Here is a 72,089-nt window from a genome sequence, read left to right on the forward strand (position 1 = left end):
GTCACTGAAGCAGATGTGTGGCTGCAGACATGTCTAAAATGTCCATTTCCTGACTGTCTGACATTTTAATGATGGTGCACGTTTTGCTGTGTGTGCGCTTAAAAAAGCTGAGACTATAGGTTTTTAGTAGACGCTGTTTGATGTCAGCTGTCTGTTAGCCTCTGTGAAAGTGAAAGCCCTTCATACAGCAGAGAGTAAACACAGTTCCTTCTCACTACCTTTTGAAAAGCAGAAAACAACTTGTTTTGCTATTTCTGGGCCATTTTTTCCTCTTCAGGTATTCAGAGACTCAGTGTGGATGCAGTGGAGATGATTTGTCTTCAGATATGTTTTGCATCACAGAATCACTTGTGTGAGTGTATCATTGTTATCCTGAGAGAACATACGATGAATGTGTATTATGGTGAGCTACCTGTGATTCCTCTATGTGTAGATGCTGTACTCAGAAGTCTCTACAGTACAATGTTGTGATGTCACTGCTGCAGTGGAAACAGAGCAGTGAATAAATCATGATGTGCATGAAGTATGTGACAGTTGAAGCTTCTTAAAATGAAAGCATGAAACAAACAGAAATTCTATAGTTCCTTCGTGTTTTCTCTGTCACTCTTTTGATCATGTCATCTTGTCAAATGGTAAATGGACTGTACTTATAGAGCTCTTTTCTTGTCTTTTGACCACTCAAAGTGCTTTTTACACTACATGTCACATTCACCCATTCACACCCATTCATACACAGTTGGCGCAGACATTGGGATCAATGAACATGTGGACTGGAGGAGCCTGCAATCAAATCCAATCTTCTGATAAGTGGACGATTGCTCTTCCTCCTTCTTCTGCATTCTTAAAACGAGCTCCACCATCCCAACTATCAAACTCTAAATAGTCACATAACAGCAGTGTGCGTAAACATGCATTAAATCAAATTATCTTTTGCCGATTTTCTACATTTGGATGGAAACCTTTGTAAAAACCACTCAGTCCACTGGCAGTCATACTATGGTGTTTTGGAGTGATGTGTCCTCTCACTCACAACCCAGCAGCCACTGCAAAGAAGAACACATGAACCACAGAACACTAACTTCTTAGACAGCGCTACAGTACAGTGATGTCACTGATGCAATAGGCAATCCCATTTTATCTGATTCAAAATATAAATCATTACCTACAGCTGATTTAAGGTGTTGCTGGTGATGTTTATTTTAAATAGAGACAGAGAGAGTCAGTTGAACATGAAGCTGCTATCTATATCTTGTAGGGCTGCAACAACAAATCGATAAAATTGATCAAATTTGACTATTAAAAGTGTTGGCAATGAATTTCGTTATTCATTCGTTGTGTTCACTCATTATGAATTAGTAAAGAAAAATGCATCACAAAACTTTTATAATTTAATATTACTTTAACAGCTCAGGGATGTTCAAGTAGCAGCCTGTTGTTTATGTACTTTCTTCCACTGTCAATTTGAAATAATATATATTTTTTAAATCCGATAATTCAATTAATCGAAAAAATATGGACTTATCATATAATACATGGACATGACCTAGATCATTTTTTGACCTCAGTATTGCCACACTTCACATTAGAAGCTAAGAGGCTATTCATGTCACATTGGCTAAACAAGTAGTGTCCTCCATTGTGGTATAAAATGATCTTTAACAACAGTAAACGATAATATTGTTTATCGCGATTATTTCTGAGACAATATATCGTCCAATAAAAGTAGTTATTGTATTGTGACAGGACTAAGCATGCTGAAGAGCAACCTAAACTGGTTTCACTGGTATTTATGGAGTGATTGAGGGTGAATTGTAAAACACCTGCAGAACTTTAATCTGGAAACTGGATTTTTGATACCAACAGTCATGACAGTCATTTTGAACATAAACACAACACATAGTTTATAATGCAGACACTGTTTTCTAAATGACCTCAAATATATCTGTGTCATGTCTGGACTGCAGCGTTTGTTACTTATTAGAGACACATTGTACATTCTCAAAAAAAATAAATTCTGTCTCATTATCCTGTTAACACAATCATATCATTTTCATTCACTAATTCTCTCTAAATGTTTCTACTTTGCTGTTTTTTTTTCCAAGTGCTGTTAAGTTACATCAGTGAAACTGGACACTCTCTTCAAATTAAAAGCCCATCAGGAACATGATTCAATTTGAGCCACTGGAAGGCTTTTATTGTGATACATCATCAGAAAGTGTTGAGTTTTACTGTCAGAAAACACAGCAGCCTCTAACTAAACCATAGTATTTATTCTTATAAAACAAAGAAAAGGCCTATTTCTGATAGGTCTGCTTCTCTCTGCAGTAAGTAAAGGCCTCCGCTGAGAATTTAATATACACCAATACCTGAGATAACTAATACTAATACTGCTGCTGATGTGTTAGTCATTTAAATGCCTGAAGTGAAGATGAAGACACGCCACACTGCTTTCTCTCTCCACTCTGTCTCACCTCAACTGTTCAGTTTGATGTTCTCCTAAAAAATGATGTGTATGTGTCTGACTCAGCCAGATGTGTCTCTTTGGTTCTCCCTCCTCCGCTAATCCCCCTAACACACACACACACACACACACACACACACACACACAGTCAATCACACACACACACAGTCAATCACACACTGTGGTGGTTGACTGCCTCTTCAGGTCTGGTCAGGCTCAATTAAGCAGTGTATGCCGCTGCTGAATAATTTGAAAGGAGTGGTAAGACTGATTGGTGGATTACATAATTAATGTTGGAAAACACACCAGTCTATACAATGCTGTGATTTAAAGCAGGTGTGTGTGTGTGTGTGTGTGTGTGTGTGTGTGTGTGTGTGTGTGTGTGTGTGTGTGTGTGTGTGTGTGTGTGTGTGTGTGTGTGTGTGTGTGTGTGTGTGTGCAGGGTTGGACTTTTGACCATCATGCAGCCCCCTGAAATATACATCCTGTATTATTCTCCCAAACCATACAGAGCTAAGTAGTGAGTGGACCAGTGTTCCCAGTTGCTCTTGACTGACTCCCTGGTGATCAACAACCAACCACCTGGTTTTACTAGACAATGAAATAATCTGACAGGATGAAGTGATTATAAGTTCTGGAATTGTTGGAATTCCCTGGCAAAGATGTACAAAAAGCTGTATAATATTAAGACCAGATTAGAGCCAGACAGATATATTGTTCAGCCAGTATCGGCATATATGTTGTCTGATATGCACCAATATTATTTTTTTAAGTTATATAGGCAGTGTTTTATGTATATGTATCCTTTTTCTTAATTCAAGTTGTATTATTTATAGGAATTCATAATTATTACATTTACAGTGTTTACTGTTTCAGTGCACTGATGTCGTTTTACACAATAAAATGAATAGTTAAACTGTAAAATATCATGACTCCTTTATCACAAGTGGTTGATTAGCACATTACAGAAAATGTGCCTTTTATGTATATATTCTGTATAAATAAGATTATCAACCGATATATCAGTATCACAGTTTTTTTATTCCTTAATATCGTTATTGGCATCAGCCCCAGATGCAATATTGCTCTTTATTAATGGAAAAAAGAGAGAGGGAAGAGAAAAGCGTTAATAGTAAAGAGCAATAGACAACCATACTGGTGATTATAAGGGTAAGGATAAGGGTCAACTTTATTGATCCCCTTAGGGGGAAATTCAAAATTGACACAACGGTATTCTTGTAATAAGTTATAATTTTTTTTTTAAAGTAAAATACTATAATAAACAATCTCTAAATACCATATATAGGTGTTTACTCAATGAATGCATGGAGCTGTTCCCTCTCAGTTCATACAGATTTCAACTATTCAAACATTCATAATGACTTGATTGATGATGACTATTGCATCAGGTGTTTACACAGGTAATAAATCACATTGTTGCTTTATATGAATGTTCAGAGAGGAGTGATAGACTTGTGTATGTGCTTGTTTGTTTGGGTGGAGTTTGAACTACAGTTGATGCATTGTGCCTGTTTACTGGACAGCAGCACCAAGCAGTGTGAACACACTGTAGGTGGAGATAGGTCTGGAATGGGCTACATGTAGGCCTACATTACCCCACAGACAGTAATAACACTATCTATACTATATACTGGATATGACAATCATTACCACATAACTGACATTTGGAAACTATTTGTTCCCCCTGTATAAGGGTTTAACATAATAGAGCTCCAGATATAACCTACTGCAGCCTTTTAAAGCATGTTTAACAAGGGAACCCTCAGCCTGATCATTTTAATAATATTATGACAGGATATGGACCCAGGTAGATCAAACACTAACGTTGCTAGTCAACATTAGGATAGTCAGCCAAAGTCGTGCAGCATTAGGGAACTATGCTAGACTGCAAAAACAAGAGCCAGATAGTTTATGATATGTTATTTGGCAATGATGGACTGAGTGAGAACCAGTAGTAGATGATGGTTTCACTTTATGATAGCTTTATCTTATATCAATGTCATCAATTGAATGAATCATCATATTTCATCAGTATCCTGGCATGGCACACATATACCTCCCTGAGAGTCCCTGTTTCCCTGCATACTCCACTCTCCTCCTGTTCCTCTGCCTCTCAGTGTCCATAAGCAGCCACCTCTCCTCCTCCCATCTGTTGCTGCATAATGGCGGTTACTGCTGTGGCTGAAGCTACTGCTGCAGCCCCTGCACCAACCATATTTGTGACTTTTGCACATACAGTATGCATCTAGATTCTTCCTTTTTTTTATTGGCCTGCAACTTCTCCGCACCCGCTCCTTTTTGTTCTATGCTTATCTATCTTGACAATAAAGGAAGATCTTCCTCCATCCGCAGATGTTTGGCTCTGAGCCACAGTATCTGACGTGAGAAACTGAGAGGATAAGAGGGAGGGGTGGGGCCGGCCCAGGAGGAAATGTAATAGAGCAAGCTTATTGTCAGTATATAGAATGCTGCCCCTGCTTTTGGGGCTGGTTGCAAAAAAATCTTATATCAGCCCCAAGGTGTGCTGGCCTACCAGGAAAATGCCTGTTATGTTAGATTATAGTGCTGCCCTGTGTGTGTGTGTGTGTGTGTGTCTGTGTGTGTGTTGTGTGTGTGGTTATTGCTGCACGTGCTGACTCGTGAGCAACTGAATGTGCATTTTGTGTTAAAAATTGTCCCAGAAATGAGGAACAGACTGTATGAACCAACATCAGTATAAGATGCTTCAATTATAGTTGCCCATTTTAACCCTTCCATATTATTCAGGGTCAAGTTTGACCAATTTTTTGATCCAAAATGATCTGAAATGTGATGACTTCCCCTAATGTGACCCAGAACATACAGTATGTGAGGGGTTCATGTTGTGCATCACACAACTTTATGTCAGTTTTAAAAAGCTTAAAGTCTGTTGTAAGAGTGTTATACTAAATACCAAAAGTTCCCATGAGCCTCATCAGCTGTTGCCATGGAGAAAACCCAAATCCATGCTGCTAAATAAAAGTTGTAACACTGAGTCATCACCACAATCAGGAACTAAACACTTCACTGTAGCTGCTCAATTGTTCCAAAAAGCAAATTGATTCAAACTGGTGAATTTCTTCTACAGGGTCAGTAAAACTCATTATGTAAGACAGCAGAGTTTCAGCTCACTAATTGGATGTTTATTACCTCAAAGGTGCTTTTTTTTCCTCTTCTGTGGTGTAGAGCTCTATTGTTGCCCCGAAACTAGTAATAAACACACCAGTAAGCCACACTGTAGCACTGGGTGACATGTTCCTTTTACCATGAACACACACTGCATTTTATTTTGACTCAATCCCACACACACACCATCCTGTTAGCACAAATACTGACTAGAACACCAAATGTGGATTCATCCGCTGCTGAAAATAGTCCCTAACAAATATACTATTTCTTTCTATATGAGTAACATATTTTAACACCTACAGTCACCAACTGTTTTTGGTATTTAGAATAGTAGTAGAATATTGTTGGTTTGGGACTTTTTTATGGGATTTGTCGACAGAAAGAAAGAAAGAAAGTTTTTAAAAAGAAAAAGTTTTTATGTTCAATTGCATCTTTAAGTTTTAATGTACTTTTTTTTTCCACTAGTGTTTGTACTCATCAAGCACATCTATCTAACAGTGGTACATTTTCACACAGCTACATCATTACAGCAGGATGTAATCAGGCCTGTTTTTCCTGCTTCTTGCCAATTTAATGTAGCAATTTGAGGAATGAGAATTATAAATTGCTAGTGTAAGGTGTCATATAAAAACATGTCATTGTGTAAATAATATTGGACTATTATTTTCAGTTCTTTCACAAAAATGTACTGTTGCACAGTGAAGTGCAGAATTCGTATCAAAGAGCTGAATGGACAATAACTCAGATCCTGCAGAGATATTCACACACACACACACGCACACACACACACACACACACACACACACATATATACTGTACACACACAGATTTATGTGATGTAAAGTGAATTTGCTCTGGTGTTCTGGCGATATTGTTTGTGAGCCTTCCTGCAGATAAAGCAGTAATAAAGAAAAAAAGAGAGAGAAAGAGGAGAAGAAAATAGGATGATGATGATTAAAGGGTCAGAAGATGTGAGACAGTAGTGCAACCCCAGGTTAACAGTGGAGAGGTGTGTGTGTGTGTGTGTGTGTTGGGTCTGGGGGGGTAGCATTGTGCTTTAAAAGTTTAACAAGCTTTGAAGATGACCTTTAGCGGGTTGAAAGGATGAACAGAGGGGAAAAGAGGACGAGGCGTGAGTCACAATTTTCAACAAAGAATGAAACATTTCCCATTTGTGCCAGCTGTGATGTGATAGCTGAAACATCACAGCGTCCTCCTAATGACAGACAATCAGCTTTATTGTTCAGATATTTTGTTTAAATATGTATGACATTGGTTACCATGGATACTAATCCCTTTAACTGGACTAACCTGGTCCCAGTCAGGCTCATTTCCAGGCTCAGCAACAACAGGTGTTACAGCCAGTTCCTCCTTAGCCACATAACAAATGAATCACAGTGTGACAGACCATAGCCTGCAGTTATTACTAACATACAGTGTAGTGTAGAGCTCTGTCTACTTTACAGTACTGTAGTCCACACATGTGCTCCCAAATACAGTGGAAGATGTACCGGATGCACTGGAATATATATTTAGAGCAATGGCTGTAGCTTTATAGTGAAAGAAGATGATGTCATTAAAATGACAGAAATGAAACAAGATGCCAGACAAAGAGAATTGACACTATATGGATGCTATTATCTCACTTGTATAAAGCAGGTAGTGTAGTACAGCTGAAAATAAAAGTTGATAGTAAGGTTTAGTTTGTAAGGTTTATTTAAGCCAGGCTTTACACAATAAATCCAGCCTTTCTGAGCCTGCTTTTTAAACCCATCACCCACAAGTCAGAAGCTAAATGTACTGTACAGTATTCTTATTTATCACAGTGCATTTGATGCCAAGTGCAGGTGAATCAGATGTATGACTCAGAGACAACCGCTTCTATCTGGAAGAGAGGTATTTATAATGCAGGTCTAGCTGGATAATCCAGGTTTATTATGCTTCAGTAGGGCTGAATTCACGTCGAGCCCCTTCATGTGTTGGATCAGAACATTCCTGAACGCGGAAGCTTCTAGAGAATAGAGAAGAAGAAATAGAGAAATGACAGTGTGTGAACTGTCGGTTTAATATTCAACACAAATGGAGATAGAGGACATCCTTGTCTAGTGCTCGCTGTATTGGGAAGGGAAGACTGTGTGCCTTCAGTAACAACATGAGTAACTGGAGCTGTATAGTACGCTAGGTTTTATAACCTCTAATAACACCAGATCTTTATTGTGCTGCTTAGACGGAACTTTAAGAGCTCCACTTTGATGGATTACATGCAAAAACACATTTCTGTCACATTCTGTTCTGTTTCTACTAGAGCTCGACTAATACTGGATATTTGGGGCTGATGCCAATACCAAAATTAGGGAGTAAAAAAAATATCAATCATCAACATAAAATGCACCATTTTTGTAATGCAGTTATCAAACACTTGTGACAAATGATATATAACAGATTAACTGGAATTTAATTATAATACATTCCTATAAATAACAAAACACAACAAAAACATAGGTACATATTTTTTAAATGTATTGCTCATAAACACACTTTTTGTTTTTGGAATGATCCTTCAAATGTGGTTGAGTCAGGAACACCCTCGTCAGAGATCACACCATTTATTGCAACAAATAGAAATACAGGGAGCCCAATGTGAAACCCCCATGCAGAGTGTGTGAAAGCAAGACATGGATTTCAGATTGACCCTTGAACCATGATGGGAGCCTGAACCAGAAAGGTGGAGGATGGGCTGATGGAGGCAGCAGCAGTGTGAGTGACAGCATCGGTGTAGCAAGGATCAGTGTAGGTGAGAGTCATATTTAAAGCCACAGCCTCGTGGTGAGAATGGCTGTGATTGGCGTGTGACCGATAGATATGCTGATTCAATCAGCAGCTATCAGCTGATTACAGCTGGGGTGTTAGACTGCTGTGTCCTGCATGAACTAACACAGCGCTTCATTTAGTGGACATGCTCAATCTGTGGCTGTCATTTACTTCAGCTGAGGAGAGAATTTCTCTTCTCCTTTTCACTGTTTTATGAGAATCCTTGATTTGTTTTTCTGTTCCTTGATTTCATGTAAATTCAACTCTTCATCCATGTTCATCTGGTGTATTGATCAATTCACTATTATATTCATTTCTACAACAAATGAGTCATGCATGCCCACTTGATAGTACCTCCAGATACATCCTCCAGACATTTATTAAAGACATCTGATATGTGTTTCCCACAAAGAAAAGTTCAATTACCTTGTTAGAATCCTTAAAATACAACATGTCTCCATTCTCTCTCACTGAAATGAGTCCGGAATCTGTGAATATGCAAATATATTTAGTTTCATATGTTTAACTGCTGGACAATAAATCACTGCGACTAAAATCACATGTGTTATCACAATTGATCAAACACTAAGTAAGCATACTTTATACTTGAACAATAAACTGTATTGTATAGAATGACATCAGTGCACTGAAACAGTAAACTTCACTGAATTGAATAATTATAAATAATAATAAATAAAAAAATACAGAAGACAAAACAAATGATCAAAATTACATCAAATGCTGCCTACAGTATATAACTTAAAAAAAACCATTGGTACATATCAGGCAGTGTTCTCTTAGTGTAACTTGCTCACATAAGTCATTTCTTCACATTTTCTAATTCTAAATAAAATAGCATGCCGTATCATTAATCAAGCATAAACTCTAAATATTTGGCTTTAAACAAATCAGTGTCCCTGCACGTTGTATGCTGATACACACTGAATCTGTCATCCACTGTGTGCTCCCTGTGTATCACCCTGTTGTTTGTATTCCTCACATCTCAAATAATAACTGTTCTGTCTGCACAAAGATCATATCTCTCCTTTCTTTGCTGTGCCGATCCGCTGTGTGTTGCTGCTTCCAGGCTCTGTGTGCATTAATATAATGATACTGTACACCTGGAATGAATGAACTCAGTGACTGAACAGCTCTGTTCAAATGGTCGCTGTATGAATAAAGCCTAGCACACTGTACGCTAATGGTTTTTAATGGCAATTGTAATATCTTGGTAATTTATGTTTTCCTTTCAATTCATCTTAATGCCAGATATCTGTTTACAACCCAGCCAGCATGTCCATGTGGGCCCCATAAGGGTTACATTTAGGCTGCAAATATGACCCCTTAGTGGGTTTGTCTACAGTTTCCATGGTGACCCCACCTGTGTTTGCCCATATGGGCTTCAAGTGGGTTCTGAGTGGGTTTCAGGTGAGGCCCAACTGGGTGAGACCCATGTAGACCCCCATATGTTTGCCCATATGGAGTCTAAGTGGGATCAGAATGGACCTTAAATGGGGCCAAATTAACCAATGTTACTGAAACAATATGGGGGCCAATTTTCTCTGTTTATGCCCATGCCCGCTTAACCCACTACCAATCCCTTATGGGGCTCATACAGTCATCCAACATGGCTTCACATGTGGGGCTCATGTTACTGAAACCATGTGGGATCTGTGAAATTAGTCCAGTTCAAGCCTATTCCCACTCAGTACCCACTTAGCCCACATTTAACCTATGTGGGGCCCACATGGACATGCTGGTTGGGAATTGCAACATTTCAGAGTTTAAATGGACAAAACAGGGAAATTACAAAATGATCAGTATATTAGAACATTATTGTGGTGTGTAGAAGGGTTTTTCTCAGCTCCTGGATAATGCAACTGTTGAGTAATTGGTATTCAGCTCCAGCAGCCCTCTAGATATATTCTAGCTGTTTCATGCTCTGGAGCAGAATGAATCTGCTTTTTTCTCTTATCAAGCTATCAAGCTGCCACATGCACTTTTTTACAGTTGAAGAAAAGCACCTCTGTCTGACCCTCACTGCAGTGTGGGACACTGGCAGAGAGGAGCAGGTGTGTGTGTGTGTGTGTGTGTGTGCGCTCGTGCGTGCATACGTGTGTGTGTGTGTTTGTGTGTGTGTGTGTGTGTGTGTGTGAGAAGGAAAAACGTGAGTAGTAGTGTTAAAAACAAGAAGGAAAAGCGAGATGGCATGGCACCCTTCACTTCTCTGTAGTCTCTCTCCTCCTCGCCTGCTTCTCACTGCAGTGCTCTTATGTAATCTGATTGATCATGGTGGAATGTTCCAGTGCGGAGCATTTGGAAGAAAGGAGAGGAGAGGAGAACAGGAGCGGAGCTGAGGAGCAAGTTGAGAGAGAAAATGAGATGAGATGAAAGCGCAGGGCAGATGAGAGGAGGATCTGTGACTGTAGAACTGTGAAGTCACACAGCTTTTCTCTCAGTGCACTTACTAAACCATTAAGAGGAATCACTATCTGTGTTTGTACTTTCTCTCTCCTCCCTGTCTCTGAGGGAATTTTTAGACTAGGACTCTGCTTGGTTTTCCTCCTTGATTTGACTCACGTGGTCAGATCTGAACACAGCAATCGTAATCAGACCCTTTAGAGGAGGTGGTCTCTGTCCCGCCGTAGAAGCATTCTGGACAGGTCAGTTTATAATTGTGATCTGACCTTGATCTGAACCGACTGCAAGGCTGCAAATTTGAGCTAAATGACTCCCGTAGACAGGTGCGCTATGCATGCTGGGATGTAGATGAGCAAAATCAGCAGTTGCTAGCAGCCAAAAAATCAAGGTCTGACCTGAAGCAGCACTGAGCTACATTTCCTCATTCATATTTAAGCAGAGAGAACCTTCATCGAGACCCTCTTCCTGTGTATACATGGACACATCTGACCAATGAGATCTCACCTGGTCACACTCATGTATGTTAATAGATGGACGAAATAGAATGATCACCTTTCTGACAATAGAGATGTCACAGTTTGAACTAGAGAGCTACATATTTAGATAGACTCTAAATCAGGGGTGTCAAACTCATTTAAGTTCAAGGGCTACATAATTAGCTACACGTGCATAGCTTAAAAATAAGCTAGAAAAAACAGAATTACTTTTCTGTCATTTTTATATTTGAAGTTATCCAGAGGGCCGAAATTGTACACCTTGGCGGGCCGGTTCTGGCCCGCGGGCGTATGTTTGGAACCTCTGCTCTAAAGGATTCCGGGCCAACACAACACATACACAGTAATTGGGTTGAAGAAATGTATTTTACCTATCCTTCAAACAGTTAGGCCATGGCAAACCATACATGATGTCATCTTTTCTTAAAATAAATGGCAGTTAAGACTAGAAAACAAACTATCAACTGGTTTAAAACAAGTGAGTCTCAATAAAATATGACTATTACAGTGTTGAACAATGTTCCTAGTGTCAGTCCATACATTCAAAACCAGCGTAAGATCATAAGAGTCAAGCAGGATAGCACTGAACACCAAAAAGTCCATCATTGGTCCGCGCTGGTTTCTAATCTGCAGCTGATCACAGGGAATGAGTACTGCAGGTGGGCAGTTTCCCCTCATTCAGAAAAGAACAAGTTCAATGCGTTAAAACTATTTCCACCCATGCAATAATATATAAATAAAATTCACTGCAAATAAAAGCCATACAAATATTTAACACATGTAATAAATAAGAGTTCAACCCACTGCACACAAAACAATGCATTCAAATAGTCATTAAAACAAATTCAAATCATGCAATAAAACTCAAATATACAAACTGCCTGTCTGAAAGAGACAGGGTGTAATGTGTCATATTACTGGAGCCGTTATATGCAACCAAGGACTGAAACACTAAAAAAAATGCCTGTAGCTAAAAACGTTAGATTTCAGCATGACACATGACCCCAAAAAAGACCTCAATCCAATACATAATTTGTGGTTGGATTTGAAAAGGGCTGTTCACACCTCATCCCTGTTTTGCAAAGAAGAAAAGAGTAAAATTGCAGTGTCCAGATGTGCAAGCCTGATGGAGACCTATCCACACAGACTCGTGTATAAGTGATCAGATAAGATAGCCTTTATTGTCATTGTACAGTCACCTATACAACAAAATGACAGGCTTGAAGAGGGTGAATATTTATGCAATCATTTATTTGACATTATATATTTTTTAAATTATTTTACATTACTTTGTAGAAATCTGTTTTCACTTTTTCACTTTTTTTGTGTGTAAATTCTTGTCAAAAAGCAAAATTATATTTATAAAATATATAAAAAGGGGAAAACCTCCAAGGGGGTGAACACTTTCTAAAGGCGCTGTTCACCATATAGACATGCAATCATTTCTTTTACAGTCAACATTTCAGCTGAATGCAGATTAAACATCTATAACAAACTCTGCATACATTTCAATTAAACAGCTGTTCTGTGTTTATGTTTACGTGTGTTCTCTATGACTAACAGTGTGTACACATATATGTTAGCTGAGGTTTTTTTAAGGTCTGTTTCTGTCACCACACACCATACAGCCCAGTAACATCATCCACTTCTGTCTTCTTAAAGGCTCAGTTTTTTTTTCCATTCAGCAGCTTATAAAAACTTAGTTCTGGTAGTGCTTCCCACCACAGCACCACACAGCAGCTTTTAGATATTCTTCTGTTGTTTGCCAGGAGACAGATGTGACAAGGAGCCACCTTCACTCAATACAAAGGAAGAAAGGAGAGTGATGAATTGTTTTCCCTTCCGGGGTTGGACTTAATTACACTCTATGTCTCTGTGTCGGTGAAAACTGAAAATATATTTATAGAAGGAGAATGTATGACAGAGCTGTTGTATTGGATTAGATTAGATTGTACAGGTGTTTCTTATAAAGTGCTTTGTGAGTGCTTGTCATCACAAGAGGATTGATTTGTATTTTAGTTCAATAAAGATCAAGCATCAGTCTTTGCAAAGCAGCCTTTGTGTCTCACTCTCTGAATGGTGTGCTTCTTGTTGTCCTGCTTCTTAAAACAGGGAAAGAAAAGTAGGATAAAGTTTTTCTCTTTTTTTCTGTGCTGTGACCCTAAGCTGTTGTCGCAGCAACCTACATACTGTGAGTTGAGCAGGTGAGCATGTGAGTGTGTGTGTGTGTGTGTGTGTGTGTGTGTGTGAGAGAGGAGAAAGAGAGAAAGAGAGAGAGGGATAGAGCAGAGAATGCACAGAGTTTGACTAATGAGTTCTGTTCAGCGTCTCATAGATCATGGCAGATGTGTGTGTGGTGCTGGATGGATGGCTGGCTGCATGGGCAGTCTATTTCTAGGAGACCTACCTATGGCATTGAACCAACACACAGTGCACGTTGCTGCTGCACTGCTGTATTTTGCTCTGGTCCCTGAGGCCTGCTGCGGCCTTTCAAAGACAACCAGAAAACTCTATGAAGTCTAACTTCATGTGAAGTGTCCCATATATGATGGAACTCAGAGAAAAAGCCAGCAACAGCAGGCTCTGCAGTGCTGCTGCTGCTGGAGTGATGGAAACTAACCAGATACTTTTTTTTTTTAAACTTTGTAATATCTTTTAATCTTTGTGTAACCACAAGTTGATGTTTGATGATTTTATTCCTGTAGATAGGATGCATTTATTATATTTAACCCTTACATACTATATAATATCATATTCTGACTCTTAATTAGTCTCCACACCAATTCACATTCATAAATTCCACATTGATTAATACATGTACTATTTATAACTATTTTATGGTGCAGGACATTTTATATAATATGATTAATACAAGTTGTTTAAATGCTTATTTTTTTTATTTAATTTTTTTTATAAACACAGGTCAACTTTGTACATTTGCATATATAAAAATGTGCATCAGCTGCACATAAATAAAAAAAAAAGATGCTTTTATTTCCATTTTTTTACACTGTGGGTCACATTAGTGAAGTCTGGTTAAAAATAAATGTGTATAAGGAGTTTTTACAGCTGTCAAATGTAAATAATTGGTCAAATTTGACCCTGAACAGGATTAATGAAATAAGCATAGAGAGGTGGTGGATATGGATGGAGACGGTGGCTGATGAAGAATAGGCTGCTGCTGCTGATGCAAACATCAGTCATTAATGTTTTCTCCGCCTGCACAGTGCACACGTCCAGCAGATGTGCAGATGAGCAGATTTGTGTGTTAATAAAGGCTGTCAGATGACTTTAATGGTGTAATGAAGCTGATTGATTGAGTGAGAGATGTATTCAAGTAGAAATGATCCACCAACAGTGTGACCTGTAGGACAATCTTAAGACTTGAGTTTTAGTGTTTGAAGAGCCTCTGCAGATATTTTTGCTGCCATAAGAAAATATGATAATTCCTTCTCTTACACTTGGGAGTTCTTTAAAGGGCTAAAATATGGATATATTAAGAAACCTAGGTACAGTCTTGCTGCTAATTTGTGTCAGTAGCCAACTTCTGTACTGCAACAAGAAAATCATTGCTGCATTTTCCTAATCAGAGTCTATAAATGCAGAATTAAAGTTTAAACAATTAAGATGTAATAACATTTATAATGTTAGTATAACAGTCTAGAAAGGCTATTTGTTTTGCTGGATGTCACCGCAGTGTAAAGTCTATGGGACTTGGCCAGGGAGAGACTCTAATATAAATGTGCAGCTGGCCACACAACAAGGGAACAAGCCAGGGAAAAGAAAAAGACTTGGCATCATATTAGAGTTCAGTATTCAGTTCATGTAATCCATCGATGGCTAAAATGCATCTGGGATAGCTTTTAGATGAGATTAGCTTCACCTTTTATTGTCGCTGTGCAGAGTACGGGTACAAAGCCAAAGAAATGTAATTAGTATCCAGCCACAAATGCAAGAACACTGTTGTGTACAAATGGGTGCAAGCATGGCTGGATCTACCATATAGGCAACTAAGGCAAGTGTCCAGGGGCCCTAAATGATGGGAGGAAAAAAGGCTCCACAGAAATATGACACATGGTTTGATCCATTTTTTTGACATTGATAGTTATCGTTGCTGTTTGACACCTAATATGTCCGGAATGAGAAATGTGGAGTTACAAAGTTTCTACGTGACAGCAGCATCATCCAATAAGAATAAAATAAAAGTTGTTTCCAGGCCAATAAGTCTCATGATTGACTGTTTTATTTGTTAGTTTGGTAGCTGGGTGAGTGATGATTGGTTAGTAGGCCACATTGTGCTGTGGTTGGTTTGGATCAATGAGTGTGTGGGAAAAATGATCAACTAGCTGAATGAGCATGAATTTTTAGTGGCCAGGGCCCCGGGGCCCAGGGCCCGGGGGTTACTAATCCAGCCTTTGGTGTCAGAAAAAAAGTACTACAGCAAAAGTGATGCTATACGTTCCAATATGTACAATGATTGACAGTTACAGTTACAGTTACAGTTAGTGCTGGGCGATATGGATACAATCAAATATCACGATATGTTTCACCAAATACCTCAATATCACAACAGTATCGTAGGGATGACTATCAGTGCTTTCATAACATATTTACACAATGAGATTTTTGATAAGTAATCATCAGTAATGTGGATATAATAACTAAGTAGATAACAGCTACAACAGTCTGTTAAGCTCAGATACTTACATCATTGTACTGTAATGCAGCCTTTAAAAGCAGGAAAAGACAATACTTACACCATATCACCATATTACAATATTCAGATTCTAAGATGATGTCTAGTCACATGTCATAATATCGATAAAGTATGAACAGAATTTGTACATTTGTTGAAGTATGCAGAGTAAAATACATACATGCATATATGGATATGAAATGACATAGTGCTTTTATTATGTAAAACATGTATTCCATCACTACAGTATGTATGAAAAGTGCTATACAAATAAAGTCTGATTGGTTGATTGAAATGTAATGAATTATTAATGAATGAATTAACCCTCCTGTTGTCCTCGAGGCAAGGAAGGAAGGGAGGGAGGAAGGAAGGAAGGGAGGGAGGGAGGGAGGAAGGAAGGATGGAAGGGAGGAAGAAGGAAGGAAGGAGGGAAGGAAGGAAGGAAGGAAGGAAGGAAGGAAGGAATGAAGGGAGGGAGGAAGGAAGGAAGGAAGGAAGGAAGGAAGGAAGGAAGGAAGGAAGGAAGGAAGGAAGAAGGAAGGAAAGGAGGAATGAAGGAAGAAGGAAGGAAAGGAGGGAGGAAGGAAGGAGGGAAGGAAGGAAAGAAGGAAGGGAGGAAGGTAGGGGGAGGAAAGAAAGAGAGAAGGAGGGAGGGAGGAAGGAAGGAAAGAAAGAGAGAAGGAGGGAGGAAGGAAGGACAGAGGGAAGGAAGGAAGGAAGGAAGGAAGGAAGGAAGGAAGGAAGGAAGGAAGGAAGGAAGGAAGGGAGGAAAGAAGGAACAGTCAAAATAGACAGGGTCAATTTGACCCGGGAGGACGACAGGAGGGTTAAAAGACCACACACTCTTCTAGCTTTAGGTACAGTATTCCATCATTTTGGAGCATAAGTAAAGAGAGCTACACTACCTGTACAGTATGTCATTGAAGTGCAACGGTCATGTGATGGTGCATGTGCATGTAAGGTTAGACTGGACATTCAGCAGTAAGGATATGATGAAGTCAGTGTGGCTGATTACATTCTGCTGGATTTACTGAGGCTCTGCCATTTCACAAAGGTCATTCCTGAGAGGAAAATGATCGGCCCTGTAAGAGGAGGAGCAGTTACAGCAGGTGGATTAAAAAAGGAGGTCTAGATGGGAGAAGAGACATATTTTTCAAATCTAATCTAACTCATTAGTTTCACAAAATGAGCGCTTTCATTTCTATTAGCAGCACAGCCAGGTTTGGGTAATGTATAGTCATGAGTATCTCAATGTGCAGAATCTCTACATAATCATTTCAATTTTCATTTAAATCTGCAATTCCCACTAAACTGCACCTCTCCAGTAATTATTCACACCCAGAATGCATTTAGAAGGCTGTCCTGTCTCTGACTTCTTGATTAACTGCCTCTTTCATTAATTTGATCATAATTACACACAGGTTGTGAATTCAAATTGAATGATTCATATATGAGTTACTAATGGAATAGCATGCGCGTCGTCATTATTTACTAGTTAGTCTGAAGTGGTCGAACTGAAGAGCAGAAGGACTCTCAATTAAGTAATAAAGCACAAACAAGCTGCTCTTTAATGTTAATATTGTGTTGTTAATCTCTCCTGAGTCTTAAGGTTCCATTTGTACTGTAAATCTGCTGATATGAGGACACTGACAGAGCATTGGGTTAGCTGATTTAAACTGCAAACTACAAACTTGATTAGCACACTCTCCAATAGAAACAGTGTAGGATGCTATGATGTCTGGCTAGGTTAAACAATCCGAGTGAGTGCTGTTATGTGCATAGTCTATTTTTCCAAGCAAAATTTATTATACTAATTTTTCAAATGTGTTTAAAAGTTGGGTTGGTACCTTTTAGAGATTTCACTCTACAGCTTCTACTACAAATATTACCACAGTTAGTGGAAATGCTCAAAAAAGAGAGAATTTCTCTTCTCCTTTCACTGTTTTGTGAGTATAGAATCCTTGATTTGATTTTCTATTCATGCAAATTCAAATCTTCATCCATGTTCATCTGGAGTCTTGATAAATTCATATATATTTCCACCACAATATTTCCATCAGTACAACAAGTCATGTCCATAGTACCTCCAGATACGTCCTCCAGACATTTATTAAAGACATCTGATATGTGGTTCCCACAAAGAAAAGTTCAGTTACCGTGTTAGAATCCTTACAAATGATAGGAATGCATTATCCTCCCTCATTGAAAATGAATCCAAAATATGTGAATATGCAAATAAATGTAATTTCAAATTTTAAACTACTGGACACAAGATCACTGCCTCCAAAATCACATACTAGACCCTACATACTCAATATGTGTACTATTGTTCAACATACTTTTGTGTGAATAAACAGTAGTTTGTATCTTTCTGGACACATTGAGCTGTAATTATCATATCAATTCCTGAGAGCCTTCAAAACCCTAAACCATGCAACCCATAAAGTCTGAATTAAGCAGGCGGGGAGTTCCGGTCCTCTGAAATGAGGCCAACGCGGAAGTAACTTAAAACTGCATTCTATCAAAAGGCCACCAGGGTGCGACAGTTTTGGTGTCAAAAGGACTTCCGTCTCTATACAAGTCAATGGAGAATTCACCAACTTCTCACTTGATTTCTAACCTCAGTAAACGTTTTCAACATGTGTTTATGGTCTCAATCGCTAGTTTAAAGCCTTCTTCAATGCAGTATGATGTTCATTTGGGACATTTTGGCCTCCCTGATTTTATATTTGACGATAAAGCAGGGTATGCATTAGGGCGTGGCTACGTCGTGATTGACAGGTTGATTGGTTCACAGGTTCAGGAGGGCGCCTCATGCTCCTCCTGATGCCCATATAAGTAGAATCCATGTTTTTATTTTTCCCAGCATGCACCTGAAATTTTCAAGATGGCGCTGCTCAGATCCGATACTATTGGCCTCAGAGCAGCAGTCCACAAACCAATGGGTGACATCACGGATGTTACGTCCATTTCTTATATACAGTCTATGGAATTAAGTAAAGAAATAAGCTATGTCTAGCAGTGAAGTGACACTTCACTTGGCTTGAAGCTTTACTGATGTTATTCCAGAGCTGCCTTGGTTACTGTTCACCTTCTCTGTTATATTATTGTTGTTGTCATCACTGCTAGTAGTCATTTGTTTATTGGGACCGTAGACATAAATGTTACTATTTGATTTACTATACCAAAGTAATCTTATAGCTCATTTCTATCTGCAGTCCCTTAGGTAGGTAGATAATAACATATATAACTGCATTGCACTGTGGGATATTTATGCCAGCATAGTGTCCAGTGTTTACATACTCTAGTATTTCCCCAGAAATAGTATGCACTTCACATACTATTAGTATTATTGTTATACTACAGTTTCAGACATATTAAAAGATTCCACATACTAAGTACTTCACTGGGAAGTTCATTCTCAGTGTTTGTGCACTGCAGACTTTAAGTTTACACATCATATCTGTGTAAGTTGCATACTGGAAATTGACTTGGCTCCAAACTAGTTTAGATGTCACAAATCCTGCTCAAATCTGATTTTCGGTTAGATCAGAGAAACTTTGTTCCTTCAGCAGATCAACGTAAAACAAATGTGGAACAGGACTTTAAGCTATCATAATTGAAAGATCACACTTCCTGCACAAATGTTTCACATTAAAAGTCTTCCGGCAGCTCAAAGGAAACAATCCTTACTTTTACAAATAGGCTTTTAAGTGCAGTTTCATTTACAATCAATTAAACACACTCAATAAATGAGGTAGCATGTCATGACTGTGCTCATAGTGCTGTGTAAATATACATGATACTGAATGTATCATGTGAGCTATGGAAGTTGACGTCATTGCAGCCCTCCTCAGTTTGTTCAGCCTTGTGTGTGTTTGTTTGTGTGGGCCACGGATGTGTTCAACAGTAACCTGATCTGAGCCAGAGTGCTGAATGCATTGACAAGCAGCTGGTTAATGCACATGTCAATATTTAGTAAGGATGACCTCAAAGTATTCTCAGAGCTATTAGTGCTACTTTGTATGTATCCTATGAAAAGCATCAAATGTTATGTCATATTTTTTTGATGTCACATCTTTTGTTATAGTAACAGTAATGATGCCACTGCTGCTGTGGTGGTTATGGTTGGGACCAAAACAAGCCTGGACCCCTTTCTGGACCCCTGGACCCCCCCCTAAAATACAGTGAGCTCTTCTCTGAGGAACCAAGACAAACTCTGAATATACAAAATAGTTGTATATGACATCACACTGTCAAAGATGTAATGCTTTTCTTTGTCAGACAGCATACTTAGATTAATCAGCAATTATTTAAACACAAATGTACAAAAAAGGAGCTTGGTTTCAGCTTCTCAAATGTGATGCTTTATTAGTTTCTCTTTGTTGAACATGATGAACTGAATATCTTTGAGTTTTGGACTGTTAGTCAGACACAATTCATTTGAACATGTGACCTGTGGGGAACATAAACAGACATTTTTCACAATTATCTGACATTTTATGGACAAAACAATTAATAAGTGACTCAAGACAATTTGGCAGCTAAAAAAAGTTATTACAAAGAACTTTCATTTTGTGTCGATTTCAGTGAACCCAATGGACAAAGGCGGTACTATTTTCTTGGAATAAAGTCTGCATTTCCCATGAGCACCACAGCCTCAAACATCTCATATCTTCACTAGCGGGTGCATTTGTTCTGGAAGCAAGTATAAGAAAGATGCTACATATTTTTATACTATTGTTGGTTTTTAAATGCAGCAGTCTGCAGGATGCACAGTGATGAAGTCATGTGGCTATGTAAGATGATTGATTATAATATGATGATGGTGACGTAAAGGACACTCAGTTTTAGTGTTGTGGGACTCTACTAGAATATATTTGCATAACTTATAGCTTATAAAACTCCTTATTTATTTTGTACTGGTCCTTTATGCAGCCTCTCACTTCAGCCTCTGTCTGAAACAGGCCGTTTTAGCTCCTGTCTCTTTAAGCCCATGTCCTGATTGGCCATCATCTGGAAGTTGCCCCCAGTACTAGTAGGATTTTCTACTTTTTCTCATCCTTTACTAAAAATGTAAACTTAGCAAATACATCCATACTTGTATCGTTCTTACAGCTGTATCACCCAATCCAGCAATGCAGCAATGTGGAGGTTTGGGCTTATTTATTTGTGCTTCAGAATATAACTGCTGTGAAATAATCTGAAAAATGAATGTTTTATTTCTCACATTTATGCTCACTACATTGCCGCTTGCTCACTTCATTAACTTTCTAGCTCGCTCGACCACCGCTGCTTTCTCTTTATCTCTCTTTCAGAAATGAGTCGAGTAATCAAAGAGAAATGTCCTTCTTTCCTCCGAGTAACACCTTTGTACTTCTTCACACTAACTATCATGAGACTGTTTCATAACCAGTTAAAAGTTCCTTGTACTAACTTTAACTTGTAGTCAATGCAACCTGTGACGAGGGTTCCCTATTTCATTTACACCTTTACAATCTAATACAATCCAGTTTGTGTTAACACTGCGTATATTTAAAGGTGTTTCTGTGTTTTCCTCATACATGTTACACATATATTAAGATTATTAATATGTCATCTTTCTGGAATAGAACTTTAATTTTTTCTCAAGTTGCATCTTTTATGATTTAATTCCATCACTTTTCATGTACTCACACTAGCTCCACTTTGTACCCTCTATGAATGTTGGCTGAATTCTAACTGTGGCATGAGAGCTGAAAAGGACCTCCTCACGACCCACACACACACACACACACACACACACGCACGCAAGCACGCACGTGTACACACACACACACACACACACGCCACCTTTGCTGATGTCAGCTCATTCGCAGGGTCTACCCAGTTGGCTATGAAAGTGTGATGATAATTGTGGCAAGATGCCGGTACACAGAAAGTGACACACACACACACACATATTAATATCTTGGGTTCAAACTGTTGGCCATGCTAATAGCTGTAGCTGCCAAAAGATATGGATACACACCCATGCAAACACTATGTCAATGTGTATGTGTGTGTTTGCTATAGACGGCTGTATGTGGACTAAGTGTGAAAATCTGTTTGGCTCAGAGAAATATTGTACAAAGTAGGTTTTTAAATAGTGTACAGAGGACAAAAAGAGGAAATCAATTTAATTAAATTGGTTTATAATCATTAAAATAAATAATGTTATTATCCTTGATGGAATGTGTCATTATAGTAGCAGCAGTATGGTGCAGGACCATAGTGCAGTTGTATGTTTTTCATGGTATTGGATTTGTACTCCAGCACATTGGAGTAGAATCACTGTGAGGATAATGTGCTGACTTTCACTTTTAATGATGTGAAATTTACTGGTCAGCCTTCTAATTAAAGCCAAGAGCTTCAACCTCATAGTCACCAATTAATTTCTAATCCAGTGTGCAGCAGTACAGAGCCCTTCTGACCGCACTGTAGTAATAAGTATTAATAAGTGCTGCCAAACTAATCAATCAAGCAGCAGACACACATTAAATATAGAGACATTTACTCCTGTGTGTTTATCTGGTTGTAAATGTGCCTCCAGGATTCAGACTGAAAATGTATCCAGATATAAACAGGACTAAACTAGAAAAGCCTGTTCTAGCTGGCGATTGAACAATGGAGCCTGATGGTAAGTCAGGCTCCATCGGTGACCGAGTGACCAGAAGCAGAGCACCGTGCCATTTTCACATATGCTGTGAACGCTGTGCAGTCACAGAGTGTTTGAGGGAGGCTGCTATGCGGTCGGCTGCTCTCTCTCCCACTCACTGAACACAGAGGAGCCGCGGCCACAGCCGGCAGGAAGACTGTACATTCACAGAGTATGATTTAAGACTCTGTTTTTAGGCAAAGTAGCTGTGCAAGATGTTGATTGTTCTACATGTCACGTTTGAATTAATACATAAATCAAGTTGATGCACGTGTGACTTTTGATGCATCCTACAATACCTGGAATTATGTACCTCTGATCCTACTGGGAATACAGTTGCTAATATATATTATTATTATTATTTAGTTTAGTTTTTAGTTTAGTTTACTTTATTTCTGTCATTTTCAATGTGCCACTCAAATACACGTGTACATAAATAAAGTAAATAATCATATAATATAATATAATATAATATAATATAATATAATATAATATAATATAATATAATATAATATAATATAATATAATAATAATCATATGTCCATCCTTTAGAAAACAGAGACAAACCAAAAAAAGACAGTTTCTGACTGAAAAGGTGTCAACTGAAGCATTAGTTAATAACACTGACCCTCTTCACATTCATTTTTAACATAACATACACAACACATTTATAATAATATATAAATAATGCACATATAATAATACATTGAAAATATAGACACACACACACACACACACACACACACACACACACACACACACACACACACACACACACACACACACACACACACACACACACACACACACATATATATATATACTTAAATGCTTTTTAAATTAGTTTTTTGGATGGGGGATAGCAGTTTGCACCTTTAAATGAGTATAGCCCATATATGTGTAAGAATAGTAACAAAGGTGTGTATGTACCTTGCCTTAAGATAAAGTGCATTCTTGAACATGATGACAGAAGACTGATAGAAGTCTGCCAAATGTGTCCAGTGAAGATTGAGACACTACACAATTCTATCTGTCTGGCAAATGTATCTAGAACAGCACATTTATTTAGTTAGGCGAGAACTGCAGTTGAAAAGTACATTTAAATGTTGATTTATTATAAGTAGGATACAGTACACTATACATTCCTACCACACAGATTCATTAAATCTAAAGGCATCTCATCATTCTGTGTTTAGTGACATCTCCCTGCTGTAGTGCCCATGAGCAACACAGCAGCAGCAGCACACAAAATGGCAAGTGTTTCTGTACTGTTCTGTGTGTGTGTGTGTGTGTGTGTGTGTGTGTGTGTGTGTGTGTGCGTGTGTGTGTGTGTGTGTGTGTGTGTGCGTGTGTGTGCGTGCGTGTGTGTGTGTGTGTGTGTGATCTCTGCAGAAGCTCTCCTCATATTTATTAATGTTTCATTGTTTCACAAACAGCCACTTAATTGGAATTTTCTGCTGACTGTGCAGAAACACCAAAAAATAAATGGTCGAATTTGCAAAATGTGTATGTGTGCGTGTGTGTGTGTGTACCTATACAAGGGTCTTTATTACACCGTTTGTACACTATTGCCTGTTTGCCAGCATCATCACCATACATTGATGTATAGAATATACGTCTGGCAGAGCGTTTCATTATTACACAGGTGATGTGAGGAGTGACTGTAGTTAAGCTCAGTTTGTCTCATATACTCAATACAGACAAGGCACAAATCTATGGAGCAAACATTCCGTGAGCAGCAGCATCAGTGGCTGAACCTTTGTCTACGCAGGAGGCAGATTCAGGTTCATTGTTGAGCATAGGTCACCCACACAGCACAAATCTTTGAATACTCACCACACATACTCACTCAAATCAGAACTAAACACACAGAAAATAGGAACAATCTAAGAGCCCAATGTGATGATGCTCATTATTTTATTTTACCGGAAATGAGAAAAGAACATATTGAAATCATGATTGTATAATAGAATGTTTCTCATGGTGTCAGTATATACACTGATTCACATCTCATATCAAGCTGGCACATTTTGAATGGGTTCTGCACTAGTTTAACTAAAACCATGATCTTTCACTAACCTTAAACAAGCAGGATGCAGGATGAAAACCTTTGTCTCTGTCATGCTCTCTTGGGTTCGATACCCAAATAGTCCACATTGAAGTCAACTTGAAGCTTACAAAGGGACACATTTATATTCTGCTTTAGCAGCCTAAATTTAAACATCCCACATGTGGGATGCAGAACACAGACCCCCCCCCCCCCCCCCCCCCCCCCCCCCCCTACGTTTTCTATAAGCAGTACACGAATATCACACTACTGGGAATGGGGAATAAAATGGAGAATGAAAAAGCTGAATCATGGTGTTTGAAAATATCTGGTAGAGAGAGGCCCGCAAGCTGAAAGAGGTTCATCCTTTAGGGAGTATTTCCACTTGTGCTATAGATTTCATGACAATCTGGCTTCAGTACTGATTCTGAGGCCTCTTATTGTTGAGGATATATATATAAAAAAAAAAAAAAGCTTATCCTGTGCAGGGTTTTGGCTTTCCCGCTGTTTACATAGCCTGGAAAATGTAGAATGCTTCTGAGATCCCTCTACATATTTACCCTGCAGTTCAGCAGCCTGTAGTGGACTCAGTGGAGAAAGACGTACACAAAGAAACAAGCAAACATAAAGCATCCAACACGCCTTCTGCGCGCATGCATTTAATGAACTGTGATTGTGCGTTTGTTGGTTTTGTAGACGACTGTGTGCAGAATTGCTGACAGCACGGACAGTGATGAACAGCTGCTGAAACCTGAGGACTGTATGTGTCTGTACTCTGCTCTCCTCTCCCTCAGTTCCAGGGTTCAGGTTTCCAGCAGTGGGAGGTGTGTGGGCTGTGTGTATTTGTGTGTGTGTGTGTGTGTGATCGCAGTCTATCGATCCATCGCCCATGTCTGCATAATGCACGATGGACACATTCACTGCGAGTGAGGAAAAGATAAATAATCTTTCTCAGCACTTGTTGTGGAATTTTCTCTCTAAAATCACAGTTTGATAGATTTTGATAAAATAAATAAATCTCTGGTTAAAAAATATCCCAAAATTGCTTCAGAGGTTCCAGGTGTGAGGGGGCACTCATGGCTCAGTGTGAGACCATTATGTGTACTCCCACTAGCCTTTGGCTGGATGAGCTGTGAGTGCTGGCTTAGAGAGGCTGCTCAGGATTTCAAAGTGAAACTAAAATGAGAGCAGTACAAGTGCTGCTGCTCATGAAAACAGATAGATATGTATAGCCCGACAGCTTCCATGATGACATCCCTACCAATAAATTCAGAGAGAATACTGTGACTTGGTGTGGATGATGTAACGGGATCACGTGGGAAATTATATAAAGCAATTCAACTTTAATAGGAAAGCTATAGGACAGTGGGAATAAGGACCTTGGTAGAAGGGATGTTGGTAAAAATGGAGTGAGTACAATAATTGTGGGTACAAAGGAATGTTAATCAATTGCAATTAAACAGGTAGTTTAATTATTAGTATACAATAAAAACAGGCCTATTATTTCATGTGTAGTGTGAATTTTGGATTTTTTTAAGTATGGATCATTAACAAAAAAGAAAATTTGGTGGAATTAGTTTTTTTTCTATGGATTTAAAAAGGCCTGTGTTATAAACATATCAGTCCAACTTCAATCCAAAAAATGACACAGCATGTGGTGCAGTGATAATTAGACCTGTCACCCCCCCCGCCCCCCCTGCATTATATTATCATTATATCAGTGGTAGAAAATTATCTTCAAAGTACAATAATATTGTTTATCGTGATTATTTCTGAGACAATATATCGTCCAACTAAAGTATCATGACAGGCCTAGTGGTAATAAGTGAGTGAAACTCAGTGTTGGGGAAGTTACTCAAAAGATTTAATATATTACACATTACTCGTTACTTTTTTATAAAGTAATGCGTAACGTTCCTTAATCACTCCCTGTGGAAAGTAATCAGTAACTACTTACATTACTTTTGCGTTACTCCTTAGCAACGCTGGTGATGTAAAAATAATATATCATCAGATAAAATACCATCATAACACCATGTTGTACAAACAATAGCTGCCTCAAAATAATACATAGACAACCTGTTTCTCCTCAGACTCAGCACTAGACTGTCCAGGCTGAAGAGCCTCTACATAGCCTCTCCTGGCGTTTCCAATCCCAACATAACAATGGTCCAGATAGCTCACCAAAGTTTTCCTGTCTATTGACGGCCGTCTGTTCTCTACTTTACTGAGTTTGTTTCGGAAAGACGGAGATTAACAAGCAATGCACAAGCTTTGGCTGTTTGGTTGGGGTCTGCACCGAGCCTGGGCATCACTGAGGGTCTGTAAGTGTTTCGTTATTAGCTTTGTGTTAGCATGAGAGGTCAGAGGTCAGGCAGTTCTACCCCTTGACTATTTTTTTATCTGCCCAATTTATTCTTAATAATTGAAGAACTAATGTAACGCAAGTTACGCAACATTTCTTTGTTTAGTAACTGTAATGTGATTACTGACTAGACACTGTAACGCGTTACATTACTGCGTTACAGGTGAATATAATGTGGAGGCTAACATTGTAACGCGTTACACCCAACACTGGTGAAACTACACATCAACACTGTCCATGTGATTTCTTTGAGCTCCAATCATTTCTTTCATGTAGTCACACATGACATAATTCAAGCTGATTCAGCTCTTTTAGCTGCATAATCGACAGTCTACACAGGAAAGTTTGTCTTCCTATTATGACGTCTGGATAGTGTCTATGAGTGTCTATGCATGAGTTCCCCAGAGGTAAGAAACAGACTTTACACTCTCTAAGCAGCTCAAGTGAGAAACATTTGTCTTCAGAGAAAATCATCAGTCAGATATACAACAAGATCTTCATCTCATTTGTTGGATCATTTTCAAGATCATCAGGCACCAAGAGAAGAAGAAGAAGAGCAGAGCCAGCAGGGTGAGATGTTTAAACCATGGCACACCACTGCAATTCTACACAACACTATGCATGTTTTAATGGCTTCATATTGTGTGTTAATCTTAGAGAAATACACTTTTTATCAGCATAGATGCAGTTTGTAATGAGATCAATGATGAGATGACATTTCATACAAATTTACATGAGCTCATCTCTCACAGTCAGTGTAAACATGGATACCTGTGAAAGTCTGACTGGATAAATACCTTAGATGAACAATAAATAAAGGCGTATTGAAAGGTTCCAGTATAAAATGTAAATGTTATATCCATTTCCTCTCAGTATTGACAGTTGACTGTTTTCTTGTAAGGAAAAATTAAGCTATCTGTGAAAATGTCCTGATGTATTTCTGTGTTCTTGTTGCACAGGACTATAACAGGAGGATGGAGGATAAGAGGAAACGGCTGGAGGCTGAAATGCAGGTCTGGAGGAGTGACAGAGAGCACCTGCAGAGGAAGTTCTCTATCACTGAAGAAGAAAACAGGAAGTTAAAGAGCGACCTCCAGAAGGAAAAAGAGAAGATCACAATTAGATAAAAAGAAATACGCTCTCTTCATCACCAGTTCTCTGCTGATGGCACCAACACTCACATTGAAACCTTAGCCCTGCTAAATAAAACACGGTCAGCTCTAAAACAGAATAAAGTGACCTGTGATCCTCTACAGGAAAAACTCCCTAAGCAGCTGACTGAAAGAGGGGAGAGCTACCAGATAGAGCTCACAGAGAGAGAAGAAGAAGAAGAAGAAGAAGTGGAAGAAGAAGAAGAAGAAGAAGAAGAAGAAGAAGAAGAAGAAGAAGAAGAAGAAGAAGAAGAAGAAGAAGAAGAAGAAGAAGAAGAAGAAGAAGAAGAAGAAGAAGAAGAAGAAGAAGAAGAAGAAGAAGAAGAAGAAGAAGAAGAAGAAGAAGAAGAAGAAGAGAGAACTTCAAAAAGGAGCTTTCAGCGAGAAGAGAGCTTCAGGAAGGAGCTCTTAGAGAGGAGGGAGAGCTCAAGGAAGGAACTTTCACAGAGAGTTTCAGGAAGGAGCTCTCAGAGAGAGGAGAGAGCTTCAGGAAGGAGCTCTCAGAGAGAATAGAGAGCTTCAGGAAGGCACTCTTAGAGAGAATAGAGAGCTTCAGGAAGGCACTCTTAGAGAGAATAGAGAGCTTCAGGAAGGCACTCTTAGAGAGAATAGAGAGCTTCAGGAAGGCACTCTTAGAGAGAGGAGAGAGCTTCAGGAAGGAGCTCTCAGAGAATAGAGAGCTTCAGGAAGGAGCTCTCAGGGAGAATAGAGAGCTTCAGGAAGGAGCTTTCTGAGAGAATAGAGAGCTTCAGGAAGGAGCTCTCAGAGAGAATAGAGAGCTTTAGGAAGGAGCTTTCAGAGAGAATAGAGACCTTCAGGAAGACTTTCTCAGAGAGAGAGGGCATCTGTGTCAATAGTTGTGTAGGCAAGACTTCCTTGAACACTCTATGTTGAGTAAAACTCAAATTGGATTCCTCCCCAAACACCATCAGCACCACCAATCATGCATATACATGCATATACCCTTCACACTTTAATTAATAAACATGTACAGTATATCACACAAAAGTAAAGATCTCCACTTGTTTTATTGACTTCACAAAAGCTTTTGACTGTTCTTGGCAGGAAGAGCTCTATTACAGACTTATACATTGTTATATAGGAGGCAAAATGTATGATCTGGTTAAATCAGTATTTTTAGAAAATAGATGTTGTTAAAATTGGAGACGAACAAGTTGAATTCTTCACCTGGAGAACAGGTCCAGATGTTAGAAGAACAAATACCAGTTTACCATATAACGATATCATTGAACCTAGTATGAGTTATTCCATAACAGCATCAGGGAGTTTCAACATGGCAGTGAATGCATTAAATGGAAAAGAACTCTAAAAGCAATTAAGAGAACGTGGCTTAATATATTTGATAATGTCATCCTGCTCATTGAGCTGTATAATAGTGAAGTATGGGATCAGTCATCATAGCTGTATCCATTGGGACAAACATCCAGCATAATCTTTACATGCAGAATACAGATACATTTTACACATACACAGATTATTAATTAGAATTAGACAGATACACACTGATAATTAACATTCAAAAGCGAGCACTCAAATGTTTTAATCTCCTTAAATCCAGCTCTCTAGACACCCTCCATTCCAAAGCCCTCCAAACTTAAGAGCTGAGCCCAGAAAAGTGTCCCTTATGTCAGCTGGTGCTTAGACTAACTCCAACCACTCAGACACATGTTAACCAGTCTTACACCAACACTGCTACACAAACACCAATCACAGTAAACCAGATTATAATCCAATGCAAATCAACATATGCGGTAATCAACATATGGGCGGCTGTGGTTCAGGAGGTAGAGCGGTCGTCCTCCTCCTTGGAAGATTGGCGGTTCGATTCCCGGCTCCTCCAGTCCACATGTCGTTGGCAAGACACTTAACCCCAAATTGCTCCCGTTGCTGTGCCAACGGTGTATGAATGTGTGTAAATGGTTAGCTTCCTCCTGATGTGCAGGTTGGCACACTGCGTGGTAGCTCCTGCCATCAGTGTGTGAATGGGTGAATGAGATGTAGTGTAGTGCTTTGAGTGGTCGTAAAGACTAGAAAGGCGCTATATAAGTACAGTCCATTTACCATTTACATTGGAAAGGAGAAACTGAAAGCAAAGTACATTCAAATGTGATCTGAGCCTAAAAAGGGATTTTGAATTGGCAGAATATTTCTTTACTGTCAGACATAGAAAGCAGATAGAGATTCTAACAAAGTACACACTCAAAGTACACACTCAGTGACCAAACTAACAACTGAAAAGGATGATACAAAAAATCTAAACAGAATATGTGTTAACTGTTCAACAGGTGAGGATGAGACAGAGATACACTTCCTCCAACAATATACAATTAACAAGTTCAACTCTAATTTCAAATTTCAAAGAGTTTAATGACTCATCAAAATTAAAAATGTCAATTGTAATTTTATATGTTTAACTCATTTATTCACTAATTTAATGTCTCTTTAATTTAACTGAATCTTATTTTACTTAATCTTATCGTATTGTTTCTTTTTCTCTTCATTCATTGTTCACTATTCAGGCTTCACAACCTGTTTCTTGGTCTAATTACTGTACTCATCCTTCAGTGTTATAACCCTAACCCTTTCTAAGGGTTGAGGCAAGCTGCTCACATCAGCACCATTTGCAATATTTGTTACCATTTTATGTTCTGTACCACAGATATGTATACGATGCATATGTGTATGTAAGTAAGTACGAGTATATGATATTATTTTATTTTATTTTATTGTGTTTATTAGAGTAATGTCTGAGTAAGCTGTGTGTAGGTGTATGTATGTAGATATGAATGTATGTCTTAATGAATGTATGGGGCATACCTTTACATGCAGGTATTATAATAACTGTGAGAGAGTCATTAATCCTCAACCTTGCTTACTGCTCCTTGTAGACATGGTGTCTGATTTTTTTTATCACTCCATGTATTTGTTATAAACAGCTTATTAAAATTCTTTGACCATGACAGTAACAGAAGTTCTGTTATTTAATTCCTCAGTGTTTTAAATTGTGACTTTTCTCATACATCAATCAAACTAAGCACCTGTTTAGGCCCCCTAAATGATTTAGGGCCTCTAAAGTCCCCTGTAACTGATAAATGATGATATGTGACATTATAAGATTATTACTGATGCATCCATGTGTAAGCAATATTTTACTATTGAAACAGGTCCAGGTGAAGCTAGTCTGGAACGTGTAAATCTAGTAAATTTCATTTCTATTACATGAGTCATTGACTGTGTCACTGGATGAAAGTACAAAATACAAATATTATTTTAAAAAAATGACAGTATATAGTGAATATGACATGTAGCAACTGAGACATTTTACAGTATAAAATGAACTTACATCAGGACCTGAATATTTGATGTTTTCAGTGTAATAGTTTCCTCTGTGAGTTCTTCAGCTCAGCCATATGTCTTCACTCCCACATAAAGATGTGGCTTACATAACAGCTGGCTGCACTTCCCTGCTTTAACCCCTCCACATTTGAATGTGCACCAGTTAATCTGTGACTCCTACTTTTCTCTCCCTTCCCTGTTAATATCCAGATCCTTCTTCTAGTCCAGCTTAGTGTGTGGCAGCAGGGCTGCTCTGTTGTTGTAAGTACAGAGATATTTGGGATTATGCCAGGAATGTCACTGGCCGGTCCTCTGTGTGTGTGTATTTGCTTGATCACTGTATTACTGCTGTCAGAGAAATGTTGGCAGCAGTTGTATCGTTAAAGTCAAAGTCCTACAAATCCTGCTGGCAATTGTCAGTTAGCGTGGTCATGCAGGGGCCAGCTGGATGGGATTTTGACAGAACATGTGACAGTGTTGGTTCAGTGGCAAATCAGATGGGTAGCACATGACCTTACCTTACCTTACCTTGATATTATTTTGACTTCTGTAAAATCACTCAGTAATGTAAAAGTAAAATCAAGAACACATTTTTATTTAGAAAGACTGATCACTTTTTCATTAATAGTGAACTACATAAATCAGCTCCTTGTATTGCCTAAAAAAACCCAAAAAACAAACAAAACAAACACTTTAAAGCATGTCTGTGACCCCAAGTGATAATTACATGATGATGGTGACAACATACTGTACTGTAACAGTAGTACAAGTAGATAAGAGCCATTAAGTTAGGGTGCTGGCTCTGAGTTACATGACATTGTCACATTAAGGTAGGTTAGGCTAGTGTTTAACTTGTGCTTAAGCTAAGCAAGTGTATATCCATTCATTTGCAAAAGGAAGAATATTTAATATTTATTTCCTCTATGTAGTCTTTCTTCAAGCCATTTTTGCCCATTAGGCTGCAGGCAGACTAAAATAACCTTATACTGTATAAGCATTGATATACCACAGTCTTACACAATGCACAATATTGTTTTAGTTAGTTTTTGTCTGTCTAGTTTTTATTTTTATTTCAGTTATCTAAAATGTTTTTTTCCCCCTATAGTTTTAGTTTTTAGTTTAATTTTATTTGAAACTATAATCATGTCATTCACACAGCAGATCTTCACACAGCAGGCATTTTGTTTGAGCGCACAGGTTAGGCTGGAGGAGATGGAGAAGAGTTCTCTCCTGTTGCTGTAGGAGCAGATGAGTCAGGACGTGAGAGAGCCACTAACTCATCTACAGGCTCAGGGTGGTAAAGAGGAGGAGGGCTCTTTAGCTAGCTAGGTCTTTTTTGTCACAAAGCGCACCATTTATGAAAACAAGTATGATTACAGCTATGTAAATCATCATAAATAAGACACGACATCATAGTGTGCAGCAGCATACAGTGTGAGAACCACTGGTTTAACTGGTCTCACTGTGATAGAATAATGCATTAATGGTTTGCTTTTGTGTAATCTGAAGTTGGTTGGTGTGTTAAAATAATATGTTAGGTCTACGTATAAATAAATTTATTGTTTTAATCATCAAATCAAAAATGAGACATTTGATTAGATTTTGGTTGCTGACTGCATCCTTTTTATGAGAGGACAGCAGAGAGGAGAGAGAGAAGGAGGAGAGCAGAGAGGTGAAGAGTGCGACAGACAGTGAAGAAGAGGAGAATATGAGATAGACAGATAAGGCACAGTGTTAACAGTTTGTCACAGTTGGGGCCAGGGGGGTCCTGTCAACAGTTTTACAGACATTTCTTTTACAGTCGTGATCTGTGGGGAGAATGCTGGTTAAGCTGCAGGGCGATTTTTAGCTGTAATACCGCGATTGACCACTGGGGAAAATTGGCTGTAAGGCGAGGTGAGGCGGTGAAGCATCTATGAGCTCAAACAGCTATGGTAATACCTGAGGGACAAACATGTCAGTTAGTCACCACCTCCACAGCTTAAAGCAATTAAACAGAGGCCTTTTTAACACCTGGAGCACAAGTGGACAGCTCTAAATACAGCTGTGACCCAAGACGCATTGAGGACACTTTGAGATCAAATCGCTCAGACCACATTCGGAGGTGGTCTGGGCCGCATGTGGTCACATTCTTTTAGCAGCGTAAACGCAATGTGTCCCGGGTCCCATTGAAAGACCACCTACTCAACAGCAGACTAGACACAGGCATTACATTGCTGCCTCTTGGTACATCATCCCTTCGTCCAAAGTGTTTGATAACAGGATGAACAAAATCCACTTTTCTCATTTTTCTGTCCCCCTGGCCCTAACCCATTTTCCTCTTCAAGTTGGCATTTTGAATAGAAATTAAACTAAAACCAGAAAATAAGTTGCTTTTTGCTTGTCTGTCTAAAATAATATTTCAGAAGCTAAACATGTAATTCTGTTTCCTCTGAATCATTTCCTCTTACTTGTCAAGTTGATGAATACAGTACTTAGTTTTGCTGCACTGCTCAACATAATGGCACTCAGGATTTATCATGTATGTATCTGGACTGTGTGTGTAACTGCTGACCTTTTGGATGTGTATAAGAACACAGAACATTAATCAATATTACATCCTGACTGATCCTGACAGCGTGTCTGGAGATTTAAATAATCAATGACATTATGCTGCTGTTGTGTAATGCTTATATTCACACAGATTATCTCAATCATCTGTAGGGAGATCAATGAATATAATGTTGAGACCAGGCATTAGAGCAAATCAATAGGATAGTGATGTGATATATACGTGAGGGGGCACACAATGCATTGTGTATTTGGTGAGCCTGTTAGTGATCAATCAAGACACATCTGGAGAGGCATGTATCAAACCAGCAAAGGAATCAGCACTTTGGATTTATTTGTTCATTTTTATTTATCATGAATAAACATCAATACATCTGCTTAGGAATAAAAAAAAACATGTTTCTTATAACTCCAGAACTTGCCTGAGAATCATCATATATTTAAGTTTTCTTCATTATCAAAGTATATCAGTGATAGTTGTCTGTATATTGCATTCAGCATACTTTGATTGGTGCTGTTTGGCCACAATATAGAAATAAGAAATGAGCCTCCTGCCACAAGATAACCAATCATTATTCAGTAATGGTATGAAAGCGTAAGACAGATGTTCATCTACCTGCACACATACACTCAGTCCTTCCCACAGTACATGGTATATCTAGTTTGTATTGGAGCTGGGACTGTTTTTTATATTGTGGTATTAATGACTGAACCAGAGAACATAAAATGTTAACACGTCACAGCAAATGAAAACCAGGAAGATTTACTGTCAAAACAGCTGCTCAGCTTCACTAGTCCCAAACTAAAATGGAAAACAGCTTCACCAGGACCCCTTCCACCTAACTAATAGATACTAATAATAAGACATCAACTCAAGAAATGAAACAAACAAAGTGTGGAGCATGTGGAGAGGCAGATTGTTCTCCTCTGCCTCTCCGCATGCTTCCTTATATAGGCACAAAAAAAAAACAATGAAACATTCTCACATACATACATAATTCAGTGACAACATAATACACCGCCATCCTCCAAAATCAGTGTCTTTCGGTGAGGCTCAGGAACAGAGAATCATGGCATCCTCTCCAGTGTAGAGTGATCTGGCTTCTGACCAACAACGTTCCCCAATGGTAGTTCACTTGAGCATGGCCAGATTTACACTTGTATTGTGAGAACTGCACTCACTCTGTATATGTATACTCTGTGTATGTTTATTATGACTGAATCATTTGTCTGGCATATCCTCTCAGGTTTGGGTCTCATTTACAGCTGGTATTAACATGTGACCTGTAGCTGAATACATTATCCAGATCATGACATATGATATAGTCTCATTATCTCAATTATGCCACATTGTGATTGGATAATTGAGATTGGTAATATGCAAATTATCTTCCCAGGTCTGTGTATCTTTATTGTCATTGTATAAACCAATGAAGCATCTCCCTGAGCCACATAGTGCAAAATATATAATTTAAAAAATGGCCATAAAATAGAATAGAATAAAATAGTTACAAAGAATAAAATAGATATTAAGAAAATGGTCAATGCTTTTTTACATATTAAAAAAGTGCACGTATTTATACACACACTTATCAGTGATAGTTTCCAATGCATATTATTCAGGTGTCGCATGTTGTGCTGATCCAAAAAAGTATATGTATATTTTTCTAAACAGCCTTCTAAATAGACTAAACATTTTCAAATTCATGTAAAACTGATAAATAATAAATAAATATCTGTCTTTTTTTTTGGCGTGCAGCAGCAGAGTGTAGTGTATCCCTCTTCACTCTGCTTTTCTCAGATTACATCATCATTGACGCTTCCCCTCCTCCACACTCTCTCTCTCACTCTCTCTGTGCCAAGCTTTTAAACCCTCCTCCGCTGACCTGCCCACTGTCAGTGTGTGTGTGTGTGTGTGAGTGTGTGTGTGTGTATGCATGTGAATTCTTCTAAATCCCTCTTGCTGTATAACACTGGTTATTTGGAATACAACTCTCACATAGATGCAAATACACACACACACACACACACACACACACACACACACACACACACACAGTGCTACAGTGACGCATAAAGGATGTTGATGGCAAAGACATGCAAAAAGACAAGGATGCATATTTTCTGTACATCTACATATATGAGCAACCTGAGTTAATATACATGTTAGATAGGGGCTTAAGAGTGGCTCAGAGCTCTACAGCTGCATTAAAATAATACTTATGGTCACTGAGTGTAATAGTCATTGAGTGTGTGTGATACTTGATATAGTATAATTAGTTCAACATTATTGGAAAACATTTATTTCCAAGTGTGAGATGAGAAGATACATATCAGTCTTATGTCTGTGTGTTGAGCACAGAGCTGGAGACATGATGTGGTTAGCCTAGCTTTAGTATAAAGACAGTTGACAGCCATAGCTAGGCTAAAGATGTTCTGTCTCCTGGAGTCTTTTTGTTAGATTGTCTGTAGTCTCCAGTTACAGATACAGTCATTGAGCACAGGTTTTGCTTTTGGTCTGAAGGCAAGACGTCTGGATGCTGCACACATTAAATGGATGTATGACAGTATAAGAGCTGATAGGGTGCCTCTGCTCAGCCATCAGCTGATTTTTCCCCCAGTGGTCAATCATGGTATTACAAAAAAAATCCCCCTGTGGCCCAAAGAGCATTTCCCCCAATGACCACCATTGTAAAAGAGATATCTGTAGAACTGTTGACAGAACACCTTGTACTGCAGACAAGCTCAATTATGACTCTTTGCATTATTGATTTTTGATCCATGGAGGTTTTATATGTGTAAAACGTTCCTTGAGCCGAGAAAAGCGATTTAAAAATCTGTGACGACATCACAATGTAAAGTGTGTGGGCCGAACAGGAACATGTGGACGGGTCCAGCGGGGGAAACACTACTGTGTATATTCAGTGGGACGCATAACGTGGAAGCAAACCCGGAAGCTATCAACTTTTTTGGCGTATGCACCAGCCGGGCAATTCTTACAGGATTGAATGGGCACCATTTTTGGTCCAGTATCCATGGCACAGTTGCTGCACCTGGCTGTTGTTCAAAAAGAAATAGTTTCAGCATGTAACCACCCCCGTCTTAAAGCCATAAATTACTGTTTGAGCATCACTGTTTGTACACTGATTAAACAAAGGTGTTTAAAATGCTAATTAATACGTTTTGAACCTTGGACAGAGCCAGGCTAGCTGTTTCCCCTTGGGTAACCATGTCCTGATTCTGCTACCTAAAATATAAGTCTGGTGATATTCTAGTTTTTTCTTACTATCAACACATTTCATGTATACAGCCAAACCAACACTAAACTCTATTACTGTATGTGTGTATTGATTCCTGCTATATCTTATTATTCTGTGCTGTACAGCTTCATTGTTGCCCTAAAACTATAAAATATACATCAGTGAGTCACACCACTGCACTGGGTGACATGTTCCTTCATCCACGAACACACACACTTTAGTTCATTTTGACTCAATCCCACACACATCGTCCTGCTGCTAGAAATACTCAGTGGAGCACTAAATGTGGATTTATCCACCAATGGAAATAATCCCAAACAAAAGCACTATTTTCTCCTGTTTGAGTAACAATTGCTAAAAACTACAGTGACCTACCTGTTGTTTTTAGGAATTACTGAGCTGTAGGCCAATGGGCTTAGAGCTGAGAGCTACAGACAGGGAAGGAAAGTTAGAAAGTAGTAGAGATGGACTGACGTATTGTTGGTTTGGTGTTTTTTGGGACTTTTTGAAAATAAGAAAAACACAATAATGTAAGCTTCATCCTGTAGCATTAAAAAAAAATTGAGATTGGTACAGATGATCTCATCTTACTCTCATGCAGAAAACAACTGTTTATTTAACTTTGAACTATTTTAATCTCTTGCAACTGCTTTTTCTGAACCTGAATTTTCAGCTTAAAGAAAGATGGAGTGCAGGACTTTTTTTAACTTCACCTTCTGGCAGTTTGAGTAAAGGGGGACAGTCGGCTGTGATAACAGACTGCCACAGGCATGCATCACGCCCTTATGTGTCCCCAGAATGACAGGCACACAGAGAGGGCCGGTAAAAAACGGATGTGTTTTGACGGTCGGCCGGCCCACCGGGATTTGCCCCAGTACGCCCGATGCCCAGAACGCCACTGGCTGTAACTTACTGCTACAGCTGTGAATCGGTGGATACATTTCTTTGAGTGCCAACCAAATAAATTACAAATTTCACTGTCAGAATTTGATCCATTTGGTCTGATAACATTCGGAAAGTTTAGAAGATCCACATGATTAAAACCATGGATTATTGCACCAGACACGAGGTTTAAAAACTCCAAATACAGTGAAGTACATAAAAATGTATCTAGTGGTTCTAGGCTTAATCAGCATTGTGTGAACTCGTTTGGAAAGGGCTTGAATGTAACATGCATTCATTTATATTTACAAGTTACACACTGCAGGTTTAAATGTTGCCTCAGTTCAACTTTTCATTATGACATCAAATACCTTTTTACACTCTGTTCCTGTGTTCAGCCTGATGTATGTGATATCCTTTGAAATCCGGTATTTTCACTGGACATTAAAATAAAAGTCTATGGACTCAGTGGATGGGATTAAACATGTTAACAGTGTTGTTGTTTTTTTACTTTCCCAATATTTTACCCGCTCACTCTAAACCTCTCTCTCTCTGTCCATTGTGTCAGAGTAGGATTAATGCTTGTTGTGGTGTCTTTTTCCTGATCCTACTTGTCTACCTATGGATTACGAAACAGGCCTCTCTCTCTCTCTCTCTCTCTCTCTAGCTGTCTGTCTCTCCCTCTTTCTGTCTCTCTTTCTCTTTTGCCTCCTCCCCCTTCTCTTTCTGTTTCAGTAAGGTCATATTTAATGTTTCCACTGATGGCTACTGTTGAATAAGCTGTTGTGTAAGATAGTGTGTGCTGCTTTTGAGTGCCGTCCTAATCAGCACTGACCATGCACTCAAATATACCTTTGTTCGTGTGTGTGTGTGTGTGTGTGTGTGTGTGTGTGTGTGTGTGTGTGTGTGTGTGTGCACATGTATGAAAGAAAATTTCACGTTGTTTTTTATGCTTTCACAACCATTTGTGTATCAGTGTGTGTGTGTGTGTGTGTGTGTGTGACTGTGTGGACTATAGAAGACATGCTAATTTATGTCTATTTCTGTGTGTGTGGGAGGAGGGCAGATGAAGCCTAAGAGAGTGTTTATCTCAAGCAAGGAAAGCCATTCTATCGCTAAGGCTAACACACAGGCACAAACACACATACACACACACACACACACACACACACACACACACACACACACTGCACACAGGCAAATTTTTTTTATTTTTTGAAACTTCATACATCTTTACTAATTTTCCTCTCACTATGTCTGTAATTTCACAGAGAATGTATGCAGAGTGCTTTCATCCACTGGCTGAATGTTTTATGGGTATTTTTTTAAAGTACAGTGTTGTGATCTGCTCTCCGTTTGAAATGTTGCTCTAACTTTGACATGTTAGTACATTCCCCTCTTGCAGTGTTAATCTGGTGTTGATACAAAGTCAACACTGTTAACACAGCTACTTAACAGTGAAAGACTCCCAACTACACTCTTTGCTTAATGTCACTGATCAAAAGTTTTTTCTAGAGGGAGAGATGCTACACTAGAAATAATGTTTTAATTATAAGTAAAATCAAAACATTTACTTCGTTCACATTCATTGAGGCGAGCATACATAATGTTACATACCACCATTCTGGCCGTTTGTCTCTCCTCAATTCCTGCCTAAAAACTGTCACTGGTGAATAAAAATGCATCAAAATGTATTAAAAAACTAAAAAAATGTACAGTATATACAGTACTGTGCAAATGTTTCAGGCACTAAAAGTAAAGTGAGAATGATTAAAAAATAATGTTATAGTTTTTATTTATCAGATAACTTGATAAAAATGTGATTAAACAGAAGAAACTTAAATGGAATCAGTATTAGGTGTGAGCAGTTTTGCCTTAAAAACAGCAGTTAGGAGAACTGCTGATTAATAAATACTATAACATTACTTTTAAAAGCATCCTCACTTTACTATTAATGCCTAAACATTTGCACAGTACTACTAGTACCTGAAAATACAAGTCCTCGGTACACCTGTACACACATTTTCAGGTACTAGCAGATTGGTGGCTGCTTCTGTCTCTTCATGTAATCTCAGATTGACTCTATGATGTTGAGATCAGGACTCTGTGGGGGTCAAACCATCTGCTGCAGGATAGAATAGATAGTTCTTTATGACTCTGGCTGTAGGTTTTGGCTTGTTATGCTGCAGAATGCATTTGGGACGCATCAGACGCCTCCCTCATGGTGTTGCATTATGAATACTAATCTAAACATCTAAAGTGCCTAAACCTTTTTGCACAGTACTCTATACTGACTGTTGTGTGTGCACATAGAGAGAAAACTCTTGCTGACAGTTTCAAATATGTCAGCAGATGAACAGCTGCTGTCATTACACTGTATCTCTGTTCATTCTGTCGAATAAAGATTTGAACTGCGGCACACAGCCTTGGCAATGACTGCTGGTTAAGTATTTATGAGCAGTGATCAAATTCCTCTCTATCTCCAACATCTGAGATAACAGAAACAGAAATATGTAATTACTTATTACTCACTATAGTTGTGTGCACACAGTTTTTCTTACAATAAAGGATTATGAGCAACATGCAGAAAATATAGGCTAGATATTACCTCCATTTAAAGTCATACTGTATCTAATATGAAAACTGTCAGCCAGCTGCATGTGTTTATATTGACAGTAATTCCACTGCATTTTGCATGATGAGATACACAAATAAATCCCATGTTGTAATAAACTGTTGTTACCTTTAGACATTTATAAAAAAAAAAAAAAGTAAACCAGGACCTTTCATCACTTTAACAACAGAACAAGATTAGATCATATGAAATAATTAAACCAATTAAATTAATTACAATAATGTTCAGGAACAAGGTATTTCAATGACATATGTAATGGTTGCATCTTATAGGCACATATACTGTACGTAGACAACTCTTCCAGTATTTTACATATTGATCGTATGGTAGTCTAAAGGATACAGTTTATTTCAATGATAATTGCAGTTCAGTCAACATTTGTTGGGGGGGGGGGGGGGGGGGGGGGTTGCCTGCACCCATTTCTGTGTAATTGCTGTCTTCTTGTATATATACTTGTCAGTACGTTTAAATATCTTTAAGTATGTAAGTCTTTAAGACATTTTTGCTTGTATCTTAAAGAGATTTTTCGCCTTGCACCTTAAATTTCTCAGTGATTTTGCCCAGGTTTATTGTGACAAAAAAGCAATTAATGAACATTTTTGTAATAAAAATGATCTCTTAAAAAAGAATTACAGGGAAAACTAAATATTTTGAATTTTGTTTGGAGGAATGTTGAGTCTGCCTCTAGTGGTCACTACATAAAAATACAGCTTGAGACAGTTCTACGTTACATTCACTAAGCATCTCTGATAGTTACCCCTTCAGTTCTAGTGACTGCACTACACACTTACACACACACATGCTACAAACCTGATACAGCTGCATGTGACTCAGAACTACTGCCGCTGATTTTCTATCTATCATTTTTTTGCCTTTCTTTTCCTTTGATCCTTTGGGTCTCTCTATCATTTCTCTCTCTCTGTCTCACTCCATAGAAGGCTGGAATGCAAAGTACTGCTGACAGACACCAGACCTCTTCATGTAGGGAACAATGTGTGTGTGTGTGTGAGTGTGTGTGAGAGTGTGTCGGCCAATATAAATCTCACTAAGTCATGATTCCAGTTAATGATAGCCATAGTAGATATCTCAGCTACCTTCCAGTTTCCTTGTGTGTGCATGTGGGTGTGAGCAGGAGGGATTTTATGTGCCAGACAATATAAACGCCATAAAGACATTACACCAGTTTTCAACAAACCTTACATGGCTCTGTGTGTGTGTGTGTGTGTGTGTGTGTGTGTGTGTGTGTGTGTGTGTGTGTGTGTGTGTGAGAGTGTGTGTGAGTGTGTGTGATGGTATTCCCTCAGCCCACACGTCTAGATAATTAAGCAGAACCACAGTGACTGATGAGTTCCCGAGGCAGCTTATGACAACTGCAAAGTTCCCCAATTGGAGCCTTAGTAATTTAGTTATTTCAGCTTCATCTGTACAAAAAAAAAAAAAAAAAATACACACTGTGCTTGTGTGGTATATTAGCCAGAAGTCTGCCCATCCCTGAGAAGCACTGCAGCAGACAGTCTGCCCCAACTGTCCCCCTGGGAGAGACCATCCACTCTGACCATTTCCAGGCGCACTGAGTCAGAATCCTCATAAATGATGAAACATAGGAAGCCCTCACTCACCGTAATGTATGATCATTTACACATACAGCTTACCCACAACTTCAACTCTACTTTATGACTCTATAAGTCATTAGGACATACATTAGCTTTTCCTAGAGTGCACCCTTTGTATCTACTTTATGTGCTCTAAAACTTGAGCAGCATACTACCAGTTTGTGCCAGTTGGACGTAGCTTTCACTCCCTTTCAGTTTGGCACATTAAAACAACAGCTTCTACAGACCTGAATCAATGCCAAAAGAATATACATGCATTCAACAACGATTATGAAGTCAGAAAGCAAATGGATAAGGTCTGTCTGTGACTGTGCCAGCACTTAAAGCTGTCAGAATCTTAAATTAAAGGCTACGCTTATGCTTGAGTTGCATATAGACATTTTAATATGTTTATAATTCTGACCTTATAGTTATAGTTCCCTTATACTTCCCTGTTTCTAGTTGAATTTTATAACTCATCCTCCAGTAACTATAGAATCTACACTACCAACTGCTGTTTGGTTATCAGCTAATAGGGATTCTCTGTCACACATACTGCCTCGTCTAGTCCATTTAAAGGTGCAGTATGGAGTTTTTGTCAAGGCTGCATTAGTACCCCCAGGGTCCCCTGGGCACTGAAGCTCATGTCCCCCTAAACAACTTTTATTTTATTCTGATTGGATAACGCTGCTGTTGGTTGGAAACCTTGTAACTCCATATTTAGTTTTGGACATACTAGGTTTCTGATAGTGACCATAATTATCAACATCAAGAGAATGAGTCAAGCCCTGTGTTGTATTTCTGAGGAACTTGTGCACACATTTTTTTCTCTCACATCATAGAGGGCCCCTTTCAGCTCAAAGGCCCCTAGGCACATGCCGAGAATGCCTGGATGGTAAATGTTTTTTGTCAACTATAGCACTACAGTGCAATATTTTTATGAGAAGCTCTCCATTTAGTTTGTATCTGGAGGATGCAAATACTTGTTTGGACTTACTTATTCGTGCAGGTGATGTAATACTCAGTGTTGGCAAGTAACTAGTTCCATGTAACAGCGTTACATACTTTAATTACAAAATAAATGGAAGTGTAATCTGTTACAGTTAGTGAGAAGAAATGTGTCATTAAATTACAATTACTGGTGAAAATGTTGATGATTACAAAGGAGGAGGATTACGCCTTTCTAGTCTTTTCGACCACTCAAAGCACTTTACACTACAACTCATTCACACACATTCATACACTGATGGCACGCAGGGTGCCAACCTGCACATCAGGAGGAATCTAACCATTCACTCGCATTCATACACCGTTGGCATAGCAACGGGAGCAATTAGGGGTTAAGTGTCTTGCCCAAGGACACATCGACATGTAGACTGGAGGAGCCGGGAATCGAACCGCCAATCTCCCAATTGAGCCACAGCCGACAGTACCAATTAAGCCCTCTTTATTCATCAAATATCTTTATTTTATATTCCAAAATCTACATGAACTAATGAATACATTTTCAAATGAGAGATAAATGTTGCTTTATAAGAAATGATCTCTCTTATAAATCATGTCAGTATCCATGAAAACTTAGAATGTGGTGCTTAATGGGAACACTTACCCTAACAGCTGATAACATTGGTTAGAAAATTAGAAAAGTCATCAAATGTAATAAGTTACATTACTTTGATTAAGTGATTTAAATAGTTACATTACTTATTACATTTTAAATATGTTAACTAGTAATCTGTAACCTATTACATTTCCAAAGTAACCTTCACAACCACCACCAACAAAGGCAAGAAAGAAAAAAAAAACTGCTCACAAATAAACATGGCTGTAAACAATGGGGGATTTAATCATCTCTGCAGATGTTATACGAGGAGGGGAATGCACTCACTCATGTAGCTACTGACCTCCACACTGCTTTTTGGTGAGAAATGCAGAATGTAAACATGAATTTGTTTACAAGGATGCATTTAAACAGGTCTTTGCAGATTCCCTCTTTCTGCAGTATGAACTAGCTTTTCCTGAAGGCACCACCTACCTTACAACCATATAAGGTGATATATAAGCTGCTGTTTTGGCTCGCTCCACCTTCATTATGAGCTGTTTCTGTAGGCTTCACACAGTATAAAGCCTTTGTAGTGTCTATAGTCAAACGACAAGATTCATGTGTGCCTCTAAATATAAGTAGTGCTGAAAACTTTGTGATGTTGTAACTACTTAAAGTTAATATGACACAGCTAAAAGGACAGCATCCCCAATTTTTCTGCATCTCAGGTTTCCGCTGTCTCCCTCTGTCGAGACTCAAACCGCTGTGTCAAAAGTTGATCTGAATCCAAAAGCACCATGCTAATTTCTTCCACCTCCGCAAGCCATTCTGATGCCGGTGTGACTGAACCTTTACTCTGTGTTTAAGAATGTGACGCAGTAGTGAACATGTCTGCCTTTTTTGTGGTTTTAATGCCAGCAAAAGTGTGATGATCAGAAAGGATTTCACTGTCACCTTGTCTACATGTTCCACACTCAAATTCTAATAATTTCACATACTGGACTGTGGAAAGATTGATGGACACATGCAAAAAAATAAAGATTGCACACACACACACACACACACACACACACACACACACACACACACACACACACACACACACACGCACACACGCACACACACACATATATAGAAATACATTGGCAGTCCATATATGAATAATAAATGTCCTACTGGATAGTCATAGTTTTATTATACTGGAACAGCTGCTATTAGTTTAAAGACAGAAGTTTAATTTGGGACTTTTCAATCACATATTTTTTTTAGACAAGAACAAATATACATTAAAAGCTGTCATATGGTTGTTGTTTTTTTCTAAACACACAAATACTGCTTGTCTTTAAATGCAATGAGAGCACTGCAGTGAGTAGGCGAAACCTCTATTGAAAAAAGGAGAGAGAAAAAGAAAAGAGAGCGAGAGAGAGAGAGGGTTTAAATGTATAATGGAGATGTGAGACGTGTGTGTGTCTTTTAGCAGATGCACACATGTTAGTGTATAATGTCCCTCTTCTCTTAATGGAAGGGACTGATGGCCGACTGCGATCGCCCTCTGGTAGCTGCACGCTTACAGACACATTTTAGTCATTTAGCCAGTCATAGTGAATGAACAGGTGAAATTGCTTCCCACATCTTAATGTTGTACACTTCATTAATGTCCCACATCATCAATTAACAATTTAATTCAATTCTTCGCTCAAGCCTAGCATCCTTATAGACAGACAAATAGCTTACTGCATACATACTTCCCCTTGCATTTGGACTTTCTACACTGAGTAAAATGAACTAGGATATTTTACTAATATATGTTTAGAAAATAACAAGTGTTCTTTGAAAAAGATTCCAGATTGTTTTGGGGTCAGATGTTCTTGGCACGGTGTCTTAAATCCTAACCTCCAGCTGGTTGCTTCCTCCATGTGAGTTGCTTTTCTATGTGCTAACATGAGAGGAAGTTGTTTGCAAAGAAAATACTGACTGACAGTGGGACTGTTCATCTCCGCTTATGTTATTGTCAACGTTGTATTTGGCTGTAGCTGTTCAACAAGGTTTTTGGTCATTGTTCACAATACCGTCAGCTCTGTAGGCAGTTTGTGAAATATACACGTAGAAGTTAATAAACAATGACCCCGTCATTTCCCCTTTTCAATATAACGAATATAACATTAAGTCCATCCTTGACATGTTACTGATGTTTTTCATATGTTTGCTATGTTAGCATCTACAGTTTGTCAGTACAGTCACTAATGTAGCAGACTGAAATGTTAGCATTAAGTTCAGCAGGTGGTGGACTCAGTCTGTTCATTGATGATGTCATGCTACGTTGTGACCTAGCTGATGAGACACAATGCTGGAAAGTAGATAAATAAATACTGTCCCAATGTTTTACTCTCCTTGAGGGACTGCCACATTAGCTATTAGCCATATTAGCTAAGCAGCTACCACGTAGCTACTTTTATACCTTGCTAAGTGGAAGCTAATATGTGAACATGTATTCACACCAAAAGGTTTTGTTTCAGTTTGTGTCCAACTAAACAATTACAGTCATTATTTTTACAAAAGTAAATATTTTATAAAAGTAAAATATTTATTTTCCAAAGTTTCATCTGAACGTGTGTAGCAGAATACGGTGTAACACCACTGCCTCTTCATCTCTTCACTTCAGAGAACCAGGAGTTACTGTTTGTAACCGGCTGCTAACTTTCTACATGAACAGTGGATTGATAGACATTTTTAGTTATTCTTTAGTTTTCTCAGAGTTCATTTCTAGAATTGCTTAACAATGTATCATGTTAAATATACTTAATGAATTGACTGGTTTAATAAAGCAGTCTTCTGAGTACCTTTTGAATAGTCATATCAGTGCAAAATCGGTGAACAATCCACATAGAAAAGATTTTCATCCCAGTTCGAAAATTCACTATATTGGCCACCATATTGGTTATTGGTGAACTTTTCCACCGTGAAATCATTATCACTATGGGTTTAAAACATCCCATATGAGTCAGGCTCTAGTGTTAATGTTAACTTACCCCTGGTCTGTACTTAGTAGGCTACTTTTGTAGGATTTGACCTCTGTTGTTGTTAAAGGCTCTGCCCATATAGTTTTTGTATTGGCCATTTGCAGCCAAACTAACAGATAAGTTAACTAAATTAACACTAATTAAAATACAGTATTACAGTCTGGGTCTTCTGTCCAAACAACCTGTACAGCATTGCTCAAACAACTAACAGCGCATTACCATAAAAGTTTATTATTGACCTGGACGGGTGGGTCAGAGGTGGTGATGACACCTGTCTCTGTTCAAATATCAAAGACAAAGTCAAAGACTCTCAGGTGTCAGATGTTAAAGGAATCCTTGATCTGTCTCCAGCTGTCCAGTGTCCAGGAATGGCTGTCCTGGTTGGGATGTTGGGATGGGAATGTCAATTAGAAGTTTGGTCTATAAAATGTCAGAAAATTGTGAAAAAATGTTGATTTCTGTTCCCCGAAGCCAAAGGTGAGGTCCTCAAATGTCTTGTTTGGGGTTGTGGACTGTTGGTCAGGACAAAACATGTTCAGTTTACCATCATAGAAGATTAAATAACCAGAAAATAGTCACATATGAGAAGCTGGAATCTTAGAATTTTAAATGTCCTTCTTCAAAATGCCCCAAATGATTAATCAATTATTAAAACAAGTTTTGATTAATTAAATAGTTAGCAACTAATCGATTCATTGACCAATCATTGCAGTTCTATTGTCATCATCAACTCCTTGTATTGGAGTGTCCCCCGAACATGCTACACCTTCCTCTATCTATCTTCCTTTTCATTCAGGGTCCTCACCTCTGATTGTTAATGTTGTAATATTGATATCTTGGAGAGGGCTCCCTGCACACAGTGGCTGTTATGCTCCCTTCAGCCTTAACATGAGTATCACTGTCTTGGACCCTGCTACACAGCAAAACATTTCATCAATGAGGAGGAGGATAGAGTAGTAGAGGTACAGCGGGTCACTCCAGACCAATAGATACAAGGAGTAGATGATCCCTCCCTGACTTAAGACTAGCACAGAGGCTTGACAGAGTTTGGGGTGGATGTAGGCCTGACTTCAATTCTGGAGACCACGGATGACTTCCTATATCCAACCTTGCTTGATAGAGTATTACTTGATGTTTACGGAAACCCTTCAGACAGTCATCTCTGAAAAACTGTTGTGGTGTAACACACACACACACACACACACACAGTATGTATGGGTGGACAGACATGAGGCATATATGCTGATTAGATGTCAGTAACAGTAGGATTAGATGTGTTATGTGAGCAGACAGATTTTTAATTGATTGTAACACTCAGTTGCAGGACATGTTGTAGTGTTGTTACAGTCTGACTGACTGATAAGAAGCTTATCATGGGCACATGATCGCCTAGGACACACTGTGCCACAGTGTGTGCAGACTGGGTTTGTGTGTGTGTATGAATGAGATTGCATTGCTAGTTTGACTTGCATTGCCACTGTGTGCTTGTCTCTCTCAATCTAATTCCTGATTAAAATGCATGCATTGAAGTAAATGGGAAGTGATATGTGTCTAATCGAGTCTGAACATGATTGCTTTTCTGTTTATTTGATGTTATCTGAAAAGTCACCATGTTCATAGAAAATGTGAAATTGTTTAAACGAAGGCTGGAAAAACAAACCAAAGTCAAACAGAAACATAACACCGACCAATGCAAGAACAACAGTTCATGTGATATCCTATTATGGACTCCCAATATGATGGACTCCTTTGAAAGTTTACTAGATACTAGTGGCAAAGTGACAAGACCCTCTTTTTATTTAACAAAATATGCCAAAATTCTCAAATGATAAATGTCTAAACACAAGAAAACTGTAATTAAATGATCTAAATTTATCAAAACAATGTTTTTTTAAAAGGAATTATATATGAACAAATATTAATATGAGGTGTTCCACCAACACTTACCTCCTTGCATAGCCAAGGGAAGAAACCAATACAGAATGACCTGACTGGGATGGTCGGGGCTCTCTCACTTCATAGACAGACGTGGTGTCATTGGAGCTTCCGTAGTGGTCACGCCTGAAGCGATTTCCCATAGTGAAACAAATCACTCTGTTATCAAAGAACCAGGGTTTACCTTAAGTAACCCAACATTATTAGGACCAGCACCTGCTTTCTTATTCTGGATGTGCACCTCTACCACAAAGTTATTTAGGCAACATTTTATGTGTATTTGATCCTTTTCCTTGACTAAAGCTTAATATATACATACATTTGGTTGTTGCTGTGTTTTATTATTTACAAAAATGTAGTATCGCAGTATCTCATAGAATTATGTCTATATTCATATTTGGCAATTTGACCATGGGTCAATGCAGCAAGTTGTGTTCCCATGTGAATTGTGTGAATGTATAGTAGTAGCTTTATTGTCATTATATTTAGGGTCACACAACAATATAACGGGGTGTAGCACATTGGACGCATTTGAGTGGAGGTCTACATTATTGTCTGGCATTAGGGCAGCAGATATATGTTGGTGTTCATCAAAAAGTATTGAGGTTTATAATAGTAGAAATTTAGAGATAGAGATATGCACATTTTCCTCAATCAGCAAAAAGGTGATAGCAAAGCCTTGATAGCAGGCTACTAATAAGTAGCACTGAATTAACTTCAAAAAAGACCATAAACTGCAAGAAAAACACGTGTGACACACTATTACACATGATATGATATGTATATGTGTCTATATGCATTAAGATTTTTATATTTGTTGTATCATTTCCTATAGTGTTTTTCATTAATTTGGTGATTTTTTATATTGTGAGAAGTGTAGGTGTAATAAACTATTGCTACAGCTTTCCAACCCCCCTAAGCCAAAGTTGAGACACCTGCTCCCCCCCTCTAATTCTTTCATTTGGCTTTGAGACATACTGAAAAGACAATATTTTGTTCATTTGCACACCATCTTCATTACTTTCACAATACATGCATATCATTAATACAATACATCGATGACATATGAATGAAAAACATCAAACTATGTGTTCGTATGTATTGTGGCTATATTCCTCAGAGGGATAAGATGGAGTGTATCCGTACAAATGGCTCCACTGTTTTGTTGTGTGTGGAAATGTGTGTTTGTGACAGTTCTCTAGGAAGATATAGTTGCTCTCCAGCGTTTTAGTGACTCCGGGGTTGATATATGTGTTGATTTGTAACTGTGTCTCTATGTGTGTGTGTGTGTGTGTGTGTTTTAGGATGATGAAGTGGTCCTACAGTGCTCGGCCACAATCCAAAAGGAGCAACAGAAACTCTGCCTCGCTGCTGAAGGCTTTGGAAACAGACTGTGCTTTCTTGAATCCATCTCTAACTCCAAGGTACTGATATACTGCTTTTATACTACTTTATGTTTTATGAATAACACATAGCCACACATGGGAACAATTTAAAGGAAAAACCCACACACAAAAAAAGAGAAAGAATGCTGTTCATCCCTCCAACAGACTTGTTTTTGTTGTTTTTTCCTTTCATTTGACTACACCCATCCTGCCACACTGATGTAAAATTGAGAGATATCAGCTGACTTGTCTCTAGAAGCTATGCTGGAGGTATAATGATGATTGTCAATGGTTAACTCATCAGTGGAGAAAGTGCTCAGGAGTCCTGGATGTCTTACACTGAAAATGTTTATTGAAGATCAGCTGATATGATATGAGGAGAATCATAGTATTAGCAATACACCTTCTGATGCATGATGTCACCACAATTCTGAGGAAACTGTCTTCTGTGGATAGTCTTTAAACCTTCACAGCTATTACCAAGAATACTCTATGCCTATAAGTGGTCATACTCATCTACAGCATATGAGATTAGCCTATTGGTTCATTATTCTACAAACAAGGAAACACAGTATCCAATCTGTGGGTTTAGGGAGTCAGACAGTCATCCTCTGACCTTGGTTACCACAGTGATGCTGCACCACTGTTATCAAAGTGACTCCTACTTTCCCCAAAACACCACAGACAGTTACCTTCACTGTCTCAGGGAGAGAAACAGTATGTCTCTCTGTCAAGATGATAGCACTGCCTTTACTGTGACCTCACGGCCCACGCTTAACCCTAAATATGGAACATTCCCTTATAATGATGACGTTTCTATGCATGTTACTTGGCTGTCTTTTTAGAACCGAAATGTCCACGGAAGTTAATTAAAATCAGGCCATGCAACTTTTCCTTTATATGCCATGTTTACAGTCCCAAACATCACTGACTATAGTTACTCTTTATGGAATTTGTCCCATGTCGTCACAAGGCTGTACATCACCCTCTTTGTTTCCTACTCAATACTTTCAATCAGGCAGATGTTGGACCCCCACAACAACAAGGCAACTGTGAATCCTCCATTCTGTGTGTAGTTAACAACAAGCAAGGACACTACACTGGTTACCAATCACAGTTGGACATCAAGATACTAAAATGTATTGATACTCATTTGATACTGTATTTGATTCTGTAGTTAACAAGCAACAAGCACATTGTAATTCCATTGAATGCTGTCAAAAGGCTTATCATCTGAAATGTACTATAGCTCAGACATTATACTTGTTACGCTCAATTAAAAATTTAGATTGAATTAAATCCAATCTATACAGCTATTTAGATCAGTTTAGGACAAACATAGTCCAGCAAGCCACCATGCGTTTGAAATGAGAGGTACATCCAGCTCACAGGTTATGTAATCTCAGGAATCTGAATAGTTAAACAGGTGAGATGTCCGGTATTTTTAGCACTCACCTTTTGTACATGTTCAACAAGATCTGAGGTGGGTTTGACAGAGTGGGAGGTTTGATTGTATCCTAAGCACTATGTAGGCCTATCACAGTGTACTGTAGGTTTGGAGATCAAGAGTGATTCATTTAAAAAGGCTGTTGTGTTTTCTCATATAACATCATTTCAATTCACTGCAAAATATTTCAGCTTTTTCCTTCAGGGGCAATTTGAAAAAAGTGAATCTAAGAACACAAACAAACATATAAAAAAATACAAATATGATGATGTAAGGAAAGAGCTGAAATAGTTTACACACAAAGCACACTGACCATTTCTTGCACTGCTGTTTTCAAGTGTGATGGCCTCTGGAATAAAACCAAACGTCCTTCTATTTGCCTTTACATACAGATAATCAGCTTTAAGTAGTTATAGTGGACATGTATGGGGTCATTGATAATCTGCAAAGGTATCATTTCCAATCTCAATTCACTTTTCAAAATTCTACTCAGCATTTTAATTTAACAGTTTCAGTTTTATTCATTTACTAAAATCTCCCTGAAGACTTTTCTCTCACAGTACAACTGCCACAGTCCAGATGGGAGAAACTGACTCAAAATGTTAATATGCTCATCCGAATGTCCTTCAGTTATTACTGTGTGCTCAAGCAATTACGTTTTAGAGCAGTGTGGAGTGAATCCAGATTTCTTTTGCCCTGGGTTTTGCCTTCCAGGCTACATACATGTTACTCCACCCTCTTTGGTGTGAGGAAGACTGGAGACACTACTCAGGACTGAAAAAAAGTCTTCTGCATTTTTAGGTAAAACAATAATGGAATCTGCTCTTATTCAAGGATTATTTAGTCCGTGTAAAGTAAAAATAAATATGTGTTCTGAGTTTGACATACCACAGAAAAGTGTGTTGTTAACCACCCTGCCAAATTTGAATGATTAAAAAAATCGCCATATATATGAAATTAGGCTTCAAAGTTGTATAAAAGTCTGCCTATATCTCTGCTCCCAAACACTGTGGGTGTGCCCGCCGAGTTCGCTGAAACCCCGCCCCCTACCAAATGTCACCTGTCAATCAAAGTCACCACCTCTCAAAGTCGTCCTCTACATGGACGCTAGGTCTGAGAGCTTTCTGCTGCTAACTCAGCTGCTAGCTCGGCGGCTAGCTTGGTGGCTAACTCGGCGGCTAGCTCAGCAGCTAACTCAGCTAACTGGCTACCTGTAGACTGTAGTAGTAGTGTGCGCTGAATGTATTTATACCTCTACAGCAGCAGGGGCGGGTTTATGCTCCGGTGTGTAACCGTGCTATTGCCTAGCTCCACAATTAAAATCTAAATGGTTGAAATGCTTTTTACACCTTTTTTAGAAATACATTTATGACCTATTTAATGTGTTTAGAATAAAATGTCTGAATTCACTTTACACGGTCTTTAAAGAATAGGGAACAGGTGTCTAGACAGCTGAAAAGGCAAGGTGCTGATTGGCTGGGTGGCACAGTGAGAGCAGGGCAGGTGTTGAGGGAGAAGCAGGCTGGGGAGGAGCACAGGAGGCTGGGGACTAAAAGAAATAACACAATAAAGACAAATTCTAGACAACCCTTCAGACAGCTCAGGAGGGAGAGAAGGAGAGGGTAAAGCGAGCAGGGCGGGTGATCGAGAGGTCGACCAGACGGCAGGACAGATGGGCTGAGCTGCTCTGGATGGCGACCAGACGGCCGGACAGATAAGGGAGACTGCTCAGGAGGTCAAACAGACAGGACAGTGACAAATATATAATGTTTTTTTTTTGCCAGACTTTTTTTTTAACATAATATCAACAAGATTAATTAACTTCACTGAACAGCTTGCTGCTTGCCATAGTTAATATCACATCATTTCTAGTTAACCTTTGTAAATACAGCATTTCTTCTGGATTATATTATGTGTTGCCTGAGGGCTCTCACAGGGTCATTTGTCAAGAAGTTCATAAAATATAATCTCACAGAATGTGGGTAGTGACAAAAATATTAACATTGTTATCTTTTTCTGGGCTTGATGATCTCAGACAACCAGTCTGAAATATTGTGTTTAAATGATACGGTATCTGAGACTCAAAGAGAGAAGGCGGACAGATCACAACTATCCCAGAATTCAATTCAAGACAGCTGACCTTTATTTTGATCCTTCTGAGGAAATGGAAATTTAGCAGATGCTGATAGAAGTTGGAACATTCAGAAAATCAAACAAAGCTGCATGCAGTGATGACCAGGCCCTCGCTCCCCCGTGCATGTCAGGCTTCGGCGCAGTCGAATGACACATGAACGTGTTCAGGGCGGGACCCTCATCATGTGTTAGACATTTCGGGCAGATTGGATCATGTATGTTGGAGTTATAAGGACTTCTTCTTTTATGGCGAAACCCCGAAAGTCACCGCACCACAACACCCACCAGTTATAATGGAGGCAAAAGATCTCAGAGGTCTTAAGATGACACTGAGTGAATCTCTAGGAGGAGTTTGTTCAAATACGAGGTGTGGAAATCGTGAAAATGGTGCCAAAATAAAAAATTTTTTTATCAAAATGGCAGATTTCCTGTCGGAGTTAGGGAATGGCTCCAAGAGATTTTTTTTGGTTGCTTCTTCACATACATATGCATGCTAAGTCAATCAGGGGCAATGGGTTCAATTTTTAAAATTTGCCTAAGTGTGTCATTTTGTGCCACTTTGCTACGCCCAATTCTGTGAACCATTAAATATCACATTTTCAATATGGCCTTCACACGGTTAGTGCTTGGGCCCTAAATACAGGGAATCTGTTCTTAGATTGATTTGAATGTAGTAAGTGAGTAAAGTAACATGCAAAAATGTTGGTAACTAATAAATGAGGCCAAAGGGACACATAATCATAATGTCTGCAGTTTGATCCGACCCCTCACTAACATGTTTCCTGTCTCTCAACACTTTCATCTGTAAATGTTGAACAAGCCAAAAAATAGTCTTTAAAAAAAGAAGAAACTATTAAAGCTGGAGTGCGAGGCTTTTGGCAGTGATAGGAATAACAAAAACACTGTGGACAGGTGAGCACATCACAGGCTCCGCTGTAGCCTTCTGTTGCAGCTGTAAAACAGTAGATAAACTGTTGTTGACACACAACCAGGAATTGGTTCCATTTGGTCCAATAACATTGGGAAAGTCTAGATGAGCTGCACGACTCAATTATTTTATCTCCATTCCAATTAACAGAGAGTTAACTAGAAGTTTGGACAGCGAAAGTCTCTGCTGTGCATGCTCTGCCCATACAGCATGCAGAGTACTGCTGTCAGTCTTCCTCTATAATCCCATTTGAAATTGCATTCATTATAACTTTTTATATTCAAATTATATTTGAATTTTTAATGCTCAGATTTAGTCTATTAGATATTATTGTTAGAAATCCAAAACACTTCCACACAGCACTTCATAGGTTATCAGGTGTGGTGATCTCTGTAGATGCATCTGCTTTGCTTTATGCCATTTCTGTTGTGACATAATGTAAGCACTCTGAACGTAAGTGAAACTTTATTGTTCAGATGTGACAAAAGCGTTTCATTTTCACATGCAGGGAGGTCTAGATGAGAAGGTTGAGATTTGCTAACGTTAGCCAACACATTTATATAGAAATACACATTTGAATAGTAATTTCAGCGTTTAATTGTTTTGTTTGGGGTTTTTTTTACAGTTCAAATTATATTTGAATACTGAAATTCGTTCCAACAGCCCTAATGCACAGTATACATTCATATGGCCAGTGCGGGAATGTCAAACCCAACACCAGATTAAAAACTCAGATATACAAAGTAGAGAGAGATTTACCTGGCTGTGATGGGCTTAATCAGCATTATGTGAACTTGTTTGGAAAGGGCCTGAATGTAACAGAGGGTTATATGAAATAAAGGTTGATATATGACATATTTCAAATATTTGTAATATCATGTATATGTAAAAGTTCTGCCCTGCAGGTTTACACATATTTCTAACATGGAATAGATTAGAATAGAGTTATAGTATATTTCTCCTTTATTACACCAATGCTAAGCAGCTCCCAGTGGTGCAAAAGTACACCACCATATGGATATGAAGTACAGTGTTACCACAACATGTTCATTCAACATGTAAAAGTGAAGTCAGCATCACTAAAACATCTGCTTTGTGTTCGTGTCATTTCAGAATGTGCCTCCAGATCTGTCCATCTGCACTTTTGTGTTGGAGCAGTCGCTGTCGGTGCGAGCCCTCCAGGAGATGCTGGCTAATACTGAGGATAAGGCTGAGGGGGTGAGTAAGAGAGGACACACACACGCACGCACGCACACACACACACACACACATACACACATCAGGGAAGGGGAGATGTATGACAATATAGTAGGCTGTTCTCACATCAGGGTTTTCTTCAGATGAGGTTGGCAGGTTGAAACAGCGACCTGGAGAACCACACTGAGAAGAGGTTGGGAGACAGACAGGCAGAAGTTATCTACACTGTTCCCTATGTCAAGTATCTGTAGTCTTAAGTATTCTAATGAAGAAACAGGCTGGCGATCAGTTTCCACAAATAACTCACTACAAACAGTTGTGGTTCCAAATAGTTTAGGAACAGTTATATTAATAAGTGTTGTAATTTCCACTTACTGAGCTGCTACCTATAGCTACAGTAGTACTGCAACTTTGTTTGATTGTACTTAGAGCTGGAGACAAGTTGTGTGACCAATGCTGAACATTTGGAGTTGAAACATATGAGATAGTTTCAGTGTCTTAGAGTTTTTGTAAGGCAGTAACAGCAGAAGTTGAACATTTTAGAGTAAGCCATGAGGTATCTGAAACTCTGAAAGAAGCTGAAGTAGCAGTTAAGACAGAGTTACTGAAAGAAGCTTAAATGGGAGTACAAATGGAAGTCCTGAAAGTGTTGAGGTTTCGGTTTTACTGTAAGAGCTGACTGAAGATGAAGTGGCAGTTGGAAAAAAAAAAGAGTTGTTCTCCCTTCACTTTGACAGGCATCATTCAAAAACTGTCCTGTTGCTCAGATTTCATTTTTCAACTTCTGGCACTATGGATGTATGGATTATATGTCTATGAAAAGAGTGGACAGTTTAAAAAAAAAAAAAAAAAAAAAATTATTTATTTGATATTTTTAGAGAGGGGCCAATGGACAGAGACAGAGAGCAGATCAAATGATAGTTAATGCCTATTGGTATAAAACCTGTGTATTAACTGTACAAACCAATGAATATATTTACTAATAATGATAATTTGCTAAAAACAACACAAACTCACCACTAAGAAAACAAAACAGGGCTAAAATATTAGGTTTGTTTTCTGAGTTCACCAATCACCAATCAGCTTATCTTCCATCCACTCTTCACCAATCATAATATCTGGACTGTGACCATCTTTATCAAGGCACTGAAAACCAACTTTGCCTCTCGATTTTGATGAACACCAGAGTTTTTGTAGTGCTATAGAACAGTCTTTTTATGAGTGGGCTTGGTTGTATTGTACACTCACAGGAGGATGTAGGGGGAGGATGTTATATAATATTACTTCCCAGTAATGTCACAGTATTCCACTGACCTACAGGAGGCTACAGGTAGGGATGCACCAATCCGATATTTATATCGGAAATCGGCCCTGATATTGACTAAATAGCTAGGTTGGGTATCGGATAATGGGGCTGAACCATGGGGCTGAACTATTCACTTCAATTCTATGTTTATTCTCAGTTTCAGCTGCTATACAAAGAAGTTTCCTGTTTAAAAAAAAAAAAATGCTGTTCCAAGTTGCTGCCACTGCACAATTATTTATGATTTTAATAATAAATAACAATTCAGTACATTTATATCTTATATAATGTGTTATTTTTTACATTTTGTTTTACAAAGTTTGGAAAGTAATGTTTAAGTCAAGTCTGATGCCTTCAGTCTCTTCCACACAGAGAAGTATACAGTTTCGGATATCAGCCGACATGAGCAAAGCCCATGGTATAGTTGTCATTATTGGGACTGAAGAGTTGGATGGGTGCATCCCTTGCTACAGGTGACCCACAGACACCAAGAAACAAAGCAATGCACCAGCGAAGGCTGTGAAGAAGACCGAAAGCTAGTAAAGTGAAATAGGACTAAACAATGCAGGATTCACACACCTTAGTTAGACGTCAAGGATACAATACATACAATCATACAGTGTGAGTAGGTAATGTAAGTAAGAAGCTGAGCATGGTAATAATGAAGATAATTATTAAGGGAGTAAACAGAATGATTGAATGATAAATGTCAGCCACAGAGTTGTTGATTTCACATGTGCACATTTGCACTTCAGATGAAAAGTGAAACATTCATTCAAATCATTTCTGTCTGAATCATTCTAGTGTAAATCATGTACAAATTAAAAGCCGCACAGCTGCAGTGTAAATGTAATGTTGTTGTGGTCAGGGAGGTTCTAGCCTAATAGAGGTGGGAGTCATGTCAAATTTCATCATGACTTGCAGTTTTTGTTAAATGAAGTAAGAGGACGGTTATTAATTTCTTCTTTCTCGCTGCCAGCAGGCATCAAGGCCAGAGCCATGATACACACTGACACTCGCACGCACATAAACAGCACAAGCTGCTTATGCTGCTCTTATTTGATGGCTCTGTGCAGCAAGTTAACAAAATATCCCGTGTATAAACAGCATCATAAGCAAAACTTATTTTTCATAGGTTGTGTAGAATCCAGCTAAAAAAGTTACTCTACTGTCTCTGCCAACATAAAGACAGCTGTGAGAAGATTATACTAAAGTTTGCTAGAGAATTAGGCACATAAGGCATGAAAGGGATCATTCCCTGCCCTCACAGCTACATAACAAGCAGCATGTTGGCACAGCCACATTTAACTTAGTCAATTACATGGTAGTTGTACATTATATCAAACCACTCATTTAAAAAGAACCTATTATGCTCATTTCCAGCCCAAGTTTTATTTTTATTTTTTAGACTCCAATGGAGTAGTTGTGCATGATTCACAAATTCAGTTCAGCCTCTGGGTCTAACAGGCAGTTTTAGCTCCTGTCTCTTTAAGGCCCCTTTCCCGATTAGCTCACTGTATTCTGATTGGGCAGCTTTCCAGAAGCTGGGGGCAGCACATATCTAAGTTGAGTAAAGTTAATGCGGACGCAAACCCAACATTTCCTGCTTCAAATAAAAAGCTTTTAAATGACTAAGTAATGGAAGAAGTTTACTATGAAGAATTTACAGGATGTAAAACGTGTTCCTCACCAAATTAGTAAAGCTTCATTAGTGGTGCTAAAAACTAGTTGAACATAACAACACATGAAGATATTTGGAGATCTTTGTTCAGCAGTCCAGTTGCAAATAATACATGGAGGAACAGTACAAGCAGAAACAGACCTGAGTGATGATGATGTTGATGAAGAGCTGCAGATGACCAGCTCACCCCCAATAATAATGTTAGTGTAGCATAACAGTGAACTGGCACACTGTGCATGGAGCAGATGAACATATAAAGAAATCTATCATGAGCCGACATCAGCTCGGGTTGAAAGTGGAAAAAACAGTTGGAAACTGAGCGTTCAGAGCAGTCTGAAACATGGTGCAGGGATTACTGCTGCATACAGTTAACTCATCATTTGATACTATGGCCACATTTAATACGAACATTCAATACTGGAACATAATATATATGACTGAAAATAAAGAAAAGCATTCAAGGTCCTCTTTGAATAACATTTCCAATACATCACTGAGAGTTGAACAACATTTAAACATTGACAGTAGCACATCAGATATCATGCATGTGTTGTTTATTGATGAAGATAGTGTTCTACTGGAAACATCAGTGTGACAACACAAGCAGAAGAAGGGTAAAGGCGTTTCAATAAATTAACCAACCAACACTTGTCTATTCAAGTGTCTTGTAAGTGGATAAAATTCAGATGTGATTTAATATGTTATCATTAATTCATAGATACACAGATTGTACTGTTCTCATTGTGTGGCAACACAATTTAACAGCAAGCCAAACTCTGTCCAATAAATGCACAAGAGTCAGGAATCATCTTAGTTGTGCCTTTTAATAATATAGCGTTGTAGGTGCATTCATGAAACCAGAGTGAAACTGAAAAAACAACCAACACAACAAAATACATAATGCAATAATGTTGGAGCAGGTATTATGACAAAGTAACGATAGCTTACTGCTACATAGCTTATCATACAAATTTGAAATGAATCAAAAATATATGAATTTTTACTGTAAATGTCTTTGAAATGATCATAATGCACTTGCACTTTAAAGTTGACAGTTTTACAACCTGAACTCTTATTTTAGCTAATATCAATACTATTATAAACCAGAAAATCACATATATATTACCAAATATTATCAATTATAATCCAAACAATCTCATGATACATAACACAGAAACTCACAGATGATGCTTTCACAAGCTCAAACAATAGGATGGCGGTAGATGAGCTGCTCCTTGGTCTGCTTGATGTCTGCTTTCAGACTGCATGTAAAACTACTTCCTGTTAAACCAAAATCACCACTAGGAGGTGCTAGAATGCCAAAAAAGTAACTCAAAATCCTGAGGCAGGACACAGATAATTAAATGGTTCAATGGAAGGTGTTATGATTATGAGGATGTTAAATATAGTTTAATTTCACTGTTAATTAATCTGTCAATATCACACAGTGAAGAGATCCCCGTTTCTACTTCCATAGACTGCTTGATGATGTAGTTACACAGTATTATGTATGCATCAGACAGACAGATGCATTTGCACCTTTTCAGCCTTCTTCTGAGGGTGTTTGAGCAATTGCATCTCAATCCATGCTTTTGATTGGATCTTGTATGCAAGTGAAATAATGCTGACCACATAGGTCAGTAGTGCTGCCGAGCATAATATGATGTTCACAAGCCACAGTGAAAATTAAAAGTGTAGAGGTCATGGTGGTGAATGAATGCACAATTGAACCAGTCAGTTAAGTCAGCATTAGGATTGTATTTTGTTTCACTGCCAACTCTTTGCAGCATCTATTAAGCTGTGATGCATACAGGATGCTATCAAGTATGTGATAGCATGTTAAACTTGTGTACTTCCAGTACAAAGACACATATACATGATCCAGGATGTGTTTAGCTTAGCTTTGCATTCCCTCACTGTTGATGTAGTTAGCTTTCGGATTACTCTACATGTGCCTGGAGGGGGAGAAAAGGTTTAACTTTCTAATAAACACATCTGCCAACCACAGAAAGTCAGATGATACCCGGGCTGTCAGAGGCTGATAATCTGAACAGAGCGGGCTGCTGCATTCTAAATACTCAGAGGGATAAACCAGGAGTCATGTTTAGCTTCTCACAAGCTTTTGTCAAGAAGTAAATGGATTTAAATACAATGGAGGAGTATCACATTGCTTATACTGTCCCTTCAAAAGTGAAAACCAATGTGAGGTAGTTTTTATGAGCAGGACTATTCAGTATTAATATGCACAACATCTGTATAATAATCTATGTAATAATTAATCTATACTGTAATTAAGCCTGAAATTCAGTCAAAGTCAGTTAATCATCATTGCATCCAAAGAAAATTAAACAAATATTTGATAATTGCTTCATTTTCTAAAGTAATCTAAAATCATCCAGCTTCTTTAATGTAAAGCATTCCAGCATGTCTGGGTTTGGAATGATGACCTGACAAAATATTAAATTTGAAGATGTTCTAGTAAATTGTGATGGGACATTTTCCCTCCATTCTTATATTTAACTAATTACACAACGAATGAGTATGAGATCAGTACAACTTTAGGTCTGCCCCATGATGTTGTCTGTTGTTCCCCTGGTAGTTAGTTATAGTTCTGGCACATGACTCCCCTAAAAGCAAAAATAGTCGTTTTTTTTCATTATTGTTTATTGACAGATTAAACATGTGAAATGAATTGTGTTCCTTGGTGAGTTTTACAAGTGTTGTTAGGCATAGCCAGACTAGCTGTTACTCTGTTGCAGAATTCCAGTCTTTATGCTAAGCTAGGCTAATTGCTTCCTGGCACTGGGTAAATAGCACAAATATGAGGTTGTTTTTCCGTCTTCTCATTTAATCCTCAGCAAGAAAACAATATAGGGTTAGGGTTAGTTACTTACCAGATTGTTGAATCATTTCTTTAAATAGGTCTATTTTGGTTTAAACTTGGGACGTCATTTTGTCATGTACCTTTAAACCCTATAAAAAGGCTGCTTACATATTAGCTATACAAACCAAAGCTGTACAGCCATGTGATATAATTCCTTAGAATATATTTGAAGCAATCCCGGAAAAAATGTCAACTTAATTGTTAACATTGCTAGCAGATCCCTTTGAAACCAATGAACAACCAAACTAAGGCTGGGTATCGGTACTCGATACATTTTTAAGTTATCGAACAAAATAGATCAATTCCAAGTAGTATGAACATATCCTGTCAAACGATACCTGCAATACTTTTTGCACCCAGAGCTAGAAAATGCATTGCATGCAAGCATTTTTCGATATAATGCAAAATATGATTGGCCCACTGCCACAGCAGCTACAATGTGGAGTGGTGGCATTTTATGCTATTTAATGCTTCTATTCACATGATGGGTATCGAATGAAGTACACAATTGGTATTGGTATCACTTTAAGGGTACTTGGATCTGTACTGGTATTATAATTTTTTAACAATACCCAGACTTTAACTGAACTTTACCTAGCTAGCTCCAATAAATGACACAGTATTAAAGAAATGTAAAGCTAGTTTTAAAGCTGGTTTATATCCCATGGAGGGAAATTCTACCAAATCACTTTGAACATATTCACTAAGCTGTCATAACCTCCTCATCCAACAATCTTATCTATCTAACAGGATAGATGTATGTTTTTTTATGTGTCATCTGTAAAATGACTACGGCAACTTACTTTTTCCTCCTCTCTCTCATTTCCACACAGCATGTAGATGTGGAAATATGGGTAGGTGTGCCTCCACTCGCTGTCTGTGTTTGTCATTGGTTGTTACTGTCCGTAAATTTTTTATTACAGTCACTTGTCATGAGCATCAACTGTATGAGTATTGGCAGACTCGCCATACGCATTTGTGTCTTTGTTATCTATTAAGTGTCAACCTATTGGAGGTGATGGAGATTTTAGATATGTCGCTATAGCAATGTGGGACCTCTGTATTGAAAGCTGATGTAGAGGGAGGCACTCTGTACATTTACTCAGACCACACCTCTACACTGGGTGACATATTCTTTAATTACCATGAACACGATTATCGAGACTCAACCCCAAACACACCATCCTGATGCCATAAATACTCAGTAGAACACCAAATGTGGATTCCTCCACTGCTGAAAATAATTCCCAATTTCCTCTTGTTGTTTGACTAACGTTTGTTAAAAACTACAGAGACCAGCTGTTTTAGGAAATTACTTTTTTGAAAATGAAACTACATATTTGTAACCTGTTTTGAAAGATTTACATCTTCAATAGGAACCAATGGTCTTGGAGCTAAATTCTACAGACAGGGTAGGGATGTTGGACTATGGATCATGGAAACGTTGATTTTAGCCTTTTTGTGTAATTTGTTGACAATAAGACAAATAAAGAGTAACCTTATTCTTGAATGCATGGCACTCACAAGTTGTAAACTAAACATGATACCTACAGTGTCCACCATAAGACGTATGCATCCAGATCCAAGAAAGGCTTTCTCATTAATTTTTAAAAAACATGTTTTTTAAATACCATCCATATTCAACCCTCCTATTGTCCTCGGGTCAATTTTGACTTGGGAGGAAAACAGGTGCTAACTCAAAAATGAAGCATAGTTTCTTTAAATGAGGCCTATTGACCATAATTTGTGTAAAACTTGTGGTAAAAAGTTGGAATAAAGTTGGCTAAAAAGATTTAGCACAGATTTGGTAATAATTTATACCTTATGCTTTTTAAACAGTCAAACCAAACCGGGTTAATTTTGACCCAGAAAGACAAAAGTTGTGCGGTCGACGAGAAGACAACAGGAGGGTTGAACATGTTGAGTAAACAATATGATATACTGGTGTTAAGGTTATCTTTCCAAGTCTGGATTTTTAGTCATTTGCATTATTACAAATTTGGCTCTCTAGTGTGCTGTTTGACTCAGGCTCAGTCTCAAACAGGCTTTTTACCCCCTGATGTGACACAGATATGAGCACCCTAATTGTTCTTCCTGGTGTAATTGTTCAGCTCGATGCAGTAAGATCTTCCTAACCATCAATCACTCTCTCCACCACTGCTTGTGTTGAACACATGAGCCCCGCCGCTCTGTTGTTCAACTCCTGCAGCTCTGAACAGTGAATCACCACTGTTCTTTTTGTGACACCTGAGCTGCTCTCTCTAGGAGGTTCTGATTTGGAGCCGCAGACAGAATTATATCATGGGATTCGTGCCATGAGGTAAACAGATTTACCTCTTCCATCATCAACAAACTCCAGCATGACTCAGCAAAGGAGAGCAAAGAACAATAAAGCAAAAACACAGTAAACTAAAACAGTGGTGTTGAGACACAATTGTCCACTGTTTCTGGACAATAGTCCCATTTCCATTAAATAAGTTCCAGGTAAAATTTAGGAGGCAGGAACTTTACCGGAACGTCCTGTCACTCGGTCCTCAGAGTAGGACCTCGATAGGACCCACCGGAATCTGAAGGTGACCTAATCATTCTGCAACAGTTTTGATTGTCACGTTCTTCCGCTGGGTTTTAAGAATGAGGCTTATTTTGGCGCTTTCTGTTGAAGTCACATCCCGCTTTGAGTGTACCCAATCAACTCTGAGTCAACCTCAAGCCCTACCCAGGAATTTTTCGGGGCTACACTATGGAGACGCGCCAACGGCCACAGCCCTGTAAAATTACCTCAAAGTTCCTGCAGTGCAAATGGCCCTTATGCTGGACAGTCACCTAGCTTTCCACCCAAACACCCACCACCATCAGGAATTAACACAGAACTATCCCCCACAATAGCTGGAATAGATGAAGCCTTGGTGTAGGCTGAATTCTAGAAGTTGGATTAATCCTTCTGTTTAGCATTCAGATGAACAACTGAGCTACTTAGCAGTGGGTCTACGATGGTAAAAATGTCACTGCTCTGCCTTTAACCACACAATGGCTACTTTTCAATGAGCAATATAGCCTTCCTGTAGTGCCACAGTGGTTTATGTGCTGTCTTCCCCAGACAGAATAGCCAGAAAGTTGTGGAACAGTTCTTGAAAGGCAAATCACAGTGACTACATGTCTTAGCACAGAGACATTAAAGGCCTTCGTATGCTTCCAACAAACTAGGTTATACTCAGTGTTACCCTAACCCTAACCCTGATTATGTCTAAAGGAAAAGTGTTGTCAATTGCTCCACTTCAAGGTGGCGTGAAAAGCCTGCCCTCATAGCCTTCTTCTGGGTGCATCACAACACTTTCCTGATCTCTCTCAAGGATGTTTGGGTCTTTGTAGTATAAATGCTGCAAATCATATAAATTGGGATAACGACACATAATTTCACCTGAGTGTTCAGATAAAAGTGACAGAAGTAGCTGTGAGTAGGTTTGTTAAAAAGAGAGATCGAGAGAAGTTTAAATGACAGGTTTTCAAGTCTGTCCTAATAAAATAATGATGGGCCTATACAGTACTGTGCAAGAAACAGCAGAATACTTTCATACTAAATATAAATGTCGATTTTAGTTCCGGAAGATACCAACTTGGCTTGTGTAGCCTCATATTAGCTGAACTTGAGAACTAATGAAAGCTGTAGATTTTGCCCCCTACCTCTCACAGGGTTGTCCTATTCCAGGGGAATAGCTTGGCCCGTATGGTGAGTAGAAATTGTTACAGAGACCAAGATGAATTTCCATGTACATATGGGCATGTCAAGACAGACTTGAAAAAACCCAAACTTATCCTTTAAACCTACTTTCACACACCAGACCAGTCACTGAGTAAAGTGGGAGTGATTGATGGATTGTCTGTTTTAGAGAGTGACAAATCTTTTCCAATGAAGCCTCCTGTCTTGTGTCACTAGAGAAGGGGTTTCACACTCTGTTAGACAATCCAACGAGCACTTGGTGTTAAGCATACAGAGGCTTTAAGTGGGAATATTATCACTTTTATGGTGGACCAGCTGCCCAGCTGGCCCAGTTCCAGCTGCTTCCTGAGGTATCCTTGCAGAATTCAGACTGGTCTTTTGATGAACTATTTAAACAAAGTTAATGCATCTTTTTGTGGAGGAACTGTAGACTCAACTTATTTCATTCCTGAGGAGTAGGTGGAGTACCTGATGCATTATTGGCAAAACCATCTGTACACACAACTGTGTTTACTTTTGGAGTAATGTTAGTTCATTACAGTTTGACTAGTCTTACTGTTTACGCTAGTGACTATACAGCATGTAGTGATGTTGGTTTGTTTTCTTGTTTTTCATCTAGTGAGAAAGGCCCAAAGTATTTGTCTAAATGATTTTGATGATGAATTTCATTTCACTTAACCCTGTGAATGCCTGTTAGACCTTGTTATATTGAGCACATAAAAACAGGCAATCACAGTCCAAACTAACGTTTGACACTGGTGAGTCTGGTGTCTGTTTTAGCTCCAGTGTAAAATCCAGGTTTCATCCAGAAATGTACTTCTGGCCACAAAAACAGCGTACAAATAGCTATCATTTTTACCATTTAGCACATATGAGGAATATGTCTGAACAAAAATGTGTTCTTTTAAGATAGCTGTTATTACTTTGGCATATCTGAGATGTGTGTTCCACAAATGATTCAGACAATTGTTGTATTTTGTACTTTTGAGACTCAGTCAGGACGAAATGATATACATTTTTATCATATTTATCATATTTACATTTATTGGTGTCATATGGGCTTCAAATGACACATTGCCTACTGACATGATATAATGTAACATATGCATTATATTAACATGTATGTTTTTAAGGTATCACAATGACATAAATGAATAGGGGAAAGAGGCTTCGCAAGCCAGTCTGCATCCTATACCTGCTATTTACACACATTTATCAATAAGGATAACACTGAAGCAGCTCTGCTTTATAATGTGCAGCTCTGTGTCTTCAGCTGGAGTAGGGCAGAATGACTGCAGTGCTGCAGGAGAAACGAAGGAGCAGTTTCTGCTAGGAAGACAAATGTCAGTCAGATAGCATAACTCTAGTAGTATGCTTTAATCTCCTTATGGTGCAGACTATTCATGTAGTGAAACATGTCAGTGTTACTGTGTAGTTTTGCATTAAGATATGTAACAGAATAGTTGAAGATCAATGGGGTGCTGGAGAGCAGGAGAAGGGACAAAGAACAAAGGGGTTCATAGAAACCGTCTCCTTATTTTGAGGAACACTAACACTGGCTTAGTGTATTACTGGATTCGTGCGGTTCAGTGACAAAAATAATAACGTACTTAACATTTAGATCAGTGTTATTTATCATATTTTGTCACTGTGTTTTGAGGCAAAATGCTTTTCATTCCACCAAAGTATTTTATAACTACTAAAGTATCTTGAACCTGTAGTATATTGAACATAAATCAAACTTACATCAGATGCATATTAAACAAATCATAAATCGAGGTTTTATTAAACAGGCTTGTAAACACATTAAATCTTATCCACCTCCCATATCAGTCTGCAACAAAATCACACAGATTTACACATTTTTATGAGGCGTCACATTTGTTAGCAGGAGTACTGACATGCAGCTGTTGGAAGTGGTGACCTTTGTCAAATAGGAGTGTTTGACTTGATGCTCCAGAGCAGGCACAAAGTGTCACTGCTGCATCTGATCAAGTTTAATTAATTAACTGTGGAAGCCCAAATCATAATCATCATCATTATATCATTTTAGAGTCCTGGATAATGGTAGTACTGTCAACTAGGCATGGTAATATGACAATGACATATGTGTGTTTGAAATAGGAATGAATAGGTGAGTTACGGTTCTAAATGTCAGGTAACATTTCTCCCACAATCTGTCAGAAACACTGCAGTGCTCATGTAGAGTCAAATAACACAGCTGGCCTCTCCCTCTCTTCTTGTCTGCATCTGTTTTCGTTGATATATTTGTCTCTGATGTTTCTTGATATCTTTGTCGGTGTTTTTTCTCACTTTAATGACTTTATGTCTTTCTTTTTTCTTTTTTTTTTTTACTCTACTTACACTTTCTCTCTCTGTATCTTGTCAATGTCTCTCTCTCTCTCTCTCTCTCTCTCTCTCTCTCTCTCTCTCTCTCTCTCTCTCAGACGGCCCAGGGAGGCGGCCATCGCACCTTACTGTACGGCCACGCTGTCCTGCTGCGACACTCCTACAGTGGAATGGTCAGTTACACACACACACGCGCACACACACACACGCGCACACACACACACACACACACACACACACACACACACACACACACACACACACACACACACACACACACACAACAGTGGCTCTAGGGAGGGCCTTTCACCTTTTATGTGAGTGTAACTCACAGACATGAGATTGAGACCAATCCTCATCTCACTCCTGCTATGAAAGTGAATAAGTGACCAATAAGTGAGTACAAACACTCAATAGCTGGGCCTAATTATTACTGGGGTAGGGGGGGTATGTTTTGCTCTCCAATTGGGATTAACCAGTACTTAAGTACATATGAACACCTGACCTTCTCTGGAGAAACAAATCCCATCCAAAAGAGACTTTAAAGAACTTAAAAATAAGTATCTCACATGCTAAACACAGGTCTGATGCACTTTTAGAGCTTTGTGTTAAGACATATGTTTTCTTGGTGCTGTAGATGATACTCTACAGTAACTGATCAGATGGACTGACCATATGAATTGTGTTTCTCTGTGTAGTACCTGTGCTGTCTGTCCACCTCACGCTCATCCACAGACAAACTGGCTTTCGATGTGGGACTGCAAGAAGACACCACAGGTAGGAATCAAACAGATTTCTGTCAAAGCGTAGCATATTTTATATTTACTATAAATTTGCTGTGACCCACAAAACGTAATATTAAAGCTGCATTAATCAGTATTTTTATATTATTCACCACAGCTCTTTGGAGTGTCTTTCAGCTTATTATGTTTGGTTTCACGGCACAGTCTTAAGGCCTTTGCAAACCATGCGATTCATTTGCACATTATTAATATTTTTGGAACCAGTGAATACAGCTTTCACACCAGCGATGGAATTTCAATTTTTTTTATTTTTCAGACCAAAGTCAATTTTTCCAAAGTTTCGCTTTTTGACATGTACACATCTAACCAATCAGAAGGATAGAGGCAACCCAACTCCTGTCGAAGTAAATGAATCAAGCAAATACACACAGCTGGGACTGTTTACAAGCAAACGGGACCTTCCTCAAATTTAATACTCAAGAGAAAACTATTAACAGAGTGAGCTCAAAACTTTGGGTGCAGTAAACAACCTACTGTCTGTACTTCAGGTTGATTATGCTCATACACAACTTGTCACCATGCTGATGTCCCATATGCTGCAGGATAGTGGGTTGTCTATTGACAGCTTAGCTATGGGTAGGATTACCCCTTATCTTGTTCCCCTCTCATTAGTACAGGACGTTCTGACTACAGCCTCAACTGACATAGTCACACCACTACAAGCACACTTAGCATACACCTTGACCCTGAGGCCAGAGAGATGGCTTTTATCATTAACCTGTCCATAGTGACACCAGACAACATCTACCGACTTAAAGACGTAGTAAATGTAGGACTCTGTCAGCACATTAAAGTGCATACGCCTGTACCTCAGACATATGGCTAGCTGCTGCTCTGGAATCAATCAGCTCACTGAAATGACTTCTCTGCTTCTTCGAACTTGGTGCCAGCTGTTGCAGCAGTTGAAGCAGCTGTGGTTTAGTTTGAGCTTCCGAACCAAACAGTGAAACTCACCCAGTTCTTCTCTCCTTGTCAGTATTGGGTGTACTCAGGTATTTCCTCTTGTTTTCTTTTTATTGAGTAAAAGGAGGACCAGATCATCATCACTTGATGTTGATTCCATATTTCTTTTCCTGAGGCGCAATTTTTTTATTTTTTTTATCCTCATAATGTATTCGCTAAATCCTGTCGCGTTTAATGTGAACAGTCAGGCGCATCGAAATTCGCCTCCAAATTTCTCACAGTTTCGTGCTGATTATTTGCGTCGTCGTTGATGTGCAGAGGCCTTTAGTCAGCTTATTAACCTAACTTCCAACAGCAGTATTAAAGAGCACAGAGCTCTACTGTTATGTTTACATCACAGACATGAAAAATCAGTGCCTTGATCTTAAACAGTGAAAACCAGCTAACTCTGGGTTCATTTAGTCTGATCACATTAGTTGACTGGGTGGAATGACTAACTGGTCCAATACCTTAATTCAGGCCATATTAAAAGTATTATCACCTCTTTCTGAAGTAAAACTGTGGAATTCTTCTGTCACTGTTATGATACTGTCAGGTTTTTCACATAGTCTGACTGACCTGCTGCTACTTCATGGTGGTTTTCACTTTAGAACAAAGTCAGAACAATAAGCCACTGCTAAGTAAACCATCTTCCTGTGTTTGTTCTTGACCTGCTTTAGTAAAGATGATGTAAATTGCAACAGCTGCAGAACAATCTAGGCTACCAAAGTGGTACACGGGCCAGGCAGAGGTGATAGGTAGTATTACAAGACTTTATGTTGCTTTATGAGCTTACTCATGCACACATTTTATTTCCTGTGTGTGTGTGTGTGTGTGTCTGTGTGTGTGTGTGTGTGTGTAGGCGAGGCATGCTGGTGGACCATCCATCCAGCATCAAAGCAGCGCTCAGAGGGAGAGAAGGTTAGAGTGGGAGATGATCTCATCCTGGTCAGCGTCTCCTCTGAGAGATATCTGGTCAGTAGCAGCTGCGTGTGGGAACATGTGTGAAGAGGAACTGCTTAAATATTACTGTCACTTTTACCTTCTTTCTTTCTTCCTCCTTTGACTTTCTCTCCAGTCATACATAGTGGCTAATAGGATATCCACATATATGCAGCTATGGATAAAAAATCATAATAAGCCATGTCAGAGGCTTGTGTACTGTGTCTACTGGTTAGAGTAGCTCTCCATTGAAGCATTCATGTGTATTGCCTCTCTAAGCCAGGGCACACCAGTACTTAAAACAGCAATATTTTGCAGCAAACTATCTTCATTCCAATGGAAACAGAGTGATCAGTCAAGTTCAGTTTTAGTCAAATGTAACTCTTGAATTTAACAGTAGCAAGCTGTCTTGGCAGTGCTGACCTTTGAGGTATTGATGTATAAAGAGAGCTGGATACAGCGCCATAACACTCAGTTTTGCTGCCAGGTTTTCCACTGCAGTGCAAAAAATCCCCCATGACCTAAAAACTAATTTCCCCATAGACTACCATTATAAAAAGACATTTAAAAAAAACTGTTGACAGGACGCCTCCAACTGCATGTAAGGACAATTGTAACTCTTTGTATTATGCATTTTTAATACATGAAGGTTTTATTTTAGTAATACAAAAAAAATTTAGATTTTAAAGTTTGTGATGTCGTTACACTACTGTGCATATTCAGCAGACCACACAACACGGAAGCTACAAAACTTCTCATTTTCATTGAATAGGAGCCATCTTTGAGTCCAGTATCTAGTTCCAAATACTGTAAAATAAACCAGTGCATCCTATACCAGTGAAATGCAGAAAGAGTTTGGATCTGGATATGGTTATAGGTATGTAAAATGCTGTCCACACTAAGAGCAATAACTATAACGATGTGAGCATCCACACCTATGAACTATAACTTCCTGTAAACAGCTCTGATGGAGAGTTTGTGTGACTTGAGCATGCATACAGCTACACACTGTATCAACTGTGTTCTTTTAAAAGGTTTAATTGAAACTCAGCCTAACCCCAACCTAGTCTGAGTTAATATACTGGACCATTAACCATTAACCCAACACTAGACTTGTATAACCATATGTGATTATAAATGAATAACTACTAGTGCATTCAAATAAACCGATCTTTAATAGGAAAGCATTTTTCCCAGCATGACACACCCGAAAATAGACTGTTACTTCAGAGAACTTTATTATACCTACAATTATAGAACGAAGACAGCAACTTGTCTGAGTTTTGATTCCAGTAAATATAAATGGTAACTGT

Source organism: Scomber scombrus, chromosome 21 (genome assembly GCF_963691925.1).
Source record: "Scomber scombrus chromosome 21, fScoSco1.1, whole genome shotgun sequence".
Lineage (NCBI taxonomy): Eukaryota > Metazoa > Chordata > Actinopteri > Scombriformes > Scombridae > Scomber > Scomber scombrus.